Genomic DNA, 72,089 nt, shown 5'->3' with positions numbered 1-72,089 from the left:
TAATGTTATGTATTTTTTCCCAGAATAAAAAAGATCTGGAAGAAGTCTTGTTGGATCAAAAGGTTCTGATGGTTATGGAGACTTCTCAGGACCAGGAAAAACAGGGTGTGCTGGAAAGGGGTTGGCAGTCAATGCTGAGGCAAGCTTAAGGGTGCAGATGTGCGGATGGCATGCAGAACAGGCAGAGAGAGAGCTGGGACAACAAGTTCTGGGCAGTTTTAAACTTTGCAATCCCCTCTGCTCCGCTGTTCTCTACTCTTCCCCTTTTCCTTGAGCTGTTGCCGTGTTACTTCCCGCTCTCGGAGCTGATGAGTTATGGATGGTGGTTGTTCCCTAAGTGCAGTGCATTTTTCCTTAATTAGATTGGTTCTTAATATTACAGTGCAGACCTGCTGGTAGGACATTTGGCACCAGTGCCGGTATAAATCCCTCGGCAAACTCCCTACACACCATTCCTAGGATGTAACACATACTTTGCCACCACGTAGAGATCGGCGTCTGGCTCTACGCACCACCTCCTCCCCTCTCCACGCACACACCCTGAGGACTCAGACCTTTGTGGTGTCCTTTTTGCCAGTCTCAGTGACAGTTTTATGTTCTAGAAGAAAGTGAAAAATAATCTTGCCTCCATTTTACCAAAGGAAGCCAGGTTGTTGAGAAGGAATATCATGTCTTTTCTGTGTATTAAAAAATGTATCCAGGGGTTCCTAAGCCAACTAATGATGTAGTTAACACTTCTGGCTGGTATTGTGGTCAGGAAAACTGAGAGAAAAAACCCCACATGTAGCTTGGGGGAAATGGCGGCCATGGTAGAGGAAGTATTTCTTGTAGTTATTTGGGAATCTCTTATTGCAGAGCCTAGGAGAACTGTGCCTTGATTGAAATTGTTTCTCTTCAACCTCCTTTTGGAAGACTTGACTCTGGATATCCAGGATGGTTGTGCTGTTGGGATGGCTTTCCAGAATTCTTCATGTTCTTCATACTTATCTTAACTCTTCACCTTCTGTCCCTTTGAAAACAGGCCTATGGTGGAAAGAAATCCTATAAAGGATTCTCTAACAAAATGGAGATTTAAGGTTCTAATTCAAACAAGTAAGTGTTAATAAGAAGCTCTCCAGGGGCAATGGCAGGTGAGTAAGGGAAATAAATAGAAGGTGGCCCTCAGAGGTTCCCACCAGAGTGTTCACCTCACCCACATTTTCTGTCTTCCCACCTCTCACCATAGGTGAGTGATCTGTGCTCCTCTCTAGAGCCAACATATCTACTTACCCCCTGGTGCCCTACGTGAAATCAAAGTGCTGTTCCCACAATTATGTCTCTTTATTATATCATTTTGTCTCTCTTCTGGGTCATTTTCATCAGCCTATTAACATGTTGTGATTACTCTTATTTAAAAAATCCATCTTTAACCCCTTACCCCAATCCCACCTCCAAATAGCATCCCATTCCTTTGCTATCTTTAGCAGAGTCTCCTAGGAAGTCCTCTATCTCCTTGCTGCCTCCTATTCTTTTCTCTCATGATCACTCTCTCTCTCTTTTTAAAGAGATTTTACTTATTTATTTGACAGAGAGAGCAAGCAGGGGGAGCAGCAGAGGAAGAAGGAGATGTGGGACTTGAGCCCAGGACCCTGGGATCATGATCTGAGCTGAAGGCAGATGCTTAACCAACTGAGCCACCCAGGCGCTATTATGCTATGTTCACCACGAGTATAGCTACCATCTGTCCCCATACACTGTTATTTTGATACCATTGACTCAATTCTCCATGCTCTCTTAAATCCATTCCATCAGACGTTTTCCATTCATTCCACTAAGTGTGCTTTTGTTGAGCTCACTAATGACTTTCATTTTGCTAAATCCAATGACCTATTTGACATTGGAAGACCTTGTCTCTGACTAGAACTCTCTCTTCATTTTGTTCCAAACTCAATGACTACACCTTTTCAATCTCCTTTAAATATTTCTACCGTCCTCTTTACCTCTGAACATTGGCAGGTCCAAGGCTCAGTTCTTGGATCTCTTCTTTTCTCTATCTACAACCATTCCTTTGTGAACTCCTCCAGTCTCATGGCTTTAAATACCACCTATGCTTGTAACTACCTTATTTATATGTCCATCTCAGTCCTCTTCCTGGATCCAGACTCCTATATGTACGCTGCCTGCTCTATATCTCCACTTTGATGTCAATAGTATATTTTAAACTTGCATGCCCATAGTGGAATTCCTCATTTTTCTCTCGAACCCTCACACAATCTTCCCCATCTCAGCTGATGGCATCTTCTTCTTCTTTTTTTTTTTTTAGTTACTCAGGTCAAAACCACTGGCAACAAATCTATACTTCTCTTTCTCACTTCCCATATCCAATATCCATCAGGAAATCCCGAAGGCTCTATCTTCAAAATACTGTTCAAGATCCAAGCACTTTTTACCATCTCCGCTGCTGTTCTTTGGTCCAAGCACTGACACCTCTTATCGGGACTGTTCCAATATATTCCTAACTGGTCTCTTCTCCCTACCTGTTTCCTTCATAGTCTTTTCTCAACAGAGTGGGGAGAGTCATTACTATAAAATACAAACTTAGCTTATTTCGATGCACTGTGTAAAAGTCTCCAAAGTGTTCTCCACCTTACTCAGAACGAAAGCCAATATGCTTACAGTGCTAAAGGGCCCTCATGATCTGTACTCTCCCCTTCTAGTTATCTACATGGTTTTCTCTACCATTGTCCCCCAGGCCATTCTCACTTCGCTCCATCCTCACTGGCCTCTTGTTGGATCTCAGGGTGTCAGATATGCTCCTTGCTTTGGGCCTATGTGCCTGGAAGCCTCCTCATTGAGCTATCCACCTGACTAACTTCTTCAGTTTTCTCAGTCTTTGCTCACGTGTCACCTTTTGATGAGGTTGCCTTGACCATCTTATTTCACACTGTAACCCACCTCATGGCACTCTCACACCTTATTTCGCTATGTGTGTGTGTGTTTTCCCTAGAGTACTTATCATCTAGTAACCATGAATTACTTGTCTGTTGTGTTTAATTTAAATAATTGTACGTATACCCCAACTCCCTTCAAGAATATAAGCTCTAAAAGGGCAGCTCTTTTTCTTTTTAGTGTTTTGTTCATTAGCCTATGCCAAACACCCGTGGTAGTAGTTGGTGCTAGGTAGGTTCTTAATAAATATTAGTTGAATGGATGAATGAAAAACAACACATTAGCATAATATTTTACAAATTATGACCAGATGTTATCTCCTTTAATCACACAACAGCACTGTGGTGAGTATATTATTATTATTATTATTATTATTATTATTTATGGAGAGCTTAAGTCAAAGATCAAGCAGCCAGGAGATGGCTGATGTACTGGTGTGTGGAATTACCTTTTTATTTATTCATTTTTAAAAGATTTTATTTATTTATTAGAGAGAAAGAGAGCACACAAGCAGAGGGGAGGAGTAGAAGGAGAGGGAGAAGCAGACCCCTCACTGAGCCCGATGTGGGGCTCGCTCCCAGGACCCTGGAATCATGACCTGAGCAGAAGGCAGATGCTTAACTGACTGAGCCACCCAGAAAACCCTGGAATTGGCTTTTAAAAAACGAATCTTTTTAAAAACAAATCCTACCCCAACTTGTTGGCAGGTATGCTGTGGATGACCTTTCTATGAAATACATATACCTGCTCTCTCTTGACCTTATGAATATCTGAGGATACCTTGATTGGTGCCCTTGGAAGTTTCTGCTTTGGTGACAGGCTTTGAGGCTTGGAGCCTCATTAAGGGTTGGCCTGGATGGTCAAACATGCAACTGGGAAATGACCGTGGTTCCATTTATTTCTAATGGAAAGTGTTTCTTGAAATTATTAGTAAATTTCCCCATGATGAAATTCCCAAGAACGTTCTTACAGACTTTTCATTTCCTTGAGCACTATGCATGCTTCCCTGAGAACAAGGGGAATTTCCCTGGGGGATCTTGCAGGATGACTTTCTCTCTATATTGGTTCTCGGTACTCTGTAGACGAGTCTCACGAGCAGGCCTAAGCTTCCTTTTGAAGCAGGAAATGCTCATTTTGTAAAGTAATAAATCTGTATATGATATTAAAATTAGTTCCTTTGGGACTGGCTAGGAGGTGCTGACTCAAGGCACCTTTTAGCTGAGTACTTGGGCTGCTCTGAGCAGTCTCAGGGGCGAGGTGGTTGCAATGGCATCAAAGGAGTCCTTGCGGTTGGAGAAGTGGAGTTGCAGGGGAGCTCACTGAGTAGCGAGCCACTGTTCGGGACGAGGCCAAGGGAAAGCTCTCCCTTTTTGTCACCTGATCCTTGGTTCCAGGGGCCTGCTGGACCGAGGACCAAGCAGTATCCTCAGAGCCTACACAGCCTGACTGTGTGCTGAGTAGAGAACTCAGGGACTAGGTACTTCCTTTGACTTCTTGGAGAAAAAAGAAATTTATTTTGCTCTACACAATGGCGAATTGGGGAAGGTTTGGGATGCCAATGAGAAAAAAAATCATAGCGATAAACTCGCCTGATATGAACAGCTTTAGTAAGCTCAGCTTTAGAGAAATCACATTCTGAACTCTCTAGACTCTGACTCCGAAGCAGGAGACACTGGAGAATGGAGACACTGCGTCTTGAATCGCTGCTCTTGGTGGGGACTTAGGGGCGTAGGAAGTTCATCTGCAGGAACACTTGGCCTTTGGGGCTGCAGAAGTGCTTAAAGGAACATCCAGAAACTCTGGACAAAAATCTTCTGCCTTCTTTATCTGCAGGGTGCTCTTTCTCACACTCTGTTAGGCTCTCCTCTTGATTTAAGAGTTTTCTTATTTCAATGGGCGTTGAATCATTTTAGAGATGGAATGGTGTTTGAGATCTTTTGATGGATGAAGAAAGAATGGAGACCCATTCATGACTTGCTCACCCTGTAGCCATGACTACAGAGACAGCAGCTACAACAACAACAACAACAACAACAACAACAACAAGAAGCATCATTACAACAACCTCCAACACCATCTACTGAGCACCTACTCACAGATGGAACCCATGTGGCCTTGTAATAGATGCCCTGTAGTCATTCCGTGACCTTTGCAAACTAAGGTGTGAGGTGGTATGATCCTATTTTAATGATGAGGAAATTAGGGCTTGTAAATGACTTCTCCAAGGTTACACAGTTAATTTCTGGGTCAGAATTCAAATTTAGTTTTTTGGCTTCAAGGTCTATGCTTATAAGAGGTCAGTCCTCTTCCGATTATCCCCTACTTGTGTTCTCTTTTATGGAACATAAAGGAACAGTTTTATTCAAAAGAAATTCTCTTGGTCTGGGGTTCCCTCATAGCATGGGGCTCTTCAAGCATCTCATTTTATTGAATCCCTAGTCACTATGGTGATCGTTACTGGAGTGGGGCCTATGGAGTAATCAGGCAATCAGCATCAGGGTTGGGAATCATCAAGGCTGGCTTAGGGGCGCACACAATAGGAGGATTGCTGTGTGGTTTGACTTGAGGGCCGCAGAAGGCTGACTGGCATGTCACTGTGTTGGACAGGTACCCCTGAGTATAACATGGGTACCCCCAGGAGGGGGTGACACATTAAGTAACTATCAACTACTCCTATGTACGAGCACCAGCTGGTTTACCAGCTACTTTCCAATTTTTAATGTCATGAGAGTGAGGAGATGCCCTGAAAACAAAATATGGAATCCAGGGATTTGTGTTGGGAGAAGTTAAGTGGAAGAAGAAAGACATGAGCCCCCAAAGAGCAGGTGGTATGGCAGAGAGAAGACTTTAAAAAAGAAATCAGGTCATGACAGTCCCCTGATTAAAAGTTTCCAAGGGCTCCCTGCTGCTCTTAGAACAAACTCCAGACTTCCGACTCTGGCTCACCACACCTTATGGGACTTGCACCCTCTCCAGTTCCCTTGCTCATCAACTTTCTTTTGGTTAAATCTCATTTCCTTCTTAGGGACTTTGTGCAGCCTTTCCCATGGCTTCGAGTGTTTTCCTTGTGAACCTCACACCGCTGCCCCCTTCCAGCAGTATTAATCCAGTTTAACTGTCAGTTCCCTCCCTGACGCCCCCACCCTAACGTGACATAGCCACGGGTCTTTGACACCTTGTTTGACTTATTCACATGGTAATGATCACTACCTGATATTTTTTCTTGTTGCTTTGAAGGCTTGTTTATTTATTCTCTGCCTCTGTCTACCAAAATGTGGTGTAGAGACCCACGTATCCCTAGTGCTGAACAGTGCCTGGCAAATAAGACATGTTCAAAAATTATTTGTTGAATGGGTGAAGGAAAGGTATAGTGGGGCAGGTAAAGGCTTTGGATTTATTCATCTGTTAATTATCTCGTTACTTGATTCAATGCTTGAGTCAACCTCAACTCCGTGTTAGCTCTGACATGTTGGGTGATTTACCCAGCCAGCATGGACCCCAGCTTCCTCATGTGTTAAATGAACATAGGAAGTCCTACTACTCAGAGTTGCTGTGAAGATGTAATGAGGTGGCTCTTGTAGATTTCTGATGCCCGGACGCATGCAGTGTGGGGCACACAAGAGACTGACTTATTACTGTACACCCAGCTGCGAATATGAATGGGCAGATGAACCACTGTTTTCATACCCTCCCTGGCCAGCACCAGTTAGTACAGATTAGTTCACTGACTCAGCCTTGTCTGGCTGCCTCATTGAGGTCAGAGAGAGAACACAAATTTCCCAGGGTAAGACAGGCATGACGTAGACAGGAGTAGTGATCCGGAGTTGGTGGGAGGATGACGGGCTGGGTGCGTGCGGGTGTTCTGCACTGGGAGAAAAGTGGAGGGAGAAAGGCTTGGGGGTACTGGAGTGTTTTTGAGGAGGGATTGTTGAAGCCCCATTTTGCTTGCTTGGGGATACGTGCTTGGCACATCTATGCTGTGGTGGAAGGAGTTCTGTCCCCAGGCAGCTCCTGGCCTTGTCACCTGGAGCTGGAGGAGGAGGGCTGTCGAGAGCAGGCACTGTGGTACTGAGTCTGCGAGGGTTTGAATCTGGCTCTGACACTTTTTAGCTGTGTGACCTGGGACAAGGTACTTGACATCTTTGTGCCTCCTCTTCCTCACCTATAAAATGGAGAAAATGATAACAGCAAGCTCTGCCTGCACCGGGTCATGACGAAGAGTGTATCTATCAGATGAAATAGGGTTCGAGCAGTGCCTGGAGCACATTTGAATGTGAGGAGGCTAAGAGCCACGGCACTAGCCATGTCAGCTTTCTAGCTCCAGTCTCTCGACCAGCCTCTCTGTGGCTCAGTAGTTACGTCTGCAAAGTGGGGGCAAGGAGGCCCATGCTACATACCTCCTAGGATTGCTCATAAGTGAAGTCTCAGATACGCACGTGTTTGAACTAAACTTAGAGGGCTAAAAAGCATAATGTGGGTATTCTGGGTACCAGAATACACAGCAAGTTGGGAACATATAGCCAATGGCCCAGCCATGAGTCACGTGCTCGTTCCTTTCTTTTTCCTGAGAGTAAGTTTTCTCTCATGACTGCCTTTCCCCATCCACAAGCACTGTCACATATGCTCCTTGATTTCTCCTTTTCCGAAATCATCACTGTTACAGATGATTATTGCGGTTGAGTGAACAAATGTATATGCCTTTGAGGGAGATACGCATTTACCTCGGACTCCCCTTCCCCAGCACGAATCACTTCCAATGACTCATCTGTCCACTGGGGTTGGGGTACAAAGTGCGATGCTGTGGCATAACGAGCTCAGTAGTCATCCTCTGAGTACAAATATTGGCTCATCAGCTTGGCATAAAATATTCTTAAAATTAATTTCTGGATGTGTGGAGAAGCTTTTCTTTTCTTTTCTTCTTTGGTTAAAATTTGAATGAAGGAAAGGCTTACAAGTTTGGTCTGCTCTTTGTCTCTGTCTTAAGACTTCAGAAACAACTGGAATTTCCTTGATGACTTCACAGGACAACACTTGTCCCATTTTGAATGGCTAAGTCGGTCATGAACAGGAGCTGGAAAGCAATCTCGAGGAGGTGATTTTATCTTTTGCCAACATTAGAAAAGGGAAAGAAGAGGATAGATTTAAGGAACACGAAAGAAGGAGTGTTGAGTTGGGACTTCCACCCTGTGCCCTAAAGCTAGAAAGAAGGGCATGCTCTCGGTTGGGAGGTCCACCACGTACCATCAGTGAAATATGGAGCCCTCCAAACCCCTCCACCCCAGGTATAGTCTGCGAAGGACTGCAACGTGGTTTATGGGTGTAGGCATGCGTGTACCTCACCAGGCCTCTCTTTGTTTTACACACCTCGTGTGTGTTCATTGGCCCGAGACCAGCTCTGCCACTTCACCTGTCTTTGCCCCACAACCACGGCAGTTTCTGCCTGGGAGCCCACGCCCTCTGCTTCTCTGCAGAATCTTGTATCCCCTCAGGGAAAGTCGTGTGGTGGGCCAGCGGTGAAATGAGAGGGAAAGATGTACACACAGGGCCCAGCTGAAAATGACTTTAGCGCAGAGTTTATTTAATACATCCTCCAAATTGTATTTTGAAGCCTCTGTTAACAAGAAAGCACTCTCTTTTTGAGCAGCGGGAGTGTGTTATAAATGGAATTTGCAGACCGGCAATGCTCCCCATTAATTTTCCCTGTCTACAATTACTATCATTACATTCTTAAAGCACTTTTAAAATAAACTACACCATGATGTAATGTGCACACTCTGAGCTCCAGTGATGGGACAACGGGGCAGCAGCATCTGGAGTTTGGACTGCTATCTTCTAGGGAACATCTTGATGGCTGTAATTACTGTCATGTTATGGGAACTTAAAAAAAAAAAAGGCGCCAGAGTTCCAAATAAAACATAAAACGGCTTTGATATAATAAATGTTATTATCATTGTTTAAAAATGTTGTGACCCGTCTGCTATAGTTTCTGAGAAAGATATTTTCCAGCACTTGATATTTCCCTCCTCTCTCTTTCATATTCTATTACTGCAGATAAGGACGAAGAAAATCCTTAGGACAGACTTGTTTTAAATCAACGTAACACAATGCCAGCATTGTCTCTTTTCAAGATGAACTTTTAAGTTAAATTTGGCATGAGCTTTGCCAGAACTACAAACAACTTTGCTCCAGAGACACTCTATCCACCCTGTTAGGGAGCATTAATAATTCAAATGTTATGGTTGTGGTTAATTGTGCTCATTAGGAGAAGGCAGAGGCTGAAGCATTTTTGTATAGGGACATGCTTGCCTCCATCGCAGCCCTGGCCAAGGTGTCCAGAACAGTTTAGGCTCCCTCCGGAGGAATCACAAAATGCACATGTGGTGTAAGTGTTATCATCCCATGGGAACCGGGTTTGGAAGAACCCGGGATGAACTTGGACCCAGGTATTGGACCAGTTTCCGTATGAAGTGATGAGAATCCCTTGGATATGAAAGAAGTCATTATTGTGGGTACTGACCCATGGTGGCATTCACTCATTTTCTCAAGAAAGTTTTATTATGTGAAATTGATTCAACTTTGTGACATCTAAGCTATTGTTTCATGGTTGAGTATTAGCGACTTTAAGGAAGCCCGTGCATCTTACTTGAGCAATTGATTAGCTTTGACAAGAGTGTGTACACAAAACCCCAGTGAAGTAATCTGCTTTGCTGATCATTTTTCTCTACTGGTTTGCTGATAACATCCTTCGTTTGAGGATGGACCTTCTGATGTAAGACTTGGGACTTAACCAGGAAAAGTTTCTTTGACCTAATCTGGATTTCATCATATTCAGTGAGTTTCTAGAGTAATCATTCTACATGTGTCACATGGATTGACTGGCTGTCTCTCTATTTCTCCTGGGTAGTGACTTCTTTTTATTTCATTTGGTATCATGTTTCCCATTTTCTCAAAGTTTTGTCCATATGTTTTCCCTGTGGCTGATTAGCCGTAAGTTAGATCACAGAGTTGAGGAAGACAATGCTTCTGCTTCCAGGTGTAAGTTCTTGTGTCCTCATGCTACTTACTAGGGTGAGTTTCTTTAGTGGTCAGCACTGGCCAGCTCCCTAGACAAAGCATGAGAGACCATCCCAGGCTAAACCAGCTGGGGCATGTGCTTGACCTTGGTAGCCTATCCCACTTCTGGAAAAACCAATTCAGTAGAGACTCTATTGATAATAGAGTCTTCTTTGGGTATAGACCGGAGGGCATTGTTAATGCCTGTGTTTCCAAGTCTGCTGTCCAGATCTTCTATTCACTAGATACTTTCCAAGGTCTGTTCTTTCTCAGAAGTTGGACTTAGTTATCAACACTCCATAATGCTGTGAGGCTAGAGAACAATTCTAGATTTGTTTGCAAGGGATGTGAGGCCAATTGTTGGAGGGTTATTTGCAACCTACCCTAAAGTCCAAGGTTAGTTTTTTTTTTTTAAAGATTTTATTTATTTATTTGACAGAGATAGAGACAGCCAGCGAGAGAGGGAACACAAGCAGGGGGAGTGGGAGAGGAAGAAGCAGGCTCATAGCGGAGGAGCCTGATGTGGGGCTCGATCCCACAATGCCGGGATCACGCCCTAAGCCGAAGGCAGATGCTTAACCGCTGTGCCACCCAGGCGCCCCTCAAGGTTAGGTTTTAATTTTGCCTTTTGTTTTACAGCTTTGAAAATGCCCAGTTCTTTACTTTGTCTCATAAGTAGGCTTCTGCCCTTTGAAATACAGCTCCATCTTTGTCCTGCTCATTCTACCCCTTTATTGTTTTCAGTATGGCTCCTAAGTACTGGATACTCAAGAAGGACTAATTGCTGGTTGTAATATTCCAAAGAATATTTGTGTAAGTGGTCTTTTTGTAAAACAAATTGAACTTTCTGATTGGAACATTATTGTGCTATTTCAGCATTAAGTAGTACATCATAAAAAGACTGTAGCAACACTAACTGAACATTCAGTCTACTTTCTGTTTGTTGAAGCGTTTATGGCTCCTACTCAAGACAAGAGAAATAACAAGGAAAGAAATGACTCTGAATACAGAACATTTTATTACACAAATAAAAAAAATGAGAGCGTATCTGTTAGCTCTTGCCAACTTTTGAAATATGGATTCCATTTGTCTTTATTATGGTCTATTCCCAAAGTGCCTTTTTCCTATTTATTAATTTTTGTATGTTACTATTAAACAGAAATGTGTGCCTACTGGAAATAGTCAAAGCTATTTCAAGAAACATGAAAAATGAGAAAAATATATCAACTCGTCTTTTTACTATTCTGTCAATAAATTAAGAAACATGCAGTTATTGTGGCTTCTCCTCCCTTTTCAAAAAAGTATGTGTATTATCATGGTAAAATGTCCCATCAAATCTGTAATAATCATGATGACTCATAGATATGTGATTCCCCTTATTAAGAAAAAAAAATACAGGAAATCCAATATAAATGAACTGTTTTCCTCAGTAGTGTAATAAAACTTGGATACTGGTATATGAGTTTTTGATTATATCATCCACTGATAATCTCTGGGTTCATTTCCTCCCAGTGAAGACTCAGTCTCCTTCCTCCCTCCCACCAGCCCCCTTTGGCCACTAACATTTTAGCAATTCTACTCCCTCGGCTGGGGAGGAGGCCTCCCAGTCACGGCGACCACAGTCTAGTATATTTTAAAGGCTGTAAATTTTCACCGTCAGATTTGAGCCAGGGGTGTTAAGCTCCAGAAGATACACATCTGCTTCCTACTCAAATGGTCTTTTGTTGTGCTTCTCAGTAGAGGGAGAGTTGTAATGCCACAAGAATAAATCCCAAGTGGGGAGGGGTAAATTATGGCATTTCAAAAAGAAATGCTCATGACTGCAAATATAACTAGGCTTTATTCTGTTCTTAAATTCTCTATTTCTTTTCAGAGGTCCATGATAATTTTTTATTACTCTTTAATGAACAGAGTAAGTCACTATTAAATTTCTAAAGTAACAAATTATTTTGTAACCTGAGTCATAACCCTTGAATGTATCTGGTTTCTATGTTTGGATTTCCAAATGTCAGGTTTTCCTAAATAGGATCACATGAATACAGGGCCAGAAAACAAAAGAAATGTCTAAGCAGCTTCTTGGGAAGTGTGCCTGTGGTCCATGCCCATGTATCCAGCCTATGAGTTTTTATTTATTAAATATTTAGAAAGGTAATCAAAGAATACTTAGTGTTAGAGGTTTACTTACATTCTCTCTATTCTAATGCCTCACTATCCAAGAGCAGACAATGATAGACCAACTTCATAGCTAGCAGAAATGCAAAGAGATAAATGTAATTGATCTTCAGTTTACTAATGAGTTTTGTTCCAAATTCTGTTTGTAAGTCTATCCTTTGGGACTGTCAATGCATTTTCCCATTGAAACAAATTTATAAATGGTAGGTAGGTTTCCCAGCCAGCCCACAGAATATGCTCAACCCATATGCAGTTATAAACTAGTTCGAAAGAACTTGATCATCAAGTTTCTGAGGATATAGGTATTTATTTATTCATTCACGAATGTATTGAGTACTTACTTAGTGGGAATACAGAGATAACCTGGGTCCCTGATGGTAAGGACATCATGGTTGAATCAGGCAGTTAAATGCCCATTTCTTAAGTCTAAGTGCCATCACAGAAGATAGAATAGTGCGCTATGTATCTAGGACAGTAAGCTGAAGGTGCATGGGGTCAGGACAAGACTCTCAGAGGGTGTCTGAACTCTTTCTTTTTTTGCTAGAAGGGAAGGATGCAGTCAGGGAAGGGGGTGAAAGTGAGAATTTGTGGGAATTTTCTCTGGGTATGGGAGGGGGAATCAGCATGAATATGCAAAAGATGTTAAGAATAGCCTGTTAAGAATAGGTGGGAAGTTTGATTACCTTGCAAGCAAGGGCTGGGCCAATAGGGCTTGATAAATATGGGTTTGTTTGCCCCACTTGGAGGTGAGATGTCAAATAGGGGACTGACATGTTCATATTCACACTTTTAAACTTCACTTGGTCATTCCATTATACTGGATGGGAGAGGCCATCAGCACAGGATAGGGAGAGGGACTCGGGGGCTGTTGGAGTTCTGTCAGAGAAAATTAATAAGGCTTGAGGGAAGGGCACATGGGGAAGAAGAGGGGATGGATTAGGGATATTTAAGAGTAAATTTGTTAGGGCCTGAGGACAGATGGGATTTAGTGGTAAGATAATGTCGAGATGAATAGAAAGAATGGTAATATATTATTCCCCCCTTATTAAAGAAAGGAGAAAAAGGAGGAAAGAAAAAGAAAGAAAGAAAGAAAGAAAGAAAGAAAGAAAGAAAGAAAGAAAGGAAAGAAAGAAAGAAGAAGGAAAAAAAGAGAAGAAAAGAAGGAAGGAAGAGAGGAAGGGAGGAAGAGAGGGGAAGCACAAACCTGGGGGCAGAGGCTCCGTTACAGATGTGTGCTTGGGTCATTACCCTGATCAGAAAGTTGGAGTTGAGGGAAGTGCTCGGGAGCAGTAGAGGCAGGCAATACAACAGGTGAGAAGCAAGTCTGTAAGAGTGGACGAGGAGGCTTTCAAGGGGGCAACCAGCGATGCTGGACCATAGCTAGAAGAGAGCAATGCCCAGAAGTCAAGACAGTAGAAAATTTCAGGAAAGGCAAAACAAAGTGAGTCAGTAGAAGAAACCAAGATTAAGCAATAAACATGGGGTTTAGCAAATAGGGAGATACTGGTGCTCCAATTTCCAGTTTGGGAGAAGAGAACACATTTCTCTGTCTCATGCTGGGGGCTCTATTACAGAACAAAGAAGCTTTCCTGCAGGGACATAGGGTGAGGGTGGGGCTGCAGGCCTCTGTCAGGAGAGTAGTGAGCCCTGGGTTGGAGCAGCGAAGGTGAAGAGCTGCAGCTCTGAGAGGAGAGGGGTTTGAGGTGGTATATGTTGGGTGTGTGTATGTGTGTGTGTTGGGGGAGGAGGGTGTGAAGAGCACTATTCCAGAGAGAGAGATCCAGGGGAAGTGTCCTTAGGGTAACCTTAGGTGGCGGATGGATGGCCAGTGGCTACAAACATTGTTTATCAAGAAGCCGATTCTTACCAGTCACTGTGTTACTATTACCAAAAGGACCACATTTTTTGAAAGTATGAGGATAACATCTTAACTCCTTAGCAGAGCACGCAAAGCTTATCAGGAGTTGGTCCCCACTAGTCTCAGCTCTTGCTGCTGGCCAACCCTGTGTCCCCATATTGGAATGTTGTCCCTACCCCCTCCACATACCCACCGACCACCAATGCTCATTCACTCCTCCATGTTCTTCGTATGTGGTTCCATCTATCATGAATGTTCTACTCCCCTTTTCTCAGCAATCTTTCTAAACCACACAGACCGAATATCACCTCCTCAGTAAAGCCCCTTCAACAGAGTAGGTTCTCCAGCGCTTGGCTTATATCTTTACTCAATCCAACAGTTCAGCTTAAAAATAACATCTCTCCCTTCTCTTGGACTGTGAGTTTCAAGGACACAGAGGGGCTTATTGATTTGGACTTTCTCAGTGCCTGGCTCAGTGCATGCCCACAATGAGTGCTCAGGGTTTGTTTAAACCCTGATCTAACTCAAAGGTTAGTTGTAAAAACTATTGGTCAGGAAAGATGGCGCTCACTAAACTTTATTGACCTGAAGCTGTTATGGGAGTGGTAAAGACCATCACCGCAGACCTTTGGCAAGTGTGTTAAGGGAGAGTGCCTAAATGCTATTAAGGCTTTTATGTTAAGAAGTTACACTGTGTCCTCAGTGATACTGGGCAGCCAGGATGACTCATGACCCTCAATTTAAGCATCTGGAAGAGTCAATTTTATTTTGGGAGAAACTCTGTGTCACCTTTACTGAAAAAAGAAGTGCACATGAGGTCTTGGCAAGATGATATATTTCATAAATCTGTAAAATAAATGAAGTTCTTTGGGGACATTAATTCTTCTCTAACCTCTCTTGATGAGTTCAGAAAGTATTTATTATGCGAAGGAGCCAATTCCAAAGTGAAGCTCAGAGAATGTTCTTTCCTGAGCTCCTGGAACACAGCTCGGGTTAGTGATACTAATCTGTGATCATGACTCAGAAGCAGGAAGTGACACCAGACGAGCCTTAGTTCCAAACAACACTCGAGGGGAGGGAGGAGCCCAGAGGACTGAAATCCTGTGTGGTTTTCACAGCGTCTTTACTGAGATGATTGTCTTCCTTCCTTCTGAGTCTAGTCCAGGCACAGTCAGTGAAATGAAGGATCTGTGTAAGTATTATTCGGGTTTCTGGCACAAGAGCTACGGCTTCATTTGGGGTTGTGTTGAACTCAACCAAACTGCACTAATGACATCATAAAAGTTCTGCTTTTCAACAGTGAACTAGGGAATCATGGCAGGAAGGATGCAAACTCTCATGGAAGATGGGGTTTCAGTTTCAGATTTTCTACTTATATTTGTGTGACTTTGAGCAAGTGCCACTTAAATTCTTCAAGTCTAATGACCTCATCAGTAAAATGGGGATGATGCTACCTACTGACAGTTCCACACTGGCATCCGATGAATGCGTACTACGCGCTGGGCGCTACTTTATATGGGTTGGTTCTCCTTAATCCCTTTGATGTAGATATTATTGTTATCCATTACATAGGTGAGGAAATTGGGATTTACAGAGATGGTGCACCTTGCCTGCGGGGAGGAAGCAGTAGAACTGGAATTTGAATCCAAGTCTCTCTGAGCCTGTTACTGAGTCTCTCTCTCTCTCTCTCTGTCATGGTAATGTAATCTATATTTCCAATGAAAAAGTAATACGTGTTTACTTAGAAATGGAAAATTTAGAAAATAGAGAACAAGCAAGAAGTTAAAGTTATCCATATTAACTCAACTTGGTAACACCCAGTCAACATTTTGCTAAATATCAACATTTCTTTTTTTTTTTTTTTAAAGATTTTATTTATTTATTTGAGAGAGAGAGAGCGCGTGAATGAGAGCATGAGTCAGGGGTTGGGGGGTGGAGGGGCAGAGAGTGAGGGATAAGCAGACTTCTCTGAGCAGATAGCCTGACACGGGCTCAATCCTAGGACACTGGGATCATGATCTGAGCTGAACGCAGACGTTTAACTGACGGAGCCACCCAGGCGCCCCGAAGAATCAACGTTTCTTTAACAAAATCTTACCATGCATTTATTTGAACTGACATAGTTATTCACATTTGGGGCAAGCGTGGAACACCATAAGAGAACAGAGGAGGGGCAGATTGCCACAGCACAGTGCCTGTGGGCATGGTTAAACAAGCTTTGTTTTCTACCGAGGTTCAATATTTAATCTATTTTTTATTCTCTTCTACCTACTGTCTTTTCCACTTCATATCCATTCTTCTCCTTCCTTTAATTAATAATTTTATTAATTTTCTTTTTAAGTCAAAGGAATATAGTTTATAAATAGGTAACAATAAATCAACAAGGCCCACTGGACCAAGGAAAATAGACATTATCAAATGAGACAATTCACATGGATGAAGTGGCAGCCAGTTCACTTAGTTTGTTAAATCTCAGAACCAGGTCTTTTTCTTGAGTATCTGTGAGGTTTGCACAAAGGCAATTGTTTTAGCCCCAGCTTCCAGCCCTAGAATTGTGTGTTGTGGGTCACAGCAAGACCCAACCAGAGAGTGGGGACGACTCATTGCAATGTACTACCACTAGTGGAAAATAACTTTTTAAAAAAATTGAAGTATAATTGACGTACAGTGTCCTATTGGTTTCAGGTGTACATCATGGTGATTTGATATTTTATACATTCTGAAATGATCCCTTAGTTACCATCTGTCACCATACAGTCATTACTACTCATCGACTGTATTTCCTATGCTGTACATTACATCCACGTGACATTTCTTTTATAACCGGAAGTTCATACCTTTTACTCCACCTGTTTTGCCCACCCCCAATCCCTCCCTGCTCGGGTAACCAATAGCTTGTTTCCTTTATCTGTGAGTCTTTTTCTATTCTGTTTCGTTTATTTTATTTTTTAGGTTTCATACCCAAGTGAAATCACATGGCATTTGTCTTTCTCTGTCTTACTTATTTCACTTAGCATAATACCCTTTCGGTCCATCCGCGTGGTCACAAATGGCAAGGTGTCATTCTTTTCTTATGGCTGAGTAACATTCCATTATATACATATACCACATCCTCCGTAGCCATTCATCTGTTGATGGATAGTTAGATTGCCTCTGTATCTCGGTTATGGTAAATATTGCTGCAATGAACACAGGGGTGCCTATATCCCTTCAAACTGGTGTTTGCACTCTCTTTGAATAAATACCCAGAGTGGAATTGTGGGTTACATGGTAGTCTATTTTCAATTTTTTGAGAAACCTCCATATTCTTTACCATCGTGGCTGCACCAATTTACATTCCTACCAACAGTGTATGAGGGTCCCTTTTTTCCACATGCTCACCAACACTTGATAATTCTTTGTCTTTTTTTTTTTTTTAAGATTTTATTTATTTATTTATTTGACAGAGAGAGACAGCCAGCGAGAGAGGGAACACAAGCAGGGGGAGTGGGAGAGGAAGAAGCAGGCTCCCAGCAGAGGAGCCTGATGTGGGGCTCGATCCCAGAACGCCGGGATCATGCCCTGAGCCAAAGGCAGATGCTTAATGACTGCGCCACCCAGGCGCCCCTCTTTGTCTTTTTGATCACTGCTAATCTAACAGGTGTGAGGTGATACCTCATTGTGGTTTTGAATTGCGTTTCCCTGATGATTAGTGAAATTAAGCATCTTTTCATGTGCTTGTTGGTCATCTGTATGTCTTCTTTGGAAAAATGTCTATTGAAGTCTTCTTTCCTTTTTTAAATCAGGTTGTTTGTTTTCTTGGTATCAAGTTGTCGAAGTTCTTTATATATTTGGGGCATTAACCCCTTGTTGAATGTATGATTTGCAAATATTTCTCTCATTTAGTAGTTTGCCTCTTTGTTTTGTTAATGCTTTTTTTTTTTCTCGTGCAAAAGCTTTTAGTTTTATGTAACCCCATTTGTTTACTTAGCTTTTGTTACCCTTGCCTGAGGAGACTGGCCCCCAAAGTATTGCTAAGATTGACCTAAAAGCACTTACTGCCTATGTTTTCTTCTAGGAGCATTTAATCCATTTTGAATTTATTTGTGTGTATGGTGTAAGAAAGTCGTCCAGTTTCATTCTTTTGCATGTAGCTGTCCAGTTTTCCCGCCCCCTCTTTCCTGCACTATATATTCTTCACTTCTTTGTCATAGATTAATTGACCATATATGGATGGGTTTATTTCTGAGCTTTTCATTCTGTTCCATTGATCTATGTGTCTGTTTTTATGTTTTGATTACGTAGCTTTATAGTATAGTTTGAAATCAGGAGTGTGATACCCCCAGCTCTGTTCTTCTTTCTAAGATTGCTTTGTCTGTTATTCAGGATCTTTTTTGGTTCCATACAAATTTTAAGATTCTTTTTTCTGGTTCTGTGGACAATGCCACTGCTATTTTGATGGGGATTGCATTGAATCTGTAGATTGCATTAGGTAGTATGGACATTTTAACAATATAAATTCTTCCAACCCATGAGCATGGAGTATCTTTCCATTTATTTGTATTGTCTTCAGTTGCTTTCATCAATGTCTCAGTTTTCAGAGTGGGTCTTTCACCTCCTTGGTTAAATTCATTTGTAGGTATTTTATTCTTTTTGATAGCAATTTTAAATTATTTTCTTTATTTCTCTTTCTGACATCTCATTATTAGTGTTTGGAAATGCCACCAATTTCTGTATATTAATTTTATAATTAATTATAATTAATTTTCTTACAACTTCACTGAATTTATTTGTTACTTCTAACAGTTTTTTTTGGTGGAGTCTTTAGTATTTTCTTTATATAGTATCATGTTATCTGCAAATAATAGCAGTTTTACTTCACTTCTTCCTTTTCAAGCTGGATCATTTTATTTCTTTTTCTTGCCTAATTGCTGTGGCTAGAACTTCCAAAATTATGTTGAACAAAAGTGGTGAGAGTGGGTTTCTTTGTCTTGTTCCTGGTCTTAGAGGAAAAGCTTTTGGCTTTTTACTGTTGAGTATGATGTCAGCTGTGGGTTTGTCGTATATGGCCTGTCTAATATAGAGGTATATTCCTTCTAGACCCACTTTGCTAAGAATTTTTAACTATAAGTGGGTATTAAATTTTGTCAAATGATTTTTCTGTATCTGTTGAGATAATTATATGATTTTTATCCTTTGTTTTGTTAACGTGGTGCATCACATTGACTGATCTGCAGATGTTGAACCATCCTTGCATCTCTGGAATAAATACCACTTGATCATGTTATATGATCCTTTTAATATATTGTTGAATTTAATTTGCTAATTTTTGTTAAGGATTTTTGCATTTATGTTTATCAGGGATATTGGCATGCAATTTTCTTTTTTTTAATGTTTTTTTTTTTTCTCTTCTTCTTTCTGGTTTTAGTATCAGGTCATAGCATGTGCTCCTGATGATGGACTGGGAGCAAGATCATATTATGTGAGATGATGAAGCACATCTCAGTTGGCTTCTGGCCAGTGTAGGTCTTACACATTTCTCTGGAATCTGAATGTTCTAACTAAGCTCTTAATAGTGATTAAATAAACACCATGATTACCGATTACCACTTCCTATCAGCATTACTCAGGATTGGGAAGAGGCTTTTGTTTTGTTTTGTTTTTGCAACACTCTGTCTAAATAAATGCTTGCTCATTTTGCTGAGAAATCATCTATAAACTAGCTGGTTGCACTGTCATCAGGTAATTTGAGCAAGACACACTTCTTGTACTTCCATTTGAACACTGCTTAGAAAGGAAACTAGACTGGATTTTGCTATTGCTGAGTGAAGAGTTCTAAGTTTCTGAGACATAAAAGGGAGTGGAGCTGTTGTGAACGCTTGAGTGAAGCTAAGGCATTTATAAATGAAGAATATTGATACAGAGAATGAAGATATTCCTGAGAATAAGAGTGAAAAGATAAATAGTTCCCTTCTGGGTAGAGTTGCCAGATTTAGCAAATAAAGATGTGGGACTCATGCAGTTTGTGGTATGCACTTAGACTAAAACAATCATTCATTGTCTATCTGAAATTGAAATATAATGGGTGTCCTTTATTTTATCTGGTAACTCTCCTTCTGGGTGATAAATCAGATAAAAAATCTAGTAGAGATATACAGTACTTTGCAATTCTCTAGGGTATTCAAATATATTTAAGCAAAACCCCTCCCTGGCTTCCTTTGCTGTTCTTCATAAATCATCATTTCTCCTCAAAGGTGTACTTTATGCTTCTTTCTGGATCTCTGACTCTTATGGGGGATGGTGTTTAGGAAGCTACATTCTGGAGATCTTTCCTAAGAAAAAAAGAAACCAGGACTTAAGTTTTTTTTTTTTTTTTAAGATTTTATTTATTTATTTGACACAGAGAGAGAGAGAGAGAGAGAGACAGCCAGCGAGAGAGGGAACACCAGCAGGGGGAGTGGGAGAGGAAGAAGCAGGCTCCCAGCAGGAAGCCTGATGTGGGACTCGATCCCAGGACCCTGGGATCACGCCCTGAGCCAAAGGCAGACACTTAACGACTGAGCCACCCAGACACGCCAAGACTTAAGTTTTCTTTTTTTTTTATTTTATTTTATTTATTTATTTATTTATTTTTTAAAGATTTTATTTATTTATTCGACAGAGATAGAGACAGCCAGCGAGAGAGGGAACACAAGCAGGGGGAGTGGGAGAGGAAGAAGCAGGCTCATAGCGGAGGAGCCTGATGTGGGGCTCGATCCCAGAACGCTGGGATCACGCCCTGAGCCGAAGGCAGACGCTTAACCGCTGTGCCACCCAGGCGCCCCAAGACTTAAGTTTTCTAACTGGAGTGATTCTGGAGAGATTAAGAGGAGAAGGAGGTGGAGGAGGGGTTGGGAGATTGAGAGGTAGTTCAGGGCTGGCTAAATGCAGTTCCGGATTGCAGTCCTGGCTCATGTCAAATATTTGGACTTGGAACTTCATAGACAGAAGTCATAGGGTTCCCGGGAGAGAGGTTTCCCACAATGTTGGAGTCTAATGGAGGGTATGCACCCAACCTGAGCCAGGAAACAGGGGTCGCCCAAGAAAGCTAGTAATTACATTTCTCTCCCCCTCTCTGTGCTTGTCATGGACCTTGTTGCTGCCTGCAAGGGAGTGTCCAGGAGATGTACTGATCAGGGCCTGGCCCCTTGCAATGTGACAGCAGGAGTCCCACACTTCCCAGTCGCTCAGGATGAACAAGACTAGGTAAATCTTGGTCAGCAGCTATCTTTCTTCCCACGGAACAAATAGGCCCATAATAGGGCTGGCTTTTCTTTGCAAAGGGAAATTAAGGCCTGGAACTAGACTTAAAGACTTTGTAGTGAATGGAAAGCCATTTGCTTTTTTTGCAATTAATTTTGCTATTTTTACTCATCTTAATAGGTTAAGTCACTCAAAGAAATGAACAAATTAATATTTACTTTCCACCAGAATCTCTTTAAGGTCCCAATGTTAACAGTGCCTTGCATATCATTTCCTGTTTTTCTCCACACTCATGCAAACATAAAAGTATATGCTTTTATGTGTACATATATACATTATGTGTGTATGTGCATATGTATGTATACATACAGAACCCTATGTTTAAAGTTTTGAAGGGAATAGTGTATGTTTTTTAAAAAAATGGGATTATTAAGTACATGAATTACATTACTCTATAACTTGCTTTCTCACATTATAAATAGTTCTCTAGTCAATAAAGATTATACCCATTTTTAATATCTTTAAATTTTTCTGTTATGTGGGTATATAAAAATTTGTTTAATTAGTCTTCTATTGATGAGATTTTAGGGGTTTTTTTGGCCATTAAAAACTGGGCTGCATCACTGGGTGTTATACACAACTAATGAATCATCGAGCCTTACATTGAAAACCGGGGATGTACTGTATGGTGACTAACATAATATAATAAAAAATCATTATTAAAAAAAAAAAACTGGGCTGCATCAACATTAAAAAATATCCTTATATGTATGTTTATTTCTATAGGAAAGAATTCAAACCAGAACATTGATCACCAAAGGCCATGTATATTTTAAATTTCTTTAGATATTGCATAATTCCTTTCCAAAAGGTTGTAGCAATTTACACTTCTCTCCTCCACCCCTGCACCCAGAAGTATATGGGGGAGCTTATTTCCTTGCTCCTCATTCGTGCTGATTGTTTTAAATTTTTGTTAATCTGATGCGTGGGAAAATGGTATCTCATCTTAACCATCCATGAGGTTGAATACATATTTAACATATATATATAATATATATTTAAATTTATTTTAATTTTTACTTTTTTTAGCAGGGGAGGAGCAGAGGGAGAAGGAGGAGAGAGAGAATCTTAAGCAGGCTCTATGCCCAACATGGAGCCTGATGAGGGGCTTGATCTCACAACCCTGAGATCATGACCTGAGCTGAAATCAAGAGTTGGACGCTTAATTGACTGAGCCACCCAGGCGGCCCTTAAATATATTTTTACTGGTTTTTTTTTTTTTTGCCTCTTGGAAGTTCATTCCTCTGAATTGCCTATTCATGCTCTTTGCCACTTTTTTATTGACTTGTTTTTTTCAATTAATTTTTAGGTTTTGCTTGTGTATTAAGAATTACATTACTTGTATCTGTGATGAATTTTTTTTTCTCCTAATACATTATTTGTGTTTTAACTTTGTGGTATTTTTTTCATCACGTGAAATTTCAAATTTCTATATTGTCATATATTTAAATTTATTATTTTTTGTTTTTACTATGAAAGAAATACACCTTTGTGGTAGAAATTCAAATGGTACAAAAGGGTAGAATGAAAAGTGAATTTTCCCCCCAATTTTTGGAATTCTTAGGCCAGTTCTCCAAAGATAATCAGTGTTAAAAGTGTCTTCCTTACCAGTTTGGAATTTCGTGTGTTTATGTAAACATCTCTCTCTCCCTAAAACTGCTAACATTTACTGAGCACCTACCACATGCTAGAAAATGTTCTAGGCAAAACTCCTGCCTATCGAGCTTACATTCCAATGGTACAAAAAGTAATAAACAAACCAACCAGGAGATAAATAAAATAATTGCAGATAATAGTAAATTCTGTAAAGAAAATAGGGTTAGAGCACAGAAAGTAATGGGGAGGAGCACATTATTTTAGATGGGGTGGTTGAAGAGGGAGTCTCCAGTGAGATGAAATTTCATTGGCAATATAATAAATGTAAATACTGTACAGTATTTAAAAATACCATGTGCTGTCATCACTTAATAATAAAATAGGACACATTTACTTAGCGTATATAGATTTGCCCGTATGAAAAAATTTTAAGTTTCATTAACATAAGATGGTTAACTTCAATTATATATGGACAGACGGTGTGAAAGTACGCTTATCTTTCTGTGTCTCTTGCCATCCCCACATGTAGAGGCCATTCACTCGATCACTTGGAAGCAGATTACACACACGATCAGCTCTTCGTATTAACCAAAAGGAAGTGTGGAGGCTGTCTGGAGAAGGGGCCTCACCAAGAAGGGAGGAAGTGGATCTCCCATAAGTGAGTACTTTAATTCTGGGGGCACATGGGAAGGGCTTGGCTAATGGGAGGGTGGAGCGGTCTATGGCTCTTACTCTTCCAGTTGATTTCTAGCCCCCGTGGACGTGCACGTCTAAGAGGGAACTATCGCAAGGCTGAAAGCGGGCAGTACGAAATGCCGTCTCTCCTTTCCTAGCCTACCACTTTGAAAATACAGAAGCTCCTGTGGTGATAAAGGGGGTCAGTTTACTAAATGGGCATCTCTTTGTTGTGGCTTTGAGATCTAAGCCTGGTTTCTGGGAAACTCGGCAATGTGGAACTGAAAGAGATTCGGTGCCCCACACGCTCCGCCGCCACTGAGCTGTCAAACACAAACAAAGCACATTGCCTATTTAAAGGGGAAGAGAGAAGTGTAAGATTAAAGTCAGGTTCGGCAGTTATCTCTGGATTCCTGTTGTCCGTTCTGCTCCTGATCCACTCTTCAGTGGGTTTTTGAGAGCTGGCTTGCTGACCCAAACAGATAGGCCAACCCGTGATTTATGGAAACCCACTGAGTCATGCTGTGTCTCATAGTGCCTTTGCTCTGCTCTGAGGAAGCTCAAATTTATCTTTTTGGCAGGAAGTACCCAAAGAGGTCTGTCTACACAGCAGATTCCCGCAGGAAGAGATGGCCATGCTGTGGAAGTGAGTTATTATCATTCCTGTGCTTCTCTGGTGAACCCAGATGGACCCGTGGATGCTTTGGGTAGCCAAGGTTCTCACGTACTTTCTTAATTACTGTAATCAGGTGAGCAAAATGACAAACCATCTGGGGTTCTTGGGACAATACTTTGTAAACCTGTACAGCTACCCCTTTGGATAATAAAACATGTTCAAATTGTAAGCAACCCCGATTTAGCCGAAGGAGGAGTTGCAATCACCTTGACGATCGATCCTGGGCAAGCCCTCCTTTGTTTCACCTTTTCTGAGGTCTTGGCACAGGTTAAACCAGCCAGCGAAGAACACGAATGGAACCTCGGCTAAATGCAGGTCTTTGCCAGAGGTTCTGAGGTGTGGGGGTTAAGGATGCATATGGGATGGTCTTGCAGAGCAAACTGCAAGAGAAACAAGGAAGGGTACGTGTGGGGAAATATGGAAACTGCAAGAGGAACAGAGAAACTGCATCAGAGAAACAGAGGACATGGTTCCTGTCCTTTTAGGAAAATTAGACAATTAAAAATGAGCTGAAGACATTCCTAAGGAAACCTAAGTAGCAATGCATACAATGCTTGTTAGGGACATATGCATTTGAGAGAGCGGTGTACTGTATAATATGCGATCACCTGCGTGAGTCAGGATTGGTTTGGGAATTCATCCCAAGAAGGTGAAGAAGTGGAAGAATGTGTTTTCATGATGACAGTGGGTTGTGTAGGCAGGTCAGAGTGCATAAAGTGATAATTGGTTATTGATGATGAAACAAGGATGGGGAAGGCCAGGATATTTTCCAGCGAGAGTGATTCTAAGGGTGTTGCTTTCCACCTTTGTTTCTACTGTTCCAAGTTAGCGTAAGACATTGCTGCACTTCTAATCATCTGTTTAGCTTGCCTGAGGTGTCTCCTAGAAATAAACATCACCAACAGTCACTGGGCACTTACTGTGTGAGTCATCTCATTTGATCTTCAGAGCAACACTGTGTGTTGCGAGATGTTATTATCACCATCCCCATTCTATAGATAAGGAGCGTATCAGTCAGGGTAAGTTAGATCACGATACATCACAAACAACCTTCAAATCTCAGTGGCTTAAAGTATACGTGCTACTGTGGGGTATGTTCTACATGGGGTAGCAGAGGGGGCTCTACTCACTGAAGTCACACAGGGACCCAGGCTGATGGAGATTCCATTTTGAAATACATTTCTATGGTCTCTGGAAAAGAAGACAGGCATCTGGTGAACTGGCTCTTAGTTTTTGCTTGGAAGAGATCCATGCATTTCTGCTAACATTTCATTGGACAACACAAGTCCTATGGCTATGCCTGCCTTCAAAGGGTGTAGGAAAGGGAAATGCTAGCTTGTAACTGGGAGCAGGGGAGAAGACTGATAGCTGTGAATGACTCTAATGAGTAACTACAAGGAACCTAAGGTCCAAAGAGGGGATGTGACTTGCAAAAGGCTTCACATCTAGCGTGGTTCCATAGCCCGCCCTATCCTCTGCAGCACCTGCATTTTGCCTTACGTGCAAACTGGAGGAATTGAGAGAGGATGGTTGGTGGGAAGACTGTAATTGGGGATGAGATTCACTTCATAACTCCTTGCTCTGTTTCTAAGTTTCAGTGGCCAGAATAGAATCTTTGAAAAAAATCATTTCATAGTATGTCTTTGGCCAAGGGAGAAAGGAAGGGAGAAGGAGATTAAAAGCATAGAAGAATGTTGAAATTGTATTCAGAGACTCAACTTAGTTGTCAGAAGGGCTGCGGATTTCTTGTCCTTTGTTGGGGAGAGCTGGGGGTTTTAGAAAATAGTCACTTAAAAATAACAGATGAATTTTGCCACAGTTGGCCTCCTTTGATGCTTGAGATGTTTGGAAAATGAGGAAGACTTTACTGCCAGCTTGTTTATTTAGGTCATCTTGACGGCTGAATTAGAGTAGCCATGAAGCGATTCAATCGCTGGGTCTAGGATAGAGAAAACCATTCTTGAGAATAAAGAAAGAGTCGGAGAGAACGTCTCTGAGGGGAGTGGGGAGAAAGAAAAGCCCACAGAGAGGAGAAAGTGCTTGGAGGAAAAGACTGGAACATGTGAAACAAGGGGGTGGGGGAGAGGGAGGGAAAAGGACTTTGAAATGAGTAGGCCCACCCACATTCATATTTTCTATTCCAAGAAACTCAAATTTCTGGGATATAGGATCAAAAATAAAAACATCCTCTATAAAGAGGCTGTTAAATCAGCTGGCTCAGCCAAGAATTTGAGCACTTCTGAGATCTTCTCCATCTTGTTGGGGTTGGCAAACCCTTCTTCTGGAGCACATGGAGTCATTCAGGCTTTTGTGGAGTGACTGAAGCATCAGGGGCCAGAAGGAAGCCAATCCGGAGAACTTTATTCTAGTCCCCACTTTCGGACTGAGGCGCACGAGGGCTTGTACAATTCTCTATGATCTGAGACCCCTGGATAGCCCCCAAAATAGCATTTGGAATTTAATTGCCAAGGGTGAAGAAGTATTCTCTGTTGCAAAAACTGAGAATTTGTTAAAATTGGGAATTTGGAGTTGGGCTCCTTTCAAATACGATATTAAAACCTAATTTTTAAGGTCAAATTTACACTATATGGGTAATACTGTTAAATTTCGTTAGCAAAATGAAAAAAAATTAAGATAAAAAGAACAGACTATTTGGCATGTATAGTCAGATTTTATCTACTTAATTTTTTTATTTCTCAAGATTATATTACAAAGATATGGTCAAAATGATCATATTCTTATGTATTTGAATTTTGAATTTATAAATACATTTTTAAGTACTTAATCTAAATTTAAGTTAAAGTTAAGTCAGTTTAATTTGTTGTGATAAGTACCAGGTCTTGTATGAAAGTGTTGAATCAGTTAAGTGTACACCTGAAACTAATATTACACTGTATGTTAACTAACTGGAATTTAAATAAAAACTTAAAAGAACAAAATGTGATTAATGCAACAAATAATGCAAGTGGATATAAAATAAAAAGTGAAAATCTCTTTTTCATCTGATCCCAGTCCTCAGAGGTAATCACTAATTTTCCCCCAGCTTTATTGAGTTATAACTGACAAATAACATTGTATAAGTTTAAGGTGTATGAAGTGATGATTTAATGTGTGTATCCATCAGGAAATGAGAACCACACTAAGGTTAGTTAGCACATCCGTCACCTTACATGCTTACTTCTGTGTGTGTGTGTGTGTGTGTGTGTGTGTGTGTGTGTGTTAAGAACATTCAAGGTCCATTTTTTTTTTTTAAGATTTTATTTATTTGAGAGGGAGACAGATTTTGAGAGACAGAGAGAGAGAGAAAGAGACAGAGAGAGCGCACACACGAGTTGGGGAAGGGAGTAGAGGGAGAGGGAGAAGCAGACTCCCCACGGAGCAGGGAAGCTCAATGAGGGGCGCAATCCCAGGACCCTGAGATCATGACCTGAGCCAAAGGCAGATGCTGAATCTTAGAGCCACTCAGGTGCCTCTAAGATCTATTGTTTTAACAGCTTTCAAGTATAAAATACAGTATTGTTGGCTATAATCACCTTGCTATATGTTAGACCTTCAGAGCATCCACCTTATGACTGGACTTTTGTACCCTTTGACCGTATCATTCTGTTTTCCTCACTCTCCAGCCCCTGGCAACTATCACTCTACTCTCTGTTTCTATGAGTTGGGCTTTTTTTAAGATTCCACATATAAGTGAGATCATAAGTATTTTCCTTTCTCTGTTTAATTAATTTCACTTAATAATATCCATCCATGTTGTTGCAAATGACAAGATTTCATTCTTTTTTATGGCTGAGTCATATTCCATTATATATGCATACCTATGTCCACACACACACACACACACACACACACACACACACACACACACACACCTATCTCACATCTTCTTTACACATTCACCTATTGATAGACACTTAGGCTGTTTCTATGTCCTGGCGACTGTGAATGATGCCACAATGAACACGAAGTAGAGATAGCTCTTCGAGAGAGTGCTTTTATTTCCTTCAGATCTGTACCCAGAAGTGGAATTGCTAGATCATCAGGGAGCTCTATTTTTAAATTTTGAGGAAACGCCACACTGTTTCCCATGGTGGCCGTACTAATTTACATTTATATCAACAGTGTACAAGTGTTCCCTTTCCTCCACACCCTTGCCCGCATTTGTAATCTCTTGTCTCTGATAATAGCCATTCTAACAGGTGTGAGGCGATAGTTCATTATGGTTTTGATTTGCACTTGCCTAATTATTAATGAGGTCTATTTTTTGATGTATCTATTGGCCACTTGTTTGTCTTCTTCGGAAAAATGTCTCTTTAGTTCCTCTGCTCATTTTTTAAAAAAAGATTTTATTTCTTTATTTGAGAAAGAGAACATGAGCAGGGGAGGAGTAGAAGGAGAGGGAGAAGCAGGACCCCGGGATCATGACCTGAGCTGAAGGCAGACACTTAACTGACTGAGCCACCCAGGCGCCCCTCCTCTGCTCATTTTTAAATCAGATCATTTCTTTGCTTGTTGGTTTGGATATTCAGTTCCATGGGATCCTTATATACTTGGAACATTAACTTCTTACCAGATAGATAGTTTGCAAATATTTTCTCTCATTTCATAGTTTCCTTTTTCATTGTGTTCTTTCCTTTGCTGTGCAGATGCTTTTTAGTTTAACTAGTCCCGCTTGTTTATTTTTGATTTCCTTCTTTGTGGTTTCAGTACCATATTCAAAAAATCATTGCCAAGAGCGATGTCAAGGATATTTTCTCCTATGTTTTCTTTAAGTAGTTTTATAGATTCAGGTCTTACATTTAGGTCCTTATTCTATTTTGAGTTAATTTTTATAAGTGGTATAAAATCAGGGTCCAATTTCATTTTTTTGCGTGTGAATATCCAGTTTTCCCAGTACAATCTTTTCAAGAGATTATCCTTTTCTCATCGAGACTACTTGGCTCCCTTGTCAAATATCCTTTGATGTATGTGTTTGAGTTGATTTCTTGGTTTTTGATTCTGCTCCATTAGTCCATGTGTCTGTTTTTATGCCAGTACCATACTGTTTTGATTACTGTAATTTTATAATAAAATTCGATATCAGGAAGTCTGATGCTTCCAGAGTTGTTATTTCTCAGAATTGCTTTTATAGATTTAGACATATTTTTGAATGGTATTTTCTATGTCTTTGAAAAATGTCATTGGAACTTTGATAGGCATTGCGTTGAATCTATAGATAACTTTGGGTATTGTGGACATTGTAATAATTTACATGATTTTAAAAGTATGGAAGGATATACATAAAAATATCCATAACTCTCTACCACCTCTCACTCATTCAACCTTTTAGGTACATTTCTCCTATCTGTCTGTCTGTCTATCTACTTATCTATCATCCGTATCTATCTACCTATCTATCCATCTCTCTTTATCTGTTTATGTGTGTTTATGTATAAGTTTTATGTGCTTGGAATCATGGTCCACATTTTATCCTATGGCTTGCTTTTTCACATAAGTGTATTTGGTAAATATTTCCCTATGTTATTAAATATGATTAGCTAGACTTTTAGAAGAATTGATGGTGTATTTTGTTACCATTTAGACATAGCTTGAGACATTTAGAAGTTAAGTGGCTTTGCCACTATGGATAAATCGTTTGCTTAATATCAATTACTTAAAAAACCTCACCTAATAGGAACTTCTGTTTTGGGGAAGATGGAAAAGATATACTTTTCTCTATTCTTCCTGCTAAGTACAATTAAAAATTCTGAAATACACACACACACACACACACACACACACACACACACAATATACATATATATTACACTTTTTTGTTATACTTGTCATATATATATGTATGTATATGACACAAACATAAGAAGAATATCTCTATATAGAAAGGGCACAGACCTGATTTAATACAAAGCCCCCAAATATTAGAAGAGGAGGCCATTGGTTGCACCTCAGTCCTGCACTGAGCACACTGGTTGGCATATAGTAGTTAATTGCTAAATGAATGAATGAAGGAATGAATGAGTGAATAAATGATGTGGGATTATCCATGCTGAATTTGAAAGAACTAATTTTTATATGAATCCATTTCTCCTGGGGAAATTGTTTTGGTATTCTTCAATGCCAGAAAAAGTCATATTGCTCTGAGGAGAGACGCAGATTTGAAAGGAAGGAAGATTTCATTTTGGAGAAATAAAACTCGAAAAGGCTATTTTCAAGAAGGGAAATGAGGCTTTCTAGTCAAATTCTAGGAAAGACATCAGCATGTGCCTTGTGGGTTTTATATATTTTTGCCTCCAAATGTCTTGCAGGTCTTGTGATTTCTGGACTGCATACACTCACCTTCTGGCTGTATCCCCTTTTCTCCTGAGACGCTCTGAATGCCCGACTGTGCCCAGTGGCATCATCCTAAGTTCTTAAAATACAAAATGTTCAAATAGCCATAGCTTTTTTTTTTTTTTTTTTTGGTCTCTTCATAGCACTGACTCTAGAAAAATCAGTATTATTTTCCCACTGAATTGTTTGCCTCTCCTGGTCTCATGTAGGGTCTATGAAAGACACAGCTTTCCCCCTGAAGGATCTCCTCCCCATTTGGATTCCATCAGCCTCCAAAAGGGCCTAGTGTCTGTCCGATGTCCAGTCTTGGAAGCATCTAATTAAATCTTCTTTAAACCATAGGAATATGAGGTGGAGATGATTTCTTTTCTCTCATCCTAACTGTGCTGTCCTTCCACTTGTAATTGTAACAGCTCCTTGAAGTCAGCTCATGGCGGTGCCTCACAGGAAAGAATGGGCAGTGTTGCTATTGCCAACTGCTTGGGATGGGCAGACACCCAGGGCGAGGAGTGGTCAGTGCCTGCGTTTCACTCCCCTTTCCTCCTGGAGCAGCCCCACCATCACCTCAGACAACTCACATCACTGAAATGGAAAATGTAAGCCAACCCACTTCTCTTTACCTTCATGAATGCTTTAAACACTCTTGGAAAATCTGAGGGCTCCTCACGCATTCTCAGATATATTCTTTTGCTCCTGATGGAGGTGAAAAGATATGGTGGTCAGTAGAAGGGATCTGGGCCATGCCAGCAGACACTGTGGGACTGTGGAACCATGTAACTGGAGACAAGCAGTGAACACCTTCTCCACAGGGAAACTCCAATTGCCCTGAGCCTCGTCGAAGGCTGGCTCAGCAGCTTCCTTGCCTGTTAACCTAACGTTCCACATGGGGCCCTCCTACAATGGCGGTTGAAGCCTGGTAATTAGATTGTGAGCATTGCTGTGAAGGAGGCACATTGCCAGCAACCGGGTGGCATTGACAAGGCTTGGTCCCACTAGGTACAATGTGTGGGGGCTTAAAAAAAATCTCAGCTCTCTTTTTTTCTCTAACTCCTTTGATGGATCTCAAAAAAGTCCTGCACTCCTTCATCCACCCCACCCCTCCACAATCAAGGGCAAACACCGGAAGAATGCAATAATCATAATCATAGGGATAGGAAAATGATACTCTAACGATCAGACATTCAAGTGAGATTTAATGAACACAACTTTACTTCACGTACTTTTAATACATTTCACGTACCACACAGCAATTTACTGGGACATGGATTTTAACACGCTAGGCTAATGGCAAGATAAGAATTACTGAGTTGAATGTGGGTTCACTATGCGGGAACCCTTTTATAGTGTTGACTCTGAGGAACAGGGCTAACACCCTGTTTATGGACGCGTTGAGAGGAATTGTGCTTTTACTATGTGTGGTTGTTATGTTTCAAGGGACATGATTTCACTGGTAGATTTGCCAAATTTTTGCAATAACATGATTCTACTGTATTTCTATTTTAATACCATAATCTCATGCAGTTTATTTGGGGGAAAAAAAAACAATAAAAAAGAATGAATTTCAGCCAAATCCAGGTTACTTAGGGTTTAAGTCATAGTCTAACATGAAGATTATTCCAACTCTTTGCTTCTCCTCTTCATCTTTGTTGTTTCTCATCTTAGGTAGATGTTACTGCTTAGTAGCACATTCCCCACAAGGAATCAATGGATTTAATTAATTAATTCCTTGTGAGAAACACCACCTATATGCCTATATAAACGTGTGTGTGTGTGTGTGAGAGAGAGAGAGAGAACTGAGAGATACTGATATTTTCTGATACCTATACATTTAAATTACTTAGACCTCATGAACACCTCTCCTTTTTGTCCAGTTAGAACAGATCATCAAGAGATTGCTGTATTTTATCCATCAGATACTTTAGAAATCTAAACTATTAAGGACATAAAGACCCGTCTGTATGCTATGAATAATACACCGCATGTGGAGGGCATGCCCAAACCCTGAGATCACTGTAGGGTTGAAGTTGTCTACAGACATATCTCAGTCTTTGGGAAGACATACAGCCTTCTGGGAAGATGAATTGAAAAAGGAAGAATTTTATGGTCAATAAGGAAATCTTAACTTGTGAGAGTAAAATTAGTGTGGGGAGCCAAATTCTGAACTCCCCATAGCTTCCTCAATTTCTCTTTGATGACATTGTGACTTCCTAACTACTGAAGAAAAAGTCAAGTTGAAGAGCAAAGCATTTGATCAAACCATTTATTTACATTATATTAAACATGAGTATGTTTGATTGATTTCTTATTTGTCTTTGGGAGGCTACATCAGGGGAGAAGTTGATATTTAAGTAGAAGAGATGGAAGCCATTGTGCTTATACAAAACGCTTAAAATTCAACCGATTGAACATTGCTGTTCACCTCACCAGTAAGCTCAGTTTTATCTTTTCAATCAAGTTTCAACTAGATGTTGGGTCATGTGGACCCTTTCCTTTTAATGACACAAAGTGGTATATGTACCATGAACATTCCCAGTCTGGGCCCACTGGTTATAGAAAGGGCTAATGGAACCAAGGCCTCCAACTGTGGGGGAAATCAGTCTAGCACAAAGGAGACTAAACTCAATCAAGAGTGTGATTTGTTCTCAACTTTCCACCTGGCTGCTTTGGTGTTATTGTTGACACTGCCATGGTTGTCCTAGTGTTGGGTGGTTAACAGACTTACTTGCCCAACACCTTCTTTTCCACCTTCCTTGCTGAGAACTTGACTTCGTCTCTTAGGAACAGCTCCTTTTAACCCAATGGACAAGGAAGTGGATTGAAAACTGTTCAGAAAAAAAAAGAGTACATTTTAATGGAAAAATGAGGTATTTTCCATTGTGGTAAAATGTCTTTTTTTCAATCATAAAATTGCTCAAAAGAGGAAGCAGAAAGAGGAACATGTATTCATTTGTTTTAACTTGAGTTCATAAAATGAGTTCTTGAGAAAGCTACCAGCCATCTATTTCGAAGAATGATGACTTCTTTTTGACATCCAAATACTGTATCATTTCCAGAGCATAATTATCTCTCATAATGATCCGAATTCATAAATTTGACTACAGACCAGGAACTAGTAGTCCAGTGTGGAAGTTCAACATGACAATATATGAGAGAGGGGGAGGGGTTGGGGGAGGGTCAGGGAGGAGAGATAATATATATCTGCTTATGTGACTATTCAAATGACAAGACCAGAGACTGTAAAAAGTAAGACAAGATCTCTCCTTTTGTGGTCGGTTAACTGATACTAGAAGGGTTTTGTTCTAGCAGGTAAGTGACCCGGAGATATTTTCAAACATGGTGTTTTTTACTAAGCCCTGAATCTTGAACTGTGTATGGATGGTCATGTTGGGGCAAATCCCTGCACCAGGATGGACTCATACTTGTTATTCAGAAGGACCCTCTGTGTTCCCAATACTCCCTCGTTGGGGAACTACGTGACTGTAGATTATAAATCACAGCTGTTCCATGCAGAAGGGAGAGCTAGGTTTTGGGCTGCAAAATGTTGAAAACCACAGCATAGAAGCCACCTACAACACCCAACCACCAGCTTGCCACGAAGATGGTAGAGAAAACAGAAAGGAGGCAGATGTGGTTGTTGCCCGGTTGGAAATTATGGCACTAACAAGACTTCAAGTGAAGTAAGTGGTAGGGGTGTGGGGACATTTGCTATGTTCTCCTTGAAGTTCTGTTCTGACCACCCCCAGACCTGGCTGGAGACCATTTTTCTTTCCGGGCTCACAATCCAGTGTGACAGTGACTAGGGTATTGTCAACACAGCAGCCATTTGGAAAGCGTGCTCCTTCCTTCCCTACCTGAACCTCTCTGCCTGGCAGATTTCACCCTCTTTTCCTTTTCCTTAGCGGATTCTTCTCTGCGTGTGACTCTAAAGAAAGGGGAGCCAAGGTTTTCTAGGGTGCTGACAGCAAGGAGGCAGAGTGGGGCACTCCTTTAGAAATCCGGGAATGACCATAAATGACACTAGGAATCCACTCATGGGTTGGTTGTTCCGGGTGGTAGTTCTCCAAGTCTATGTGTGGGGAAGTCCAAAGGAGGGTCAACTCATCAGATGCGCTGAAGATCAGCTTGCTCTAACAACGAACTTGGGTCAGTAACATCGATTGTCCTAACGTCCTTCTCACTATCTTATTAAATCTAAACAACAACATTTCAGTGAAGATATTGTTATCCAAAGAATATAAACAGGATGAAAGCAGGAACCTGGGTTCATTCGTATATGCCGAGCCCTTGGTACATTTGTTTTTTGAATGATTTAATCAATATTATCCATATAGATGAAGAAACAGATTTAATGAGATTAAAAGTCCGTCAAATTTGCCTGGCTAGATACTGGCAGAACAGGGAATCAGGCTTGCTACTGTGTGAAGGTTTTATGCTGTGTGGGGGGTCATGTGGCTCAGAATCCCCTTCCCCGTGTGGTTCCAGTCAGGGATCGGTACGAGAGAAATTTGCAGGAGACTTGGAAGGTGGAAGGGAGGTGGCTGCCATTCTGATGAGGGCGTGAGGGCGCCGGGCACTTTTGCAGCTCACCTGTGCCATCCCGGATCTGCAGTTTCACCTTGTAGGTGTGGGGCAGCATTTGTTCCAGAGCTTCTCCAGGTCCCAGCAGAGGCCCTCTTGTGGGTTCTTGGAATCCTGGGCCAGGAGCCTTATGCAGTGTTGTGGCAAAGAGCACCAGCTTCTTCTACAGGTTATCTACAGGGTTGAGGTTGGAGGTCATGGGAATGAGACGCGGGTTTGAAGTTGTCCTTCGTTTCCCTGCTTCACATTCAGCTCATCTTCCTATTGCGGGCTCTGCTGGCCCGTAGTGACTTCAGGGCCCCGTTCAGATGCAGAAGCCTCCAACAGACTTCTTCACCAGCTCCCCCAATTATGTCGGGTCTAGTGCCTATAATCAACCCTTTATTTCATGTCACCTATGGTGGTTCGGCTTCCCCTCATCAAACTGTAGCTGTTCGCCTCTCTCCGACTCCAACTGTCTGGTAGGCTGCACTCACAAGGATAGTATGGGGAGAGAAGACAGGCTGGTTTCAGTGGGATTTGAACCCTTTGCCTCTGGGAAACTAAGGACTCCCTGAATCGAATGCTCAGAGAACAGAGGTGGGAGATGTACTCCATGCAGAAACAGAAGACTGAGAAGTATTTCAATGTTTTCATTTGCTTGAGCAGTTTGCAGGGCTAGTTATTACATAGCTAATTCTGTTTTCAAGAAAGGCTAAAAATACATTGACAGAAAATATTGCCATCTGTGAACAATGCAAAAAGGACAGTTTCCTGATTTTCGAATCAACGCTTTCCAATATCATCGCCACGGTCTGCATTTACGCACTAAACGTCCGTGTGCAGAGAGCAAACGTGTTCCCTGTTACTACCTAGATGAAACATCTGGAGGGATGCTATTTTTCCATTTTTCTTTCATTTGGTGTCTTACAGACCTAGCCATCAACACGTGTCTCTTTTCCATCATGTTTTTTTTTTTTTAAACGTATGATTGTATTTTTCAGGCAGCTTTTTCTGGAAAACAATTTTGCAAGGTGCAAGTTATTCAGATGAAGTGTTGAAATCTTGGCTGTAGGAAAAGCTAAGCGTAATCAACCAACACTTACTTCAACCCCAACTGTAGCACTTCTGAGGTTTCCCCTTTGCCATGAGCACGTCCCTTTTGCTGTCAGCTTGCATACTGCGCCCTGGGACTTTCCTGGGCTCCTCTACCTTCTGCTTTTGGGGTAATATTGGTTTAACCACCAGAAGAACAACATTAGAAAGATCTAATTTTCTTACATGGGAGCAGGAGAGGCTTTCTCTAACTCCTTGCTTCCCTGTATTTCCAGGAGCCTTCTCTGGCTCCTTAAAGAACCCTTCCTTAGCTCCCCAGACTTCCCGCATCTCTACGCTCTCTCCCTGCCATATGTACATTGTCTGTTTAGGGTGAGAAAATATGCCCATAGGTTGGTCCTTTCTTGTTCTTTGTGGAATAGGATGGCCAGATAAAATACAGGATGCTCTGTTAAATTTGAATTTCACCTAAACGATAAATAATTGTTAGTATGAGTAGAGCTTAGGACATATATATACCAGGAAAAATTTTGTTGTATAGCTGAAATTTACATTTAACGAGGCATCCTGAATTTTATTTGCAAAATCTGGCAACCTTAGCGTGTATGCTTTCTGCATCCCAAGTGCCCTAAGGCTTCCAATTTCCAAATCCTGTACACAGACAGGACTGCCAATAGTAAGCCAAGCTCTGGACAGTTTACCAGATTCTCCTTGAGTAATGTATCTGCTTTCTAGCTTTTGGATGAATTCCTTAGTTCCGCCACAAACACAAGATAGTAATTCAGCCTAGGGAATATAGTCAATAACATTGCAATGATTTTGTACAGGGATACACGGTAACTAAACTTACCATGGTGAACATTTCCTAAAGCATGGCAATGAGATCTGCAACCCTCAAACCATGGAGAATTATGGTTTGCTGTATACTCCAACTGGGTTGTTCATATGTTGTATGAACACATGAATGACGGTTGTTTTATGTTGTATACCTGAAACTAATGTATTGTATGTCGACTATGCTTCAAGTAACAAAAAAACACTCATAGGGCATTTGATATAAACCGTATTTTCCGGTTTGGGCTGCACAGCTGAAGAGTTTGAAACATCCTACAAGCTTGAACTCTCTCTCGATTACACAGCTTTTCTTCTGTTTCCTTCCTCTTCTTTTCAAAGCTGCCAGTCCTCTTTTCTTACAAAAGTAATGGCCTCTACTGTGTTCAAATCTGAACTGACCTAACATTGTGCCTCCAGATTTTCCAACTCAGAAATGGCCATCTGACCATGGATGGCATTCCTAGACTGGAGTGTAGATTCTTATGACCCAGGTCACACGGTATAGACGGAGAATCATGAGTCACTTGGGAAATCAAGGTGCAGAGGAGGATATGAACTAAGATATGAAGACTTTTTGAAATCAGTTTGAAAATAACATTTATTGGGCTTTTGCAGATTCTAAAATTAACACATGTTCATTGTAGAAAAAGAAGCAAACATACAGAAGCATAAAGAACAAAATATAAAAAAAAAATCATTCATACTCCTGACAAACAGAGATAACCAGAGTTAATATTTTTAGTGTAGATTTCAAATATTTTTCTATAAATACATGTATTGTTTGGGCAAGAGTAGAATGCCACATAAAAACACTCTGTACGTTTTTGTTGTTGTTATTATTTAACAATGGATTGTGCAAATTTTCTGTGTCAATTTTATTTGCACATCAATATTTCTCTATGGTGTTGGGGGTACAGATCTCCTTCAAGAAAGTAGTGAAAGCTTTGAAGCCTGCTTCCAGGAAAACATATCCAAGTACCCAGGGAATTTGGAATGAAATTTCAGGTTCTTAGAATGGATCTGCAGATCCTACAGGTGAAGAGGCTCTGTTCTAAGACACCACAACTGATTTTAATTAGTATCCGCATATGGGACATTTTGAGTAAGAATTCTCCCAGTGAGAATTTATAAGCCAATGGGACAATCAGACATTTGCTACTTTGGGACCTCAGGTACCAAGTTTTTTTTTTTTTTTAAGATTTTATTTATTTATTCGACAGAGATAGAGACAGCCAGTGAGAGAGGGAACACAAGCAGGGGGAGTGGGAGAGGAAGAAGCAGGCTCCCAGCAGAGGAGCCTGATGTGGGGCTCGATCCCATAATGCCGGGATCACGCCCTGAGCCGAAGGCAGACGCTTAACCGCTGTGCCACCCAGGCGCCCCCAGGTACCAAGTTTTTGCTTTTGTTTTTGTTTTCTTGGAATCTAGGTTTAGGCCATGGTAAAGAGGAACCATTAGCAAATTTGCAGATTGCCCTTCTGTTTACGTGTCAGTTCTGAAGATTGTTGAGCTGATGGTCTTCCCTTTGTTATGAGCCAACAGCAGTCATGAGCGAGAACCCTTGTTTGGATTTCACAAGAACTTTGTCACAAGGCTTGCATTTCCTGTAGGAAAGCTGAATTTGCCAGTGTACACACTGTGAGTAAGACTAATCCTCTTCTCTCAGCAGAAGACTTTTGCTGAAGATAAAAAGTAATTCTGGGTGGAAATACAAAATTAATTAGTCCCCAAATGCTAATTTAGCGGTTTTTCTTCTGTGCTCCACTTCCAGTCTATTTCTACAGTTAGAAAGGAGATGAGGCAGCTAGGGAACTTGGAGGAAGGTGTTGTCCTCTCAAGGAGGATGGTGTGGCCCTACTATCCCCCTGCAGGTCTGGCCTGGGCCAGGACTAGGTGGGTGTCTGCAGGGCCGTTCAAATATTGCTATTGTCAACTACAGTGAGAATGGGAGCTATTTACTGCATACCTATTAGATGCTGGCCATTGGGCTCGGTGCTTGACTTAAATTACTTTTAATTCTGACTACTTTGAAAAGTAGGTACGATTTTTCCCATTTGTGGAGGAAGCAGTGCAGTTGAGTGGCTAAGAGAGTGGACTCTGGCACGCTACAGTCTACTTTCATATCTGTTGCCTTGTGACATTGGGAAAGTTCCTTTGCCCCCTATGCCTCATTCCCCCCAAATAGGCAGCTAGATAGGGATATGAATCCAGGTTGGTCAGACTCTGTATCCTACACATACTGCAAGGGTTCAAAAGCCAGAGAGATTCTCCTTGTTCTTAAACAGGTGAGAATATTTTGTGCAAATAGAACAGCATCCAAGTGTGATGGAAATAGCCTGAAATAGGTAGAGGACAGGGTTTGAGTCCTGGCTCAGCAACTAGTTAGCTTTGTGACCTTTGACAAATGGCCTGATCTCTCTGTGCCTCCATTTCTTCATCTGTTAAAGGGAAGTGATGTTTGTTTTCCCATCTGGCGGGGCTGTTGGGGATATTAACTGAGATAACGTGGGTGGAGTTGCTAATACAGACAGCAATTATTATGGCTTTTGTTGCTGCTGTTTCTGACTACATTGTTGACTTTTGCCAAAAAAGGGATATTTGTTAAGTTCTACCCTGTTCCATACCCTGTGCTAAGTTTGGCTATTACTTTATGCAGTCCTCCAACAACCCTGGGCCTAGGGATGGTCAGTACTTTACCAAAGGCACCATGGTTAGTTGTGGAGCTGGGGACTGTAAAGAAATTGTTATGCTTTGTTATGTATCCATGAAATAGCTCGTTATTGTACCAATTATAAAATACGTTATTTTCGTATTTTAAAATCTCTGAAAGCTGGGGTCTAAGAACTGATGTGAATAAGAATTTTTTTTAAAAGATTTTATTTATTTATTTGTCAGAGAGAGAGAGAGCATAAGCATGGGGAGTGGTAGGCAGAGGGAGAAGCAGACTCCCCTCTGAGCAAGGAGCCCAACGTGGGACTCGATCCCAGGACTCTGGCATCGTGACCAGAGCTGGAGGCAGATGCTTAACCTACTGACCACCCAGGCATCCCTGATGTGAATAAGTTTTAAGAATACCTTAATATTTTTGGGCTGCCTAGGTGGCTCTGTGGGTTAAGCATCTGATTCTCAGGTCGTGATCTCAGGGTTGTGGGATCGAGCCCCGCATCAGGTTCCATGCTCAGCGTGGAGTCTGCTTGTCCCTCTCCCTCAGCTCCTCCCTCACTCACTCCCTCTCCCTTCCTTTCTCACATAAATAAATAAAATCTTTAAAAAAAGAATACATGAACATTTTCTTTTGTATATATTTTTCTTTTCACGTGTGCACACAAGTTTCATATGCTTAAAAATCCATGTCAAGTAAGTCTGAAGAGCTCTTTCAATGAGGATGAAATGGAAATTATAAGTGGTGATAAAGTAATGTGACATACTTTAACTGGCAGCATTTTTTTCTTTCTTTTGGATACGTAAAATAAAGGTGCATCTTATGATGGACAGTGTGTTAGATTAAATGACATATAATGATGACCATTTAATAAATGCCTAATAAGTGTGAGATGCTTTACATATATGATCTCTAATCTACTCAGATTAACTAGATAGTCTTATTACTGTTCACATCTTACAGATAAGGAAACTGAGATTATATTTGCCGAAGGCCACACAGCCAGTGCGTACAAGAGCTAGACATAAAACTAGATCCTCGCGGGCGACAGAGCCTGTGTTCTTTTCGTTAGGCCATATTGCTTTTTGCTTCCAGAGATATACATTTGGTAAAGTAGCCAGAAGTACTGACTTCTGTAGTCTCTGGCCCCATGTTAACCCCTGACCACATCTGAAACCAAAAACTGGTATCTGAGACCTGATTTCCGTGATATGCTTGGATAACTGGACAGAGTATTTTGGATAGGAATCTAAGATCTCATTCGTGGGTCCTGTATTTCCTCAAATGTCCTCACCCCCAACCACCTATGGAGATGCCACAGGATTTTCTCGAAGGAGCCAAGGAGGCTGTGCTGCTGGGAGACAGAGAAGGTGGAAGCTGTATGGAAACTGAAGGCAGGAGCGGAAGTGGCTCCCGGATTCTCCATCCCTTTACTCCACAGCCGAAGCCACTGGGAAGCCACTAAGCCTTTTGGAGTTCATGGGGTTTCAAAGGGCAGAAGCCTCTCACCTCAGGAGGGCCCCGTGTCAGCCCCGATTCCCCCACAGAACTGTGGGTACAAACGGGAGCCTTCCCGAGGATCTGGTGACTCTCATCACCGTGGGGTTGGCTGTGGAGCCATTGGTGCAGACGCAAGAACTCTGGGAAGGGGCTTGCAGGCCACATTCATTCTACAGTCAGGTGTTGAAAGTCAACTGTGCATTGGGCATTGGTCTCTAAAAGGCAGGTCTGAGGCAGCCTTCATCTAGATGCACAGAGGGAGATGGAGCTCAGCTACAGGGTTCCCAGATAACGCAGCACAGGAGGAGCTGGTGGAAGGGAAGATCATTCTCTCTGGGGCTTTTCCGCCTCATTGATCTGGGATGGGAACACAAGAACCGAATTTCCATAAACCTATTTCCGTACTATTTGAAATCATGTTGCACTTAACAGTACTCATTCATCTACATGTACTGATTGGAGAAAAATATGAATAAGAGACACAGTTCCTGACCTCAATTGCTGCCTAGGACGCTTCTGCTGTAGTTCCTCACGTAATGGCTTGAGTTCGGTAGGTAGCCGGCAGAGCCTACTTCCCGAGTCAGTCCCTGACTACATTGTAAAGCTGTTTGATTCCTCCCCCAGCCCTCCCTCCTCTCTATAGCATCCCCTGCTCACCCTCATTAGCCATATCTCCCTCTGCCCTCGCCCTCTCTTCCCAACTTGTTATTTCCAAGGCTGTCCGTGGTGTGGGGAGTGCTATGAAAAGAGGGGCTCGGTGTGGTGGGAACATGACAGCAGGGGGCTTCTTAGGACCCAGAAGTTCCAAGAATGCAAGGAATAGTTTTCTACTAGCATGATGTCTAGAACCACAGCAGAAGACTAATGGAGATATTTGGTGGCAAGTTCTTGCTTAGTGCTCCCCACAAATGTACAATATGGAAGTGGCTGCCTACTTTTCCCTCAATTAGTTGGTCTTTGATTTGAGTCTGGGACAAAATCATGCTGTACAGTTCCTGTTTGGGCTCTTAATACTTTTTGGCCATGTTTGGACTAACTTGTCATGTCTGGGCCCAGACAGGCCTCATCTTTTCCTGCCTAAGCCCATAGCAGACCTTGCAGATTGGTAACTGTCCCTCTTCTTTTCCCTTCATGAAGAGGGTATGAGGAGAACAGGGCGGGATAGTAATTATAACCATCTGGTGGCTGCTTTATGATTTGGTCATATTAAGCTTCTTGGGAAACTCTCCATCGGTTCTCAGTTAATATCTTTCAAATTGTGTTTGCCTTGACATTTGCCCTGGGCCCTCTAGCTTCTCGTTATGCCTTCTGGATCTATCCCACACATCCAGGGCTTGGCGAGAAGCTCCCTGGGGAGGATGGGATCGCTGCTCTGTCAAGGGGAAGACAGCCAGCAGCTCCGAAGGGCTAGGAGGAGGCTGCTCAGACATGGGGCAGGAAGAGAATGTGGACATTATTTTGACATACACTTTGGCTTCATTTCACTTGAGAGTTCCATGAAGAATAACATATCAGTAGTGATCTCCATGGCAACGAAGGGATCTCTTCCGAACTGGAGACTCGGCTGATAGTTGGGCCAATAATGGAAGCCTGTTGTTTGTGAGAAAGAATTGTTTGATTTACAACACAACTAACCTATCTGCAATAATCTGCCCATGAACTTAAGTCCAACTATTGAAAGATTAGATCTGAATGAGGGAGAAATATGTGAACTAAGAACACTGACTACTTTCATTCAACCTGAGGTGTTTCGTTTTGTTGTTTGAGCAGCTACTAGCTAATGAGGTCACTGTAAAACGATGTGGAGCATCGTGGTTATACGCCATCGTCTCCCCCCTCAAAAACCATACAGTTGAGTTGAGAGGTAAGGTGTATGATAAAACCCTAACATAAAGTTACAAGTAGTGTAGAAAATGAAGCATATACTCTAAATAATAAACAAAGGTGTCTCCTGAAGGAGCCTTTTTATGTCTAGTATCATTTTTATTTTACTTTATTTTTAAATTTTTTTAGAGAGAGATGGGAGGAAGGGCAGAGGGAGAGGGGGAGAGAGAGAATCTTAAGCATGTTCCCTGCCCGGCGGGAAACCTGATGCAGGGTTCTATCTCACGACCTTGAGATCATGACCTGAGCCAAAATCAAGAGTCCACCACTTAGCCAACGGAGCCACCCAGGCACCTCTATGTTTGGTATCATTTAAAAAAAGTGGCATGGTTATGGTAAGTTTTATTTACTTCTTTGCATTTTTAATGTATTTTGCAGTGAAAAATTATTTAAAAATTTTAATAATCAGCTAATTTAAAAATCAACCCAATTTAAAAATAGATCAGTAGTTATACAAGCAGTACTCTATCTAGTGCAAAAAGGGGCTGTTTCTAATCCATCGAGAAGGAATAGAATGCCATGGGCTGATGACGCTGAGCAAATCTCCCATGATGGTCTGGAATAGGTTCTCACAGGAAGAACAGATGAGAATCATTGGTGGTAAAAGGGGGTTTGAGGAGGGAAAAACTGATGGGCATGGATAGGATTGAGAGCTCAGTGTTGCTCTCAAATGACCATAAGTGGCCCACAGCTTTTCTCTTCTCTCTTTTTTATGGTTGTACTCAAAAAAGTTCTTTTTAAAAGGTGAGCAATAGAAAATCCTGAGGTTGGAGGAAAAACAAGTTCAGCTAACATTCTTGTGGGTGAAAAAGTATACAAAAAACTCACTTTCCTGGAAGGAGAGATTTTTGAAATGAATTCTCAGTCACACTGAGGTAAACCTTGTGAAACTGGACCTGCCCTGGTAGCAAAGCTGACCTCTGAGGAATCACAGATGTAATCATCCTCAGGTTGCCACGGGCGCTGCTTCATTGCTCCTTTCTACATTCAGTGTTCTTGAATTTTGATGATAAACATCAGGGCCTTTGGAACTCGTATAATAAATTTTCTTCCCAGGATTTAGTATGTAGGATTATACCAATGGCAAGAGGTCAGATGTCTCCTTCAGAGGCTGATGTCAATACAACACCAGGTGTATTAGCCAGGGTTCTTCAAAGAAGTAGAACCAATGAGACATACATGTATATGTACATCCTATGGGATGTATAGTTATATATAAATTCTTCACTTACATATTTAAACACATATATAAATCATGTTAATGATATATTTACAAAATGTATGTGCATATAAATAGAAATAAACGAAGTATGTATTTATATAAAATAAAATATTGTGTATATAGAGAGAGAGAGAGAAAGAGAGAGACAGACAAAGAGACAGAGAGGGACAGAGAAATTTCTTTGGAAGAATTGACTCATGTGATTGTTGGGGCTGGCAAGTCTGAAATGTGAAAAGCAGGCTGGCAGGTGGAGGCCAAGAGGAGAGCTGATCAGTCGCAGTCTTGGGTCTGAAGGAAATCTGGAGGAAGTATGCCCTCCTCTTCTGGGAGCTTCGGACGGACCTTAATTGCCTTGAATTGTTGGATGAGGCTCACCCATGTTATGGAGGGTAATCTGCTTTACTTGAAGTTTACTGATTTAAATGTTAATCAGATCTAAGATATACCTGTACGACGACACCTAGACGGATATTTGGCCAAGTAACTGGGCACTATGGTCTCACCACGTTGACACATAAAATGAACCATCACACCATTCAAGGATAGTTCAGTTCTCCCTTCCTCAAGGTGCAGTTCTTTTCATGCAGATTTTTAAAAAGGAAGCACCACTTTCCCGATCCTCAGCGTCCAGATGGTAGAGGTGGGTATTTTGGGAAGTGGGGGAGGTTTCATCACTTCATTTCTGCAGCCTCCACTGTACCAGTGATCAAGGCTCTGGTCCACTTTCCCTCCTTCTCCTCGTCTAAAGTCAAGTAGAAAAGTTGGGTAGCTTCCCTTTCTCAGAGAGTTTGAGTAGGACTGCATCTGTCCATGTGTTCCACAGATCATAAGAAAGAGCCCAAAGCCTAATGACATGGCAGCCCTGGATTCCATTCCCTATGGTATGGTTAGATTGGTTCTGTTCCATGGCCATCAATGGAGGCAGGGTGCAGAGGATCCTTGGCAAGACATGCCCCTCTCATGTCCTCTCTTTTTTCCGTTTTTGTGCTCAGGGCACTTTCATGCCAACAGACCAATGGATCACAACTCTAGAGGGTACAAACAAGAAACACCTATGCTGTCCAGTTACCTCACTACCTGGTCAAGCCTGTCCTGTACCTTGCCAAATGCCATGGTTGCCCAGTCATTCTGCAGTAGCAAGTAGAGACTCTGGTACGCTTTTTCTCGATTTCTCTATCTTGTGCATCTCCCCCTTATCCTTGCCTATTGTGGTTTCAAACTCTTTCCATGGCTAGAGCTTCCAGTGAGTAAGAGAAGGAAATGGCTTACTTATAGGGACTGGTACTGTGTGCATTTGGCTTTGGTGTTTCCTGGGCTTGATGGAAAAGTCCAACAGATTCGCTTTCAGACATGAATTATTTATTTGCTATTAAGTATAAATATTAAATATTTGCTACCCCCTTCCTCATAGTTGCATTTGATTTTTAGTTAACATAATTTTATTCAATGTAATAATGTTTATGTAATATTGTTCATTGCTGGGCCAAGTGGTTTACTATAATTGTTTCTTTCCACTTAAAAAAATCAAAGTCAGGTGAACAGGGAACTAGTATCTGCCCCAAGGCAGTTTGCTGAACAAACAATACCACAGATATAGACACACACACACACACACACACACATTCACACATAAGCCCAAGTCACAAAACATTCACACCCATAAGCCTTTAGCTTTAAGAATGAAATATTTTGTTTGGCAGATTTGGCTCATAAATATTACTTATATGGTTTGTAAAAGGACAAGAGAACGCATCAAATTCTACATTTAAATTTTCATGATGGTAACGGTAAAGGTTATTTCTCGTTAAAGTTCAGAAAAAGATGCAGTTGGTTTCCCCTCCCCATTGTTTATCAAGACTTCCATGACTCCATTTGCTTTCTGAAACCATTTCTCTTAAGGTGGATTCTGATCTACTCTTATATCTTTTTTTTTTTAAAGATTTTATTTATTTATTTGACAGAGATAGAGACAGCCAGCGAGAGAGGGAACACAAGCAAGGGGAGTGGGAGAGGAAGAAACAGGCTCATAGCGGAAGAGCCTGATGTGGGGCTCGATCCCAGAATGCCGGGATCACGCCCTGAGCCGAAGGCAGACGCTTTAACCACTGTGCCACCCAGGCGCCCCTACTCTTATATCTTTGTATTTATTGAATTGACTACAGAATTACTTCCATTACTTGAGCAGCATGATTTTTCTTCAACGAACATGACTGAGAGCCAATGAACACACTCCTTTATGGGAAGAAACCCTATTAGGGCTATTGTAGGTGGCATGGTGGGTGAATACCCAGCCAGCGGCCTGCCTCTGGAGGTCTCATTGGAAAGCTTGGCTTGGCTTTCTGGTGGAAATATGTCTAGTGGTCTCATCTTCTAAGACGTCTGTTCACTTCACTAAACCACTGCATGTCTGGGCACAGTGTCCTAACTTCTTGGGAGAGGCCCCCAGAATGGTAGGTGATATAATCTGTGTGTAAGGAACGAGGTGTAGTGGGGAAGCTTTTATAGAGTCTCTCTACATCAGTTTTTCAGAAAAGAGCATAGAAAGTCTTACTTCCTTTGATTTAATGAGCTCCTGATTGAAATAGGGTATCTTATCTCAACTTGGAATAAAGATTCCAGAATTAGATGGCTAGTATTTTGGACTCTACCTAAGAAGTGTGAAAGTTACTAAGTTGAAAGAACATCTTCAACACTTCTCAGTTAACAGAGACAGTTTTGTGTTTATGTGGGTGTATGTTTGTTTATGTGGTGATTAGGCTTTGATCCTTTAGGGTGAAGCTTCAGGCACACCGAATACCCGCCCCAGCCCCCCCCGCCACACACACATACACACACAACTGTGGGATAAAGGAACATACCAGAGTTTATGAGCATTGGGATTTAATTCTGGGAAACCTTGTCTTTTGGCATCTGCCAATATATCCTCTGGAATTTATTATGTGCCCGCAATGTCTCTCCGACCAGCCCTTCTTTCCTGTTTCCACAGTCACTAGCTTAATTTCAGCCCTTGTCATCTCACACCTGTATTATAAAAACAGCTTAGTCTCTTGTCTCTCTGGCTCCAATCTTCCCCAATTTCAACTCACCTCTTTGACTGATGGACTAAGACTCCAAGACATCGCTGTTATCAGGTGACACTTTTCCTCCACTTCCGCTAAAGACCTTCATCACTTATCCCCCAAACGAAGTTGTTGTCCATGCATCATTTTGCCAGGACCTTGGTGGGGAAGACCATCCAAGAATGTCTGGTCATTAGAATCATCTGGGAAGATATTTAAATGCAGATTCATGGCTGCCTTCTATTGATGGGACTAAGGAAGCCACACTTAAAACACATTTTATTGAAGTACAATGTACATATAGAAATATGCACAAACTGTGACAACTTGAATATTTGCATCATGAGTCTTCCCTTGCAGACAACACCCAGATCAAGAAGTAGAAAGTAAACAGTAAACAAAGTAGCCATGAGCTTGACTTCTCAAAGGAATCTATATATTTTTTAAAGCTTTCCGGGTTATTAGCTTGGTTTTGGAGGGCAGTCATTGTTTTATGAGAGTTAACAAGGAACAGCTTGTGGTCTAGAAATTATTTTCAGGTTCTATATATATATATATATATATATATATATATATATATATATATATATATATATATATATATATAATGTTTTATTAACTAAAACATTAACTGAGACCTGATCATATTATTGCTTCAAATGACCACTGCCCTTTGCCACCCGGCTGATTTTTTAACTTGATTTGTTGTTACTGTGCATTCAAGTGAGGAAAACAGTTTGTTTGCAGGAGTCTGTTCTCTTTGGAGTCTTGGGAAGGCAGTTGTTTCCTCTCTGAGACATCCTATCTCTCTCTATATATATAGACTAAATAGTAGGCTTCAAAGATCAATAGTTCTTCTTTCTTCTGTATTTTATGTGCATTCCAGTTCTCTCTCCTACCATATACCATATTGCAAAATGTTCCTGTTTTTGTTGATTTATTGGAGACATACTTACTGTGATTATTGCAGATTGCTTCCAAATACAGTATTTGTACACCTATTTTTACATGTAGCGGATACTTGATTTATGTTTACCAATGGAATTATTTTGTCTCTTTTCTCCACATCCCAGCAAGTGGAAGGGGAAAGGGAAGCACGGAGGGAGAACTAAAACGACCATGAGTTAGAAGAGGCAGGTCTCAGGTCAGGGGCGCCTGACCTGAAGCCAAGCCTCGTGGAACTAGGTTTTGCAGCCCACATTTTGAGGCTGCATTAGCATTCCTTGGAAATTTTTTAAAAAGTAGAAGAAAAATGGCATCAAATATAGTGTTGGGCACAAGGTATGCAAGCAATACAAGTTGATTAAATTGAGTGCATTTGGGACAATTAATTTAAATGATGCCAATACATTATTTCTGCTAAGAACCATACACACAGTTTCTTGCATAATGTTTTATTAACTAAAACATTAACTGAGACCTGATCATATTATTGCTTCAAATGACCACTGCCCTTTGCCACCCGGCTGATTTTTTAACTCGATTTGTTGTTACTGTGCATTCAAGTGAGGAAAACAGTTTGTTTGCGGGAGTCTGTTCTCTTTGGAGTCTTGGGAAGGCGGTTGTTTCCTCTCTGAGACATCCTAATCTCTATAATCAGGAGCCATGTGTAAGATGGATAACTGTTGGCCAAAAACAGAAGCCACATTTTCAGCTATCCCTGTCATATAGGTGCAAACAAGAAACACCATCCTAAAAACCTGCAGTAGTAACTTTTTATACACTACAAAGAGACCGCTCAAGTTCAGGTGTTTATAAGAGCTAAGTACAAGACATGGCCCTGTTACGAAGGAACTTAAGAAGCCTTAAGATGAATGATGAGTGACATGTTGGTCTAAGGAGCCAGAAGACTGGAAAGTTCATCTCTGGTTGGGGAGGGCAGGGCAGCTTCACGGGGAAGATGATACTTGAAATGGATCTTGAAGGATGGTGAAGCGTTTGACAGGCGGAGATTGGGGCAAAAACAAAGGCAAGGATGTGGGGAAATGCAGAGCAATTTTGGTGGAGAGCTTGGCTGGATCAGAAGACTCAGATGGGGCCCTCAAGATAAATCTGATGAGGTAGCAAGGTCGCGGATCGCAGAGCGTGTGGAATGCTGGCCCCAAAAGTTAGGAAGCTCCTCGTATTCGGGTCTGGATTAAGATGTAGCAGCGGAAATCGAGAGAAATTTGTTAATTTTATAGGATGTATTTTGGAAAAATCTCAGCAAGTTGGCGATTGCAGTGTAGTGAGGAGGGAGCAGAGATAGCAAAAAAGACTCGTTTTTGAGCGTGGAGGATTAGTATAATCAAGGTGCCAATGAACACAAACCCTTCATTTTTTTTCTTTTACAGCTGTGCTTCTAGAGACAGTAATCTATATTCACTGTCTTTCATCTCAATCACTGCTCTAGCTGCTGCCATTTGCCCCGTCTCCCTCCCTGACTCTTATCCAAACCACCAATGACTTCCAGCCTGCCAAATCTCATGAGAATGTTTCGGTTTTCAAGCATTGATCCCTTCACTGTATTTGCACCATTCACCATTCCCTTTGTGAAACTCTGTCCCACTGATTTTTATGATTTCTTTTTCAGCATTAAAAATACATAAAAAAAAGCAGAAAATCTGCATAGGAATAAGAGATCTTTAGCGTAATAGCAAAGCCAAGCACAGGGCACAACCCACAGGATGTAACCTGTCTTCTGTCTAATGCATTACTGCCAAGAAATCTTAGCTCTTTCGTTTCTTTATATGAAAAATGAGGATGGCAAGCGTAACCCTGATTGTGTAGATATGACAATGTCTAATTAATGAATTGCTTTAAGTACAGAAATCAGAATGTATGAGGAGCCAAATAATATTGTGCACGTGGAGATGAAATTTGACCAAGTAATTTATTAGGCAAGTCTAACAAGTGATATCATTGGCTCGAGAGAGTAGAATTGGGTTGGTTTATAAGGTCCCTTGGAGTTTGAGTGATTGAGTTGTGGATATTTGTTGTTTTAACTGCTGGGACTTAGCATAGCTTTTAGGTTTCCAAACTTTGGGATGTGACATTTATTAGGGCTGCAACTTCGTTAAAGGTGATTGAAGCTATGAAATTATTGTGGCTAAAGGAGAGAAAGTGAGTAGATATTACCCTCGGTTGGTTTTGGTGAGCTGTGATTTTGTATACAAATTTCATGCCTCGGCACAGCTCATGTTCATTATTTCCCCTAATATTGCTATATCACATTTTCTCGTTTTGCAAGTCAAAACACAACTTTTTCCACTGTAGCCACATTAAATTCCATATGGTACTTCAAACTCAGCTGCAATCTTTCTCTCTGTTTTTGCTGCCATCAACACACTGAAGGTGCTGAGGTCCAGTTAGGGTTGGGCATCTTTTTTTTTTTTTTTTTAAAGATTTTATTTATTTATTCGACAGAGAGAGAGACAGCCAGCGAGAGAGGGAACACAAGCAGGGGGAGTGGGAGAGGAAGAAACAGGCTCACAGCGGAGGAGCCTGATGTGGGGCTCGATCCCATAACACCGGGATCACGCCCTGAGCCGAAGGCAGACGCTTAACGACTGTGCCACCCAGGCGCCCAGGGTTGGGCATCTTGATGTTACCCAAAGTGATGAAAAATTCCCCCTTCTCTCTCTGTCTCTCTCTCTTGAAAGCAAAGAAAGACATGATGGTCAGAGGAGATATACTTGTGTTTGGTCACTCTAATAAATAAGGAACCCCAGGAGCCACTGAGCAGAGGGAGAGTCAACCAACGAGACAATTTTAGGAACTGTTTGAGAACTACGTTTCCTCTTACAAATAATTGGACTTCGGTCTTCAGCCTTGGGTTTTCGAGCCTTGATTTTGGAATGTAAGGGTTTCTTTCCAGTTATTTCAAGGGGGAATTATAACCTCCTCAAGATTCACAATTCACCCAATTCTTCAAATAAATGTAAGCCTCACGGAAGGTTTGTTGTTTGTTTGTTCCTGTTATATGTGAAAAGCAGTCAGATAAAATGCACCAAAATTCAGCACATTGGGGGCAGGGGATGGGGGATGGAGAAAACCTGTGTATTTGTAGTCAGCTGGGCTTTGAAACATGGTGGCAGCGTGAGAGGGAATTTGTTCTATGGATGTGGTACTTTTTCAGCCTTTTCTTCCATTTCGGCTGATTCGTCAGTTTTAGTACACCTGTACTTCCCAGCTCTGTTGTTGTGCTGATACATTAGAATGCTTTGATTTTCAATGCTTCCCAATAATTACCGTTTAATAATTTTGATCATAAAGGGTTGTTATAGGATTAGTCAAAATATATGTAAAAATCATACCACTGTGGGGGCGCCTGGGTGGCTCAGTCGTTAAGCATCTGCCTTTGGCTCAGGGTGTGATCCCGGCGTTCTGAGATTGAGCCCCACATCAGGTTCCTCTGCTGGAAGCCTGCTTCTTCCTCTCCCACTCCCCCTGCTTGTGTTCCCTCTCTCTCTCTGGCTGTCTCTCTCTGTCAAATAAATAAATAAAATCTTTAAAAAAAAATTCATACCACTGTGAATGGTCCATAGGAGGTGCTTAATTATTTTTTCTAGACTTATTGAGGTATAATTGACAAGTAAAAATGTACATATTTAAGGTGTACGATGTGATGCCATGATATACGTACACACTGTGAAGTGATTACCACAATCCAGCTAATTAACGTAGCCATTTTTGTGTGAGAATAATTAAGGTTTACTCTCAGTAAATTTTGAGTACACCATAAAGAACTATTAACTATCACCATGCTATGTATTAGATCTTCAGAACTCATTCATTTGCATAACTGAAACTTTGGACCCTTTGATCAACATATTTCCACTTCCCTTGCCTCCTATCTCTTGGCAACCACCATTCTACTCTCTGCTTCTGTGAGTTCAACTTTTTTACCTTCCTCATATGAATAAAATCGTGCAGTATTTGCTTTTCTGTGTCTGCCTTGTTTCACTTAGCATAATGTCCTTCAGATTCCTCCATGTTGTCGTAAATGTCAGGATTTCCTTCTTTTGTAAGGCTGAGTAATATTCTAGTGTGTGTGTGTGTGTGTGTGTGTGTGTGTGTGTGTGTGTGAGACATTTTCTTTATTCATCAGTCAATAGACCCTTAGGTTGTTTCCATATTTTGATAGTCATGAATAAGGCTGCAATGAACATGAAGGTGCAGATATCTCTTAGAGATCCTAAATTTATCTCCTTTGGACATATACCCAGAAGTGAGATTGCTAGATCATATGGTAGTCCTATATATATGTACATTTTTTTTTTGAGGAAACACTATACTGTTCTCCAGAATGACCGTCACAATTTACATTCCCACCAATCATGTACAAAGTTTCTCTTTTCTCCACATCCTCCTTAATACTTACCTCTAATCTTTTTGATAATAGCTATTCTAACAAGTGTGAGGTAATATTTCATTGTTGTTTCAATATGGATTCCCTTGATAATTACTGATGTTGAGCACCTTTTCATGTACTTGTTGGCCATTTGTATATCTTCTTTTCAGACGTGTTTTTTCAGTTCCCTTGTCCATTTTGCAATTGGGTTATTTGTTTCTTGCTATTGAGTTGTTTGAGTTCCTTATGTATTTTGGATATTAACCTCTTAGTACATACATGGTTTAAAAAGATTTTCTCCCATTTTGTAGGTTATCTCTTCACTCCGTTGATTGTTTCCTGTGTTGAGCAGGAACTGGTAAGTTGGATGTAACTCATTTATAAATTTTTGCTTTTGTTGCCTGTGTTTTTTGGGTCATATCCAAAAAAATCCTTGCCCAGACCAATGTTAAGAAGCTCTTTCCTGATGTTTTCTTCAGTAGTTTTATAGTTTCAGGTCTTACATTTAAGTCATTGATACATTTTGATTAGATTTTTGCATATGGTGTGAGGTAAGGGCCCAATTTCATTCTTCTGCATGTGGAGATTCAGTTATTGAAGACACTATCCTTTCCCTATTGTGTGTTATTGGCAGGAAGGTGCTCAGTTAATGGTAGCTTTTGTCTTGCTATTTTTAAGATTCATCAAAGTAAAATCTCTAACATATAGGCTTTTAGGAGAGGAAGCAGTTTCAGTACTAAGATGTCACAATTAAAAAAAAAAATTAAACTCACGAGTGTACTGGGGAATGTGAGCCACATGGACCCAAATTATTAATCCTTCTGCTTGCAAATCCATTTGACTGGAGCTGACTGTTCTAATAGAAAAATTAGAATAATTCAGAAATAACTCTGAGATTCAGTGAACACTTCGTAAATGCTTACTAAACATAAACAGACTCTACCAGGCACAGGAATTGTCAATAAAGTTTATCATATTATTGTGTTTGAGATGAGAAAAAGTTAAGATTCTGTGACTTATTTTTTATTCAAGTAATAAATTAACTAGTGAAAGCTGATTGAGTCATATAGAGAAAACAACTGGATGTCTTAGTTCTATAACAAATATTTTTCTTTTTTTTTTTGAAGTTATTACTTTAATTTTTCTGTGCTTACATTGTTTTACCTTATATTTTGCAAAACCAGTCCTTGAGACAGGGCAATTGGGTTGTGCCCAGTTTTTCCCTATTATAAATGTACAGATATAAATACCGTTATTCACAAAATTTTTTTGTTTTAAATTATTTCCTTATGCATTACTAAAAGAAGCAGTTGTACATGAAAGGGATAAACAGTTCTAATAATTTTGCCCGTAGAGATTGGTGTAGAGACAGATTCTAAGTCACTGTGCTCTGCAGAATGCCTTCCCATAAGCCCCTCCAGCAAGGGCTCTTATCCCTTTCATTTTAATCGAATAAGTGTTGTTTTATTTCATACCTAAATAATTTATTGAACATATTTATCAAAATCATTTTATTTATTTCTTATAAATTTATTCAAATGGATTCATTCATTCATTATAATGGTTTTAAAAAATTTTTTAATAATAATTTTTTATTATATTATGTTAGTCACCATACAGTACATCCCCAGTCTTTGATGTAAAGTTCCATGATTCATTACTTGCGCATAACACCCAGTGTACCATGCAATACGTGCCCTCCCCAATACCCATCACCAGCCTATCCCTTTCCCCCACCCCCCTCAAATATCTTTTTCTATGCAATTAAGAAAGGTTGTTTTATTTTTGAAAATCATTATGGAACAATTCATAATTTTAAAAGTGCATGCCCAGGGGCGCCTGGGTGGCACAGCGGTTAAGCGTCTGCCTTCAGCTCAGGGCGTGATCCTGGCGTTATGGGATCGAGCCCCACATCAGGCTCCTCCACTGGGAGCCTGCTTCTTCCTCTCCCACTCCCCCTGCTTGTGTTCCTTCTCTAGCTGGCTGTCTCTATCCTGTCGAATAAATAAATAAAATCTTAAAAAAAAAATAAAAAAAAAATAAAAGTGCATGCCCAGTTTTGGTTTTATTCATTCCTTAAAGTGACCCTATAAATTATAGGCTGTATGGTCTTGACTTTAGAGTCAAGCTGTACTAGAAAGGAATCATAGCTTCAACAATTTTTGGTTATGTGACCTGGTGCAAATAGTTTTACTTCCCTGAACTTTATTTATCTTCATATAAAAATTAAGCTAATAGTATTTACCATGTATGACCACTACAGAAATTAGTTTATGATAAATGCTTGGCGTTCTATTGGACACCATTGGAGGTGTTCAATTTATTGGGAACAATTGTTGTTGTTATAAGTTGGAGAGAGGTTAGTGATCCTGAGTTTATAGAATCTGAGACCCAAAGAGCTAAGTGGCTTACACTGTTTGGAGTGCACACTGTTACACCCTGTGTTTTAGAAGGTACCCGCTGAACACTGAGGAAGCTAGGCCCAGCCAACTCCATTGGCTACCTGCATCATGGCTGGTTGACTTATTTTATGTCTACTGTCTCATTGTGATACTAGATCTTTAAAAGTGCTTGGACTTCTTATTTAACTTTAATTTTGCTGCCTCGAGATATTACAGAATCACTTGATATGATCACTTTTAATTTTCGTTTTATTTCAGAGCTAACCTAAAAAAATTTAGTACCAGATTGTTAGATAATGATTGATAACGCTTGGTTTATAATGAATTGTATTAAGCTATAGCCTGCTGTACAATGATGACTGCCAAAACTTCATCACACTGCAGGGGTGGAAACTAGTTGGAGACTGCCCTGGGATTAGCCATCAAATCATCTGGAAACTGAGTAACTATCATGTGGCAGAGATTTATTTTTTTTGCAAAAAAAGTTTATGCTATTCTAACATTCTCTGAGATCAAATTTTAGGACTCTTAAGAACCTTGAAAAGGTGATAAATATTTGTGGTTCTTGCTTAGTCTCCATGGAGAGAAAGCGTTATACAATCACAGATATATATGGAGAGGGGTGGTGTATTTTTTCCATTATATAAGCTATTGGTTTGGATCCATAAACATTTTAGGCTTCCTTTCCTGGATACCTAAATTCAAAAGGGACATGGTTTTGTCCACTCAGTTAGATGAAAAATTAAGAAGTTAGATTCTAATAGTTCCTGAATTTTGCCTCAGAGAACTCAAATTTTTTATTTATAGCAGCTTGTCTTGAAAGTGCTAGTCAGTGGAATAGCCTTTGTCTGATGTTTTCCTTTTCCCCTAAGGGATCTATTATTAACGACAAGAAAGAAACATGTTCAGTGTATTAATTAACTCATTTGTTCATATAACAAATATTTTTACATGCCTACTATGCAATGGCGTGATGGTAAGTCTCCTCTTTGGACTGAAAGCCCTTGATTTTTGGCATGTAGTGATTTCTGGGTGTGTACCTTCCCTCGTGGCTGATTTCCTGCTTTTGATGTAATGTCATTGAACACAAAGTTGGAGAGAGGTGAGCAGAATTGGCGCAGCTGTCGCAAGCCCACCCCTGACCCTATCTGACCTTATGTGTCACATACCTTGGAGATACATATATGTAATATCAGTACCAGAAGAAAATGGAACAATTCAGCTAACTTTCCAGAAAAACCTAAATTGTTTAACTTATTTTTTATTCAGGCGATAAACTGAAATTCTAACCAACTAGAGTAATAAAAAAAAAACCCGAATGTTTTAATTTAGTTCGGTGCTCTGTCTCCATTCCCACGATCAACACAGATTATCCCACGAGTAATCTGCCGTTGATCAGTAGAAACATAATTAGTTCATAATTTTTGGCCATGTAATTGGATATTTGGAAATAAGATGGAAATGAAATTATGAATTTTCATCCATTCAACACAAACCATTGACCAGTGTGTACCTTTTGTGGTCGTTGATTTAGAACTGTCATGGTATTGAAATGAACGTCATCCCATCACTAAAATTCCTTCTTCACATCGATTGATCAAAGTAGTCTACTAAAGTTAAAGGTTCAGGACTTTGTGTTCTGTTGCATGGCTATGGCTTGCCTTTACTGGCAATTTGTTCATTATGTCATAAGGGAAATGAGTAACGGGGAATTGATGGATCAGTATAATCTCATGTGCCCTCTTGGAAAAAAAAAATCAAGAGTAAAAGCCCTACGGATGACAGGTCAACAGCATTTCTATAACATTGTGTGTGTGTGTGTGTGTGTGTGTGTGTGTGTGTGTATAGTTCCTTTCTGTATACTTTGAGACATTTAAACAATTTGTTGAACTCAATTGTATTGAGATTTTGTTTCTTGATTTTTTTTCAGTAAATATGTTAAAAGTATTTCCTCAGATAATAAAAAACTCTTTGTTACCCTCTTAATAGGTTCACAATAGTTCATATTCTGTGGGAAACATCATATTCCTAAACATTCTACAGTTTCAGACATTCGGGTGGTTTTTCACATTTTCCTTTTACTATGAAGGAGATGTCCTTGTCTAGAAATCTTTGGTCATGTGTCTGATTATCTCATTAGGTGAGATTCCTTGTCAAGGATATGAACAGCTGGAGGACTTCGGAGACACAAAGTCAAGTTGTTGTGCAGTGACATGGTCCTGGCATACCCGGTGTGGAGCCTTAGATGCTTCCTCACAGCATCAGGAACTGTAATTCCTAAAACCTCACTCTTTCGACAGGTGAAACGGTGTATATCATCTTAATTTGTCTTGAGAGCCCTAGTGAGGTTGATCATTGTTGGTGTGTTTATTACTCATTTGCATTTCCTCTTCCATGAGTTATCTGCTCATATCCTTTGCTCATCTGTTGAACTTTATATTGGTTTGATTGGGTCCTGTATCTAGTGAGAGTATCTAATGTTGTGTCTCATAGTTGATGCATATATCTTCCCCAGTTTACTTTTTTAATATTGGTTAGTATGTTCTTGTGATATATGGAAATGAAAGTGTTCATATTTTATTTATACTTTCCTTCTGCAATTTCTCCCATTGAATTTAAACTTAGCAAGTTCTTCTCCATTCAGATTGGATAAATATTTGTCAACATTTTTTTTTTGATTTTGTGATTTTTAGTTTTCTAAATATTTAAGTTTTTACTGTATTATATTGACGTCAGTGTAAATTATATAAATATAATTTAAGGATTAATATCTAAGGAATCATCCTAACATCAATTGTAGAGACTGCTTCCATCTTCCACTAATTTGTGATGTTATGGCTTTCATGTATTTAATATTTATTTATAGCAAGGTCTGTTTCTGAAACATTGGTTTTGTTCCATCTTTTTGTTTAATCTCGTGTCAGTACCATTCTTATTTAATTCTTACAACATTTTAATAACTTCTAGTACTAGTTGCCTCATCATCACTCCCATTTTAAAACTAAGTGGCTTAACTAGTTTATTTTTCCAAATTACTTTAAAATAGATTTTTAAAATCTATATTTGCAAGCTGGTACAGCCACTCTGGAAAACAGTACGGAGGTTTCTCAAAAAGTTAAAAATAGTGCTACCCTATGACCTAGCAATTGCACTACTAGGGATTTATCCAAAGGATACAAACATGATGATTCAAAGGGGCACCTGCACCCCAGTATTTATAGCAGCAATGTCCACAATAGCCAAACTATGGAAAGAGCCCAGATGTCCGTCAACAGATAAATGGATAGAGAAGATGTGGTGTGTGTGTGTGTGTGTATATATAATGGAATATTACTCAGCCATCAAAAAGAAAGAAATCTTGCCATTTGCAATGACATGGGTGGAACTAGAAGGTATTATGCTAAGCAAAATAAGTCAGTCAGAGAAAGACAAATACCAGATGATTTCACTCGTATGTGGAATCTAAGAAACAAAACAATGAATATAGGGGAAGGGAATGAAAAATAAAATAAGATGAAATTAGAGAGGGAGACAAACCATAAGAGATTCTTAACTCTGAGAAACAAACTGAGGGCGGCAGGAGGAGGACGGTGGATGGGGAACAGGGTGACAGGTGTTAAGGAGAGCACGTGATGGAATGAGCACTGGGTGTTATATGCAACTGATGAATCACCAAACTCTACCTCTGAAACTCATAATATATTATATGTTAATGAAATTGAATTTAAATAAAAAATTAAAAAATAGAAACTACATTTGAAAAACTTTCTTTTTTTTAAATGTTTTTTTTAATTATGTTTCGAAAAACGTTCTGTTGGGATTTTGGTTATGGGTGTATTAAGCTTGTGTATTAATTTGGGAGGAATTGTCCTAGTAACATCATTTTAATATAAATGACAGTAGAATTATTTACGTTATAAAGTCAATACAAAAGGAGAACCAAAAGTCGAGGTGTAGAAGCACAGAACAGTGTGGAATGGCATCAGCAAATTAAACCTGGGTCAAGCCTCACTCATTTACGTTTACTGGCTGCGAAGTCTGGAGCAAGCCAAATCTTAAAAAATCTAAAGATTTTTCATCCTATTGTCTCATCTCTAACACGGGAGTAATATTGTCCCTGCTTCCATCGTAGGGTTGTTGTGAGAACCGGGGAAGAGTAGGATTCTTAATGCCTTTTAGATTATTAAGATGTGTATATTTAAAAAATATGTAGGTTGTTTTGGTCCTCTAAAGTAAAAACTCCCTTCATACAGACACGTCCAGACCAGAACCTGAAAACTACAACTGATTTTCATCTCCTTGAGCTGGGAAACCTATAAAATAGGCTCACTCTCTACCTTGTCCTTTTAAACATCGAATTGTTTAATGAGACAGCTCATTTACAAAGACCTAAACTTTTTAATACTGAAAAGAATGTCTTTGAATTCTGTAAGTAGGAGGTGGGCAAGCCGATGGCTCCTGGCAGGAAAGCAGATCATTTATCTTGAGCTCATCTCCCTCCTTTAGGGGGCGTCCAGCCCTGATCACCCTGGGCTGTGTGGCTAGGCGCACAGAGCTCCGGCAGCCTCACACTGCTGCAGGCTGAGCCGGGGCCGCCTTGCCCAAGGCATCTGGAGGGCTCCCCTCCCCAGCCTGTGGTTTAGGAAGCTTAGCTTCTTCCCCTCGAGTGATGACTTTCTGCTGTCATTTTCAAACTACCTACTACTGTTTATTTGGAATCTAAACATCTGGGAAGCTTAAATGACCAAATTTGTTGAGGGCACAGCCTGAGCTCTAATTTTATGTCCATGAGACACTTGACAAGTAAACATGTTGATAGCAGGATTTATGAAAATGTAACCTCTGCAGTAGAATTTCGGGCCAGGAAGATTTAGTTCAATCTTCCATGGCACCGTTTGTGATGGAATTTTAGTTCTGAAAGAGACAGAAGGATCACTAGCTTAACCCTTTCAACTTGCAAAGAAGGAGCCTGATGCAGAGAGATGGGAACTTTTCTACGCCTTGTGGCCGGTCAGTGGCAGAGCTGGGAACGGAAAAGAAACTAGCTTTCTCGATTGTCTCCACACGGCTCCAATATTGCACCATTCTGGATATGGTACCAACGCAATGGAAAATGTGCAAGAGTGTGCTGTACTATCTGAGAAGAGGAAAGTTATGCCCAGTGACAGAGTATCTTAAAAATACGTGGCTCACAAGGTCTTCAAACCCAGTCCTTAAATGTCTGAAAGAAGTAGAAACATTGTGAAAATCAGATTGGCACCTTGAAGAGTCTCTTCTTGGGTTTTAGATATCTCCTTTCTCATTTATAGGAAGATATTTAATAGGAATAAATGTTTTTTACTTAGGGGGAAATACTGGGTTTGATCAAAACCCAGATTTCAAACATGTGAATGTGGGATTTGATTACCTGCGCAGCTGGTCTGGTCAGTTCTGCGGACTGGTTATTGCTCGAAGTGGGGACAGAGATGCTCTGCCTCCCCAAAGCCCTATGGCTGGCTTTCTGGACTCTTCTTTGTCTACCCCCTTCTGACTTAGCAACTGCAAGTTCCACTGTGTCCCCAACTGGAACTCTGCTTTTCATGGATTTAATTCCAACTTTTTAAAAGTTTTTTCAGCTTTGCTAATTTTGGACTCGGAATCTTTTTGTTCATGCTATTCCTTCTCTTGGAATAGGCAACTCCTCGTTCTCACCAACAGCTTTAGATAGGGATGGTCCTTCCTGGTTCTCAGTTTCTGGGGTCTCACCTCCATGTCGCCTTGATTCTTACACCTTTTGGTGTTATCTCCCTAAGATAATTGTGAACCCTGGAAGGCTAGGGAATGCAAAACTTTCCTTGTGAGTAGCCCTGAGACTAGTAGGTGATCGCAAGGGGCATGATGAGCTGAAAAGGAAAAAATACAGTGGTGGGGACGGGAGAGAATCAAGTTGAGAGGCTGCTTCTATTTCTTGTCACAGAGCTCATTCCAGTCAGGTTTGACACAGCTCCCTCTATATCGATTCTTGAATTCTCATTACCACAAGTGAAATGACAGCCCCTGGGGTGTTCTCATTTCCCAAATTTCTCTGGCTTTATTTCATGGTCTCTTTCCTCCGAATGACCTTGTTTCTCTTTGAGTCATGGTAACAATTATTTGCTTTTCATATGTGTTTTTTTGCCCTCAAATAGTTTCAGGTATTTACTTTCAAGACCTACAAGGACTATTGTAAGAAAAACAAATGAGGCAGACAGGCTGTGGCTTGAGTAAAAAGTCTACCAGAGGCAAACTAGAATTGCCTCTCCTCTAAGCTTGTAATTCCCAATGACCTATCTCTATCATAACCAGTCATCTTGTATTATCATGATCTCTGCCTGTGTTTCTTTCTCTCATTAGTCTTTGAGCTCAGCTGTATTTATTTTTATGTGCCAAGAACCTAGCACAGTGTCTGATGTATAGTAAGTCCACAATAAATGTGTGTAGGATATTAAAAAAAAGTCATAGGTTTCTTAAAAAAAAAAAAAAACCAGCTTTGTAATAAGTGAGAACTCTCCCCAACTTTTTTCTCTTTCATTTTTTCTTTGATTTGTTTTCTTATAATAACAGACAAAATGATGGTCTGGCTACCTCAGGCAACAAAATGGCGTCTTCTTTCTCTACCTCACAACCTCCGAGTTTCCCTTGAATCTCACCTCTGCTTGTAATGTTTGCTTTGTCTGTGTGGTTGTGAGCATCTATCCTTTCTATTTAAGGTTGTGTGTAACCATTTGCTTTTATGGAAAAAAAAATTCTTGCAGCAATGGTTTGCTGAAGCTGGTGAAATGGATTGGTTTTGTTGACAAATAGTCTCAGTCTGAATTGCTGACATTTCTCAGCCCTCTGCTGGATTGCACAACATTGTGCAACTTTATGTGGAAATAAATGAGTTTATTAGCAATGAGCTGTGTGTTTGTGGCCGTGTCCGTGTATGATAATAAACATCTTTTGTGGGTACTTACAGCAATAATGACACCACTCTTTTTCAGTTCACCCTTTACCATAAACTATGCCATTATTCATTTCAGTGGGAGCATCTAACCTCAAAGAATGTTATGAGAGTAGCTTGTTGAAACAGAGTAATGGACAGTAGGCTCTGAGTAATCCTCCACTGGCAGGACTGTGTGATAGCTGAGCAGATGGTTTCTTCTCTGTTGGTGGTCTGTAATAGTTCTACTTGAAACCGTTCACATCTAACACAGCTTTGCCGCACTAGACCCAGGAAGTTTCAGTGACTGAAAACAGTGCGGTGTTTTCTGGCGTCAGCTCCAGTCGCTTGTGCGGTGAGCCTGTGCCTCCGGGCGTGCTTCCTGAGGCCATTCAGCTGGCCCGCAGTCTCTGCCCTCACACAGCACCCGTCTAAGATCACAGAACCAGCCCCTGAAGGTGCTCACGACTTCAAATGGCAGGAGCCCAGAAGCAAGCACAGGAGCAGACAGAGCTGAAGCTCAAGGAGGGTTGGAATAGTCGGGCTGGGTGGGGGTGCGGGGGAGTTAGCAAGGTTTGCAGAGAACACTTTGAGGGAGCTATGCCTTGAGCTCATGAATAGAAGTATTAGAAGTTATGGTCCACAAAAAGGGGTAGAGAGTATGTTCTAGTTTGCCTGGGTAGGGTCATACGGGAAGTTAAGGAGGAAGGAGCAATGGGCTCTGGGAGATGGAAGGGAAATGAAACCATTAGATAAGCAGGCCGGCTAAAATTCCCTCAGGAAAAAAAATGTGATTGCAATCGGTCTGAAACAGCAAAGACTTTTAGGTAAGACACTAAAACAGAAGCAGGATCCGGGCTCACTTCAACAAACATTCATTGTGCGTTTGCAGAGCACAGGGCTAGGTGGAGGACGAAGGGGGGTGGGAAGCGGTCCTGCCCTGAGTCAGAGACAGCTGTACATGGATTGCTTCAATATGCTGGGCTTCGTGCTGGGCCAGAGGTGTGCCCAGGGCGCCGTGGAAGCACAGAGGTATAGGACCCAGTTTGACCTTGAGACAGGGGAGGAGGGAACAGTGAGGGGGAGCACAGGTGAATGTTAGAGGCAGAAGACTGATTCCCATCAGGAGGTCTGTGTGTGGTGGGGAGCGGCGAGGGGGCAGGGAAGGTTCTTACAGGTAGAGGGACTAGTTCGAAGACAGGCCATGAGGACACACGAAACCACATGATATTTGCTCATGCTGCTTTTGCTATGTTTGAGCCACTGGATCCTCAAGTCTGAGTGGAGCTGGGTGGGTGATGGGGGGACACAACGGGGACCAGGGCAGGAGCTGTGTTTCCATCATGGGAACTTATCCTGTGGGTACTGAGAGCCTGTGGGGGGCTTGCAGGCGACACTAGCATGGGGGACTTTAGAACAATCGTTCTGGCAGTAGTGAGAGGAAGGAGAGGAGGAGGGCGATGCTCTCGGCGTTCAGAGACTGCTTAGGTGAGGGGCTCTGTGGACTTGGCCAGGGCACAGCAGGGAGAAAGGAAAGGACCGATGGCTCTAGAAGCATTGTTCATTCCAAATTCTGAGGGTGCTGGAATTGTTAGGACACGGAGGAATAGGGAGAGGAAGGAGTCAGGGGGGACAGTGAGATTTCTGGCTTTGACGACTGAGTTCATGGCGCTGCCTCTGACTTCCCTCAGGTGTGGCCGGCTGAGGCGAGGGGCCTCGGTGGCATCCATTCTCTGAGACGACCGGAAATGAATGTCTTTCCTTCCACCCACTAGCAGCTGGATTGTCAGAGGCCTGGCAGCTTAGCTCTCCTGGCTCCCTCCACCGCTGGGAGGCCAGGGATGCCGGCAGGCAGGTGAGTGTCTCTCAGGCTCTTCTTCCTCGTCTGCAGGTGATGGAAGTGACGCCAGGCCTGGCCAGCGCTGTGAGGGCCGCTCTGGAGAGAGAGACCAAGCACCCCGGAGGGCTGGGCTCCTAGTGGGTGGCATGGTTCCTGCCATGGCTCCCTGTCCTTCTCTCTGCTCAGCCTTTTGTCCAGAGCGTGGGGCCATGGGGGGCTCTCGCTGTGAACGCGAATAGAGCAGACGCTCTGAACCAGCAGAGACGACTCAGCATTTCTGAGGGTTTGTCTGTGTGTTTAACTTTGAGTCAACATTATTCTAACACCTTTTAGTTCACTTAACATTTACCGTGGATAGTAGGTGGTACAGGGGCGCGGAGCCGGGAGGGGCCTTCGTGCCAGCAGGATCCCCTCCTGCAGCTCTAGGAAAGCCACGAGGAGATTTTGTTCCCCTCCTGGCAACTTTTTTTTTTTTATTACAGTTGAGAAATTTAAGCAGATTTAGATGTTTTCTATTAAAAAAACGAAAAGAATAAGAAGGCCACAGTGGAATCTCCAACGGAGACACTGGTTGTGTTTCTCTATATGTGAAAGTCAGAAAGAAGCTAAGAAAAGGATGTCTTCCCCCCCTCCTCAGCCCACCCCCCCCTTGCTATAAGCCACCAAGGCTCGGGGCTCACAGATGGGGAAAAAAACAGATACATTAGAGAAAAGTTCCTTAAAGTGCCCTGTGACTAACACTGTTTCTTACTGGTGACCGTAAAGAGCCAGAGCCCACTTGAGCCAGCCTTGGTTCTTCCAGAAGAGTCAGAAGGTTTCACATGAATTTTTTAACGTTGGAAAAACCAGTCAGGAGAAAAAAAACATGAGTTCTTCCTCCCCCCCCTTTAATATCGTTTTCAGTAGCACAATGCATTTAAAGTAAGGCATAGTTTCCTCAGAGTAATATGGCTTCAGGACATGATTTAGATGGAAAATTTAAGTAAGATTAATGCAATTTATTATCCAACAGGATATCCCTACAAGCCACACTATTTGGCTGAATTTTAGATTCCCAATCTAATATTTCAGATGAGATTTCCAGATGGGTGTCTTATTCCTCTATTAGTTTAGTCAGGGTGATATAGAGTTTGTAAAACAGGAGAGGTTAAACTAGTTTTAACACTTGATTAATCATTGAAATTACTTTGTTACTGTTTGAATTCATTGACTTTTGTTTATTAAGTAACTCCCTAAAACCCAAAGCCAGCACAAACTAGAGGCACATTTCCAACTTTGCTAATTTATTTGATGACTTCTTCAAAGGAAAAAAAAATTTAAAGTAGTAAATTTATGGTTACATTGAAAGGTTGCTCAATGCTTGCCCCTTGCCTTGAGAGAAAGTGTGCGCTTGTAAGACTGAGGGCAACACACACACACACACACACACACTGAACCCATACCCATATTCTAATTTCCTGGAACATTTCTGGACAGATAAATCTTTGAAAAGAAATTAGATGAATAATTATCAGAGCTTTTGCTACTTCCATCAAGAAACAGATGGATAGCACAGAAACTGTCCAAGGTGACAAACCACATATACATTCTAGCATTTTATAAACCACTGGCAAGTCTATCAAGGGAGGTGAATTCCAGCACCCAGTGAGGCTCCCTGAATGGAGGGATGCGCTTTGGGGAAAGCACCATAGACAACTAAGCATGCTCGTGCTCCCGGCAGGACTCCGCTCGTGCAGTGAAGGGGAGGGGCTAATTCAGAAAGTGGACAAAGCTCCAAACCAGAACTTCTTTTCGGGATATGAAAATTTCCTGAAGTCTGCGTTTGGTAAATTGATTACAATCTCTTTTCAGAGACCTATCAGGAGCAAACGAGTGAGTTGCAGACATAAATTTGAATTCCAGAGTCTCCGACTAACCCAACTCATAAATGAATTCCTAAATGCTGACTGAGCCAGAAGACCCAGCTTTGGAAAACCACTTGGCAGGAATCATTAGTTTCAAAATGAGATGAACTGCTCTATTTAGCCCTCATTCAAAACTTTACAGAAATGCCAGATTTCCATAAACACAGGTTTCCTTGAATTTCCAGGGCTTTGATTAACTGGTAGATGAGGGTGTCTCACAAATACAGATTTGTATGCAATATTCAGCTTGGACGAGACTGGGACTTGGAAACCAACACAAAGTGTTCCCTCTCCTCCCTAAGATGTTAACTCTTCCCTTGTTTTTCAGAAAGTGCTTTTTGTTACGTGAAGTTTGGAGAATTAAAAATTAGTCTATGGTTTAAAAACATGGCTATAGATCATATTCTTGTCATTTATGTCATCGTTTCTTAAGCTTTTCATGACTGATTGACAGCCCGCTGATTTATAGTGTGTCTTTAATGCCCCAAAGGAATGAGAGAATTAAAAAATACACTTCTGTCTCTGCTGAAAAAGGTCATAAAGTTGTGGCTTTCTACTAAGTAAAGAGATTGCTTGCAAAGAGATTTTTTTTTGTTTTAATATGTTTTCATTTTTCCTTTTATGGCCGTTTTTCTGCATTGCTACTGGCACATTAGGCAAGGGACCCAAATTGGTGTAACACAGATCCACAGAGTTCAACTTTTTGATGGTGGCCTGCCGCCACCTCCGCCTTTTTTTTTTTTTTTTTTTGGCTTCCATAGTCAAGTCAATAAAAACAAAATAAATTTGGAGGGTAAATAGCCAATTTTCTGTATTCTGAAAAGCTTTTTCCTTTCAAGGGAGTGAGTTTGGAGCCCAGGATGGATTTGAGTTAAGACATGGATTCCATCGCCTCTGTGGGTTTGTCCCATATTTCTTTCAATGCCTGTGGATTGTCCGTAGGATTTGAGACATCAGAGATGATGCAAAAAGAAGTACTAGTTAAGCTAGTTAGGCTACCACAACCAGCTAGGATTTTTTGTCTCCAAAGAGCAGGGTTATAAAGGCTAGATTTAGGCTTACCGTATAATAGGGTAAAAACACCACAGTTGCCAACAAGGTTGGCTTCCCTTTTAACCTATTTCTGGGTAGTAGAAACTCAGATGCTTGTCCCAATGGATTGATTCTTACAGGTGGTTCTCCAGAAGTTCAGCTGCTAGTTATAAAGGAGGGACCTAGAAGTCATCCTTCGGCAGGGTCTCCTCTCAGTGAGGTTGTGTTCTGGGCTGTAGGGGAGCACAAATGTCCCCAAAGTCAGAATGACATGGATCCAGCCCAGGATTGACAGAACCGCAATCTCTGTAGTGGTTTTTCCAAGCAGGACAGTTTCAAGACTTTCATCAGAGATTTGTCATGATAATTCCACTCACTCAGGGTCTGACTGAGGCTTTGCCTGTAGTACTTGGTAAGCAGACAAGATATAGCACTTCCTATAGATGGATACCTGTTATCTTCCGAGTCCTGCCCCCATCCTCCTCTTCCTCACCATATCATCATCACCACCACCACCACCATTATCACCATGATTTCCTGCCCTTAGGGACCTGCTTAGGTTACTGAAGGCAAAACATGATTTGGCTGATTTCACTAGTTTCTTCTTCTTCTTTTCCTTCTCCTTTTTTTTTCTTTCCCTTTTCCCTCTCTTTCAAGAACCCAAACCAAGAATATAAGAGTTCAAGAACAGTCCTACTGAAGCCCACACAAACATCTGCGTGCCGGGGTTCAGCCGTGGTGGGAGAGGCGGATGCCAAGCTAATTGGCAAGTAGCCTGGATCTGCTACCTCGGGGGACTTCGGGGCTTGGTCCTTGAGCCTCCTGCTCAATAGTGCAAGGGTTCCGAGACGTTCCCTTCCTTCATCTGACAGAATGAGATGCCCTCGAACTGAGGGTTTTGCGAAAGAACAGAAAAAGTACGAGGACACTGGGTGGAGAGGGGAAGAGGACAGAGAATGATAAGAAGACAGTGAAATTCAGTCAATGGTAAGTCTGCATTTCCATCTCCCATTAGGGCAAGATTCATGTAATCACAGGAACGAGAGGCTCTGCCACAGAGATCTTGGGTCCTGTGTAGTGTGTTCCTGCGAAGGGGTGAATTGCTACATGGACGCACTTTTTTGTGACTTGATTGTTTTTCTTTGTAGTCCAGGATGCCTATACCATTCGATCCCTTCCTTTCTGTTAGAGTGCTTTGTCAGCTGCTGCCTGCCAGCTACTCAAGGATGGCCATCTGCCGCCATTCCTGCTCTAGGGACCGGCTTACGAAGGTATCACGTTCCTGCCCTGCAGGGAAAGCTTAGTGGTTCTCCTCTACCTTCATTCATTCATTGAAAATTCTTTTGTTGTTTCTGCTACAAGGTTTCTGTGCTCTAGGCACTGTACTAGGCACCAGGAATCCATGGAATTTCAATCTGCAGAGGAGACCGACATTCATCAAGTCATCCTAAAGACATATATTGCAAATGAGGCAAATTCTATGAAGGTAAAGCCCGTGGCACAGCACATCACCATGCATCTAGCCTGCTCAGGAAGGTCTGGGATGTGACCATGGAGCTGAGTGTGGAGTTTGGGCAGGAATTAACTAGCTTCAGAGGAGAGCATAGAAGGTTCTGGTTAGAGAATCAGCTTGTGCAAAAGCCTGTGCTTCTCAGCCAAAACCATACTGTGGTCTGTGTGTGGAGGCGCAATGAGGGTGGCCAGGTTCCTTTTCATCAGCTCTGAGTTGAAATTTGTCACCTGTATCTTGGAATCAGTTCTGCCACCTGTGCTCCAAGTCTCCTGTGACTTCTTGGAGCCCTTTATGTTCTGGATCGAATCTGTCAGTATGCTCCATTCTAAAAGAAAATCAGTAGAAGGCATAGGGTAGAGACACACAAAAAGCTAGCAAGCACATCTTTGTCTTTTTTTTTTTTTTTTTTTGAGTCATGGGAGAATAAATCTCTTCCTTCCTTCAGACAAGGAACGTGCACCATCACCACCGCTACCAGCCTTCCTGGCTATCATTTCCAACCTGATCAATGTGGAACATTCAGTTGAGTTTGTTTTGGGAGGATTTCCACTTTAAACGAGAACGGCCTCTTTAAGAAGTGACAACTTTCTCCACTACAGAGCCAAAAAGGTTCCATCTTCTTTTTTTTAAAGATTTTATTTATTTATTTGACAGAGACAGCCAGCGAGAGAGGGAACACAGCAGGGGGAGCGGGAGAGGAAGAAGCAGGCTCATAGCGGAGGAGCCCGATGTGGGGCTCGATCCCATAACGCCAGGATCACGCCCTGAGCCGAAGGCAGACGCTTTAATGACTGCGCTACCCAGGCGCCCCAAAAGGTTCCATCTTCTTTGTTTCCATTCTTGGACTTTCAGATTTGACTTATTTTATTGTATATTTCATGATAGCTTCAGTTCTTCTCAAGTTTGGATTCTCCAGCCCAGAGCACATCTCATGCAGCCTTCAGGAACATTTCTTCCACTTGGATCCATTGCCTTGAACCCCTTTGTCCCTGGAGGTAATTCTGAAAATAGCACCCTACCTGGTCCATCTCCAGGGAGATCTGGACACCCGTCTCTCGCTATAATGGCCCTCAAATCACTATGTTATGAAAAGCAGCTGTTTTGTCAACTATTCTTAATGAGTTTATTTGTTGTTGTTCTGGTTTTAAAAACAGCACATGCAGGGTTTAGAAAATTGAAAATATGGAGGTAAGAAACGTAAATATGAACGAAATCCATACATGGAGAAATGACCAGTATAAATATTTTTGTGTGTTTTCCTCTAATGTATAAATATATATTGTATATTCATATACATAGACATAATACCTATTTTTATCCTGTATTTTTCCTTTAACATGTGTCATAAGCATTTCCCATGTTAGTAAAATTGTTGGTAAATATTATTTTTAATGGTTACTAATATTATTCCAGTTTACCTAATGTGTCTGGTTTCATTTGTCATTTTGGGTACAATAAATGTTTTTGTGTTAAAATCCATGTGTTGGTTTTGATTGATTTCCTTAAGATAGAATTCAAGAAGAGGAATTATTTACTTGTTCCTTTATTCATCATTTATTGCTTTCTTCTTTTATATTAATGTTCTCAGTTCTGTAATTCAAAAAAACATATACATATATGTAATCCCTGTCTCCAAGGAGATTCAGCCTTGTGCTAGAATGAAAGACAGGAACATCTTAAAGGGCTTGATACAGATTTTCAAGTTGCTTTCCAGAAATATGCATCAATTCACTCTTCTGCTATAGGGAAGAGTGTATTCTAAGTTATTCTTCTAGTATCCCTTCCTTTTGAGAACTTCCTCTCCCTGACACCTTGTAATTCACCTGGGGTTGCCAGTCTACATTGCCATCTCCCTCACCAGGGACAGTCAGCTAGAGTACTTCCTCCCTGGCTTCCCCAAATAGAAATAATAACATAGCAGTCCATGCTAGGTCAATATGGTACCCAGACTGGGCTAGCACAGGTGTTTTGTTTGTTTGTTTTGTTTTAATAATTAGGGGAGTTTCTCTTTCTTTCATTCAAAATTGTGAGCTATGAAGAGAACCAGGTACGCTGGAAGCGCTGTTGGTCCTGTTTTCTAGGATGTGAAGACCACCTGTCTGGGAACTTGTCCACCGCGTGGAAACAGACTGACGGATGGTGAAGGGAGAGCTGAATTCTGACTTCTAGGCAGGGCCACCTGTAACTGCAAAGCAGCAGCCGTTACTTCCGAATTTTTCACTTAGATGAGCCAACACATCAACTTCTTTTCCTTCCCTCCTGACTCCTTGTCTTTCCCCCCCGCCATGTTTCCTTTTTTGTTAAGTTGGTTTGAATTGAGTTTCTAACACTAGCAGAGAATCCTGCCTGTACCTTTATCGTCATTGTTATCACCTTAGAAAATGCTCTGAATATAAAAAAAAATTCCTGTGCCGACAAGAAAAATTGCATATCATAGTTTGACATCTGTACACACATGGTAAACACATCAGGCACAGGGACTGATGTATAGTAAGTCCTCAATAAAGGCTGAGCATTTGTTTTTTCATTTGTGAATATGTATTCATATTTTGGTTCAATTATCTATGAAGTTCTTAGTTTTAAAAATATTTGCTTAAGGGGTACCTGGCTGGCTCAGTCAATAGAGCATTCGACTCTTGATCTCGGGGTTGTGAGTTTGAGCCCCACATTGGGTGCAGAGATTACTTAAAAATAAAATTAAAAAAACTTTACTTAAGATTATTTCATACTTCAGATATATAGGATAAGCGTTTGTGGAAGTACTTTCCTCACATAGGTATTTGTTTAAATCAAGAGATTTCATCTAGAAAAATTTCCTCTTTTTTGGGTAAAATGTCACTTATTTCTTAATAAAAATTTAAATGTCTTGTGAATTTTAATTATTTTTCTTTGCAAGTTTTCCCACTGTTTTTACATTAAAGATTTTCTTCGTCATAGAATTTTGGTGTTTTCACATATAAACATTCAGAACTTATTTTAGTGTGCTGATTTTAATTCAGTTTTCATGTTGATTTTTTTCCTCCCTTATTAGTATTTTTTTCTATGTCACTGTTGAATAATCGTTAATTTCCAATTGATTTACAATGCCTTTGAAAAAAATTATATGCTATGTTCATATAAACCTAAGAACACATGGTAATTTTGGGGGGAGGTTTATGGTATATATAAGGCTATTTCTAACTCTCGGTGTGTAATAGGATTTTTATTCTGTTTTAGGTCTTCAGCCACAGAGGTACAGGCAGCCATCATTTTCCCTAGCATCACTTCCAATTATATTGGAAGTAAAATATTTCATTTCTTAATTATTTATTCTACAGAATTCCATATTGGTATCTATCATCTGTTGAGTTTTCTCATGTCCTAGGCACTCTGTTAAATTTTAATCCTTATCACAACTCTGTGTGGGGGATACTGTTGTGCACTGTCATAGAAATGAGTTTATTATCATTTTGATATTGTTGTTTAAATACTTTTTAAAATTTCCAGTTTTAATTTCTAATATAGTAAATATTGTTAAATAAAACTAACAGAAGCAAAAGCTCTGGGAATTCTCAGTACCTTTTAAGAGCATAAAAGGGTCCTGAGATGAAGAAGATTGACAACTGCTGATCTAGCTCATAGTAGGCTCCATTTAATTATTAGGGATCATATATTTTTATTTTTTTTTTAAAGATTTTATTTATTTATTTATTCGACAGAGATAGAGACAGCCAGCGAGAGAGGGAACACAAATAGGGGGAGTGGGAGAGGAAGAAGCAGGCTCACAGCAGAAGAGCCTGATGT

General features: G+C 40.9%; 2 long non-coding RNA genes across 3 annotated transcripts; both read left to right on the top strand.

The window, feature by feature from the left end:
• Window positions 1–15,072: 15,072 nt before the first annotated feature.
• LOC123800124 (uncharacterized) lies at window positions 15,073–57,786 on the top strand. Of its 2 annotated transcripts, XR_015721855.1 has the most exons (7): window positions 15,073–15,203; window positions 23,418–23,546; window positions 24,145–24,312; window positions 30,983–31,165; window positions 52,987–53,033; window positions 55,462–55,519; window positions 57,218–57,786. It is a non-coding gene; the product is annotated as an uncharacterized LOC123800124 (long non-coding RNA). The 2 variants fall into 2 exon arrangements; XR_006781823.2 differs by lacking the exon at window positions 55,462–55,519 and having other exon boundaries at window positions 57,218–57,785.
• A 22-nt stretch (window positions 57,787–57,808) lies between these two features.
• On the top strand, window positions 57,809–69,664 carry LOC123800162 (uncharacterized). Its single transcript, XR_006781846.2, has 5 exons — window positions 57,809–63,872; window positions 67,451–67,780; window positions 67,942–68,064; window positions 68,156–68,279; window positions 68,961–69,664. It is a non-coding gene; the product is annotated as an uncharacterized LOC123800162 (long non-coding RNA).
• Window positions 69,665–72,089: the final 2,425 nt, after the last annotated feature.

The sequence above is a fragment of the Ursus americanus genome, chromosome 2, assembly GCF_024610735.1.
Source record: "Ursus americanus isolate L20-20 chromosome 2, mUrsAme1.1.p, whole genome shotgun sequence".
NCBI lineage: Eukaryota > Metazoa > Chordata > Mammalia > Carnivora > Ursidae > Ursus > Ursus americanus.
The sequence above is the reverse complement of the archived record's forward strand: the minus strand, read 5'-3'. Positions and strand labels throughout refer to the sequence as shown.